Here is a 72089-nt window from a genome sequence, read left to right as displayed (position 1 = left end):
ATTGAGCCCCTACTCTGTGCACAACACAGTTCCCAGGGCCAAAGGGTGATTTTTGAAATGAATAAAACATTAGCTGCCTTCCAAAAGCTCACTAGCAAATGAGGAAAACAATAAAAAATTAACTCTAAAACGAGATAGTAAATTTGATTATAGAGAAACCACGTGCTACAGTATGTGTAAACAAAAAAAGTCATCACTGTTTTGAAAAAAAATAACATTTGAGCTACACCATAAGGATACAAAGCACTTTGAGAAATGTGTATCTGAGAAGGGCAATGGGGCTGAGGGCAACTGAGCAAAGGCACAATGGCAGGAGAATTAGGGGAACACTCTGGGACTTGTAAGGATGAAGCACACATAGGATTCAAGGGACAGAACCGAGAAATCAAGCTGGATCTAGTTAGCAAGAGAGAAAACAGAATTCAGTGGAGGGCCCACGGAATATCTAAGTACCAGATATTGATCTAATAAAACCCATATTTAGGACGAGATTGGCTGTGGGTGAAAAAGAGATTGGAGTGAAAGCAACTGGTGGTGGGAGGGTGGGAGGTAGGAAGAGGATGATGGAAGCAGGGGGACAGACCGGTTAGAGAACCTTTGAAATGACATAGCCAGTAGGTAAAGGGGCGTCTTCATAGGCCGGGGAGGTGGGCGTGAAAAGGGCAGCAAAGATGGGAGGGGCCATTGTGGACATAGCACCCACAGGAGTTGGGAAGACTTCTGAGAAAAGTTTAAGTAAAAGAAGTTGAGGATATTCCTTGGTGCTGGGTTTTGAATCACCAGCCAAATACTCTAAACAGTCCTACCTGGGTAACAAGATTTATAACAACAATCCAGGGGGAGCATTTGGAAATATGAAGTGAGATAAAGGCTGTATTATTTGATTCCTTCATCCCTTTAACATGGTTCTCTGATGAGAAAAAAAAAAGCTCCTCTTTTGCCAGGAAAACAAGAATTGAAGTGTTATGGTGGACTGTGTGTGCTGTTGTTTGTTTGGAGATAATAAAACATACGGCCTAGAGTCCAAACCACCCGGGAGGGTGGTGAAGCGGAGTCAGAAATCAAATTTAGGTCTGTTTGATCCTTTCCATTACTTTTGGAGCTCTGACTCTTTGAGGCCCTTCCTTGTCACACTGAGCAGATTATAATATGCCCCCACAGACCATGAGTAGCGACGGCGACTTTATTTTTTCTCATCTTTGTGTTTCATTCCGTGACGGCTTTATTCTGAGTTTGTTCCCATCGCGAAGCCTCCTCGACATAAGTGCTCCATTAATGGATTTAACATAGCATGTCTAATGAATAAGAATTAGCACAAAGATTGCAGGAGAAAGGAATGTCCATTTTCATCCAAGGACATTTGAAGAAGCCAGGATGGAATTGAGGTTTGGCTCTCAGGAAAGAGCATATGTCTTTACTGTACGGCAAAGTCACCATGCAGAGAGGAAAAGAATATTTGGCTGATGATTCAAAAACCAGCACTAGGAAATATCGACAGGGAGAAAGCAAAGAAGATTGAGAGTGGAGTAACCGGGTAATTTAGTTCTAGAAATAGTGGAGCTGGTACTGAGCACAGGGTTTTCCCAATGTCCAGGGTTCAGGCAACCAGGTGACCTGGTCAGATGTGCAAACCATGGAATGGCCCCAGGGAGAAATAGCTGCGTCTGCATAACCTCCTATTGGTCTCCAATAGGAGACCAAGTTCTGTCCAATCCGGAAAGCTTTCCTGTCCAGTCTCTCTTCTCTCTATTTGGTAACTTTGTTTAGGTTCCACTTCTCTGCCTTTCTGCCTTACGTTCACCCCAGACATCGACAGTTAGACACTAGGATTTAAAGGCAGACAGTTTATTTCGGAAGTGATCCCAAGAAGCACTGGTAGGAAGTGCAGATGTAAGACAGGGGAGGGAAGTAATCTGATCAAAGGTGTGTTCGTGGGCAGGATACTGCTTTAGGCAACTGGGGTGCAGTTATACCCAGGACCTCTGGAAGATGATGTGAAATAAGCCTCCGAGTTATTTTACTAGAGGGGCAAGGAAGCTAAAATACTTATCTTCCAGTTTCTGTTAGTCATTTGTTCAGAGTCATTCTTGGAGGATGTGAACCTCCCAGCATTTCTGGCCAGCCCTACACAGAGGCTGCGTGCCCAGAGGACAACCTAAAGGAGGGGGGTCCCAGATACTAGCAGTTGGAAGCAATCAGCACGTGTGGGAATGACGGATGACGTCAGGATATGGCTGAACACCCACAGCTTCTGGTATACCAGCCTATAGGCTCTCCTCACCCGACAAGGCCTGACCTGCTCCTCTTTAATTACGTGTTTATAAAGCATATACCATAGTATAGCCACTGGGAGAAAACACTAAACACAGCAGACGTGTTCCTTGCCCTTATAGTTCCTACGTTTGAGAAGACATACAATGAAGCCAGCAATTGTAATCAAAATTCATATTATAAAAATTTTCAAACATACAGAAAACTTGAGAGAATTCTATAATGAACATCCAAGTGTCCATCATTCAATTGGATAGCGGTTGCCAGCATTTTGTCATATTTGTTTCATCTTGTTTTGTGGCTTTTACTAAATTATTTTAAGGTAAATTATAGACATTATAACATTGACCTCTATGTACGTTAGCATGTATCTCTGTTAAAAAAAAAAAAAAAAAAAAACAAAGAAAAAGAAAAAGAGAGAGAACATTTTCTTACATTATTACTCCTAACAAAATCAAAATCAACAGCAATGCCCGGTATTGAATATCCAATGTGGGGACGGAGTCCCAGATGACACCCTGCATGACACCCAGTCTTTAACATGTAATTAAATAAATTCAGAGACTGTACAGACTGGTCCTCTGTCCAGTCCGATACTCTAATTTTCTGTCTTGTAACTTATGCTATGGTTGTGGTGAGGGGGAGGTTAGTTTGTCTGAAATGAGACTCAGAAGACCTGTTTTTATCACCTGCTACTAACTTGATGACTAATCAGTTTTGCCAGATACCAAACTGGCTTCAACAAAGAATGGAATTTACCAGCTCATATAACTGAAAAGTCCAGTTAGAACAAGAGTAACAATAATATTAACAAACAGTTAGAGAGCACTTACTATATGCCAAGCCCTGCTTAAAACACATAAACACACACTGTCCTGCAGGGTCTCTGGTCCCCCTCCCCACATAAGAACGCAGGACATGGTGAGGCCAAAAAGGAACACCCACGGAGCCACGGATGGGGGGTTCATACCACTATAGTCTCGCTGGCGGCTGGGCTGGAGACACAGGACGCAGGCTCCACTCGATGCACAATCCGCCATCCGTTTCTCCGCCCGCCAACCAACCCCACTTGCTAGCTGCCATCCGCGTTTGCTCGCTTAGCCATGGGAGTTATATCAGTGGCTAATGGCTAACAGGTAACAGCTGATGGCCAACTAGTCACAGCTGATACCCAAGCCAGCACCTTTCCACGTGAGGCCAAGAGCCTGGAGACTGCTTTCTGGGACTCTGTCCACACACACACACACACACACACACACACACACCACACAGGCACACACAATCATTCATTGCTCATAGCAACCTTATGAGGTAGATTTCCATTCATTATCTCCTTTTATAGATAAGGGGATTAAGATATCCACAGATCTAGTGTCTTGCCCAAGGTGGTTACATAGCTAGTTAGTGTCAGTTGTTACTCAAACTAGTGCAGTACGGTTCCAACATCTAGTTTAAGACACGGCTGGGTCTACGGACTCAAATGCTGTTTGCAGGACTCAACCTTCCTCTCATACCATGCTCTTCTACTTATTCTTTGGCTCCTTTTGGAAGTAGCTTTCTCTCATGATTGACACCTGGCTTTCATTTACTCTACCTTTACTGTCAATCACCACAGTAGAAACTATGTCTCTCTTCCCAAGAATACTAATTGATTTTCCAATTGATTTTCATTGTCCCTGATTAGCCTGGCTTGAGCTATGACCCATCTCTTAACAAAGCATTAAGTCTGTGGAATCAATCATTTACCCCCCAAGCGGGGACTCTGGTCAGCCCCTTTCAAATGGATGGAAGATGAGAAGCAGGGGCTTGTCCAAAGGAAACCAAAGTGCTGTTACTGGAAGAATGGGAGCTGAATGCTGAGTGGCAAAGCTTGCTTTGAAGCAACCCTGGATCCCAGCAAGAGCTCGCTGCACAAAGCCCATTTTTTCAGTTGCAACATGCAGACAGTGGAACACCGTGATCTCTAGAAAAGCCTTTTCGCTCCAGGCATCTAAATTCTATCCAGTTTAGGAAATGAGGGCTAAGGGATGAAAAGGGATTTGATTAAGATGACGAAGGCAGTTAGTGGTGGAGCATAGATTAACACCTGAGATTCATCACTCCCAGTCCACGCCTATTCCTTTCAGTTTCATAGCCACTGAAATGTGCAGGACCTCCACCAGCACTCTGAAAAACAATGTAATTGCTGGCATCGGTCCTTCACTTGGAGGATCCATGGCTTTGAAAAAGAGGAAAGGATTATGGTGTAGCTATTGACCTCATCTGAAAGATACATATTGGACCAATAATTTTTAATAGAACCCCCAAAACATACAAAAGGAATTTTTCAGAGGATCCTCCAAGATGAACCTGAGTTTCCACAGGAATGCAGGGCAAATATTGCCAAGTAATACTTGTCTGATGTCATCAAAGTAGTTCACGGCTGCAGACAGCTTTACCTGGCACAGCATCAAAGCTGTTAACAAGCAAGTGGGAGAAAGTCCACCCAAGCTCGGCGCGTCTGGATCTGTACAAACTCGTGTCAGTCTGCGTCTCTCAGTCACTTTGAAGTCAACCTTCCTAAGTAATCAACTCGGGGACCCCCTCTCATCTCGGACTCGGGAGAAGTCAAGCTATAAGCTTGGTGGAAAACTAAGCAATGGGATATTTCAGTTTTGTCCCAGCTTTTGGCTGAAAGGAAGACTTTGTAAATGACAGGATGGGGATATTAAGATGGAAGGATTAGTGAACTCTCCATGCTACTTAGATTCTTGGTATTTAAGAAGCAGGAACTCACTGGAGCCACAAGGAAAGGGCCTTATGACGGCACGTCTTCTCTCTGTCTATCTACTCTGTTCTCCCTTGGGTGGCCAATTTCACTTACATGAGCTCCAATCACAAAGGAAACCAGTTTTATTGGTGAGTGACACCACCCTTGACATCAAATTTCCATGGATTTTTAGACCGAGGCTGCTACTGAGCCAGGTGTCATCTCCATCTAAGACTGGCCATCCCAGCACCAAGTTCAGTCCACAGGTTCTTTTAAAAGAAAAATGTTATGGGTGCCAATGGAAGGGAATGTAAGGAAAGATAAGATCCCGTGACACCTTGGTCTGGTACATCTGCTGTTCTGCAATCACAGCCAAAAAAATGATTTCTAGTACTTTCTTTGGTGGCCACTCCAACAAGATGAAAACTAGTATCTACGTAAATGTCCGTAGTCCTATGCAAGCAATAAATGTGTAAACATCTAGTCATACGGTGATGCAGGATTTTCCTTTTGCCCATCCAGATCAATAATGTTTGGGTGTGAAAATGTTTGTTCTCGTCTCCCTTATTCCTTACACAAAACATGACATTTACCAGTTCCACACCCCCTTTGCCAACAGCCACAATGCCATGTACCCCTCACTAAAGTACACAATTTTATGGTAGGAAGGAAGTAACATTTATTAAGCACCTACTTAGTACCAGAAACTGTGCTGGTAGATCAACTATTCTCTGTTAGTCAACTTTTTTTTAAGATCAGAGAGTTCAACCCTGGGATTCAAAGCCAGTCTATATGGCTCACCATCCACATGCCACCTGCGTATTATCTACTTCTTTAGCATCTCTTCCCAGGGTCCTGTGCAGCGCCAGGTGTTAGGAAAATGATTATTAAGATCGGCAACACATCAACACCAGTGTCTCATGACCATCTATCTAAAGGGTTCTGTGGTCACATAAATTGGATATTTCTGCCCAGAATGTTTCTCCCATAAAACCCACAATACCATTGGCATATTAAAGACTCTAAAATGCCCTAAATAATGCAGTTGAGTTTTGTTTGGCCAGTACTTCCTAAGTTAACTTGATCGCAGAATGCTTTTTCAGATAACATCTCATGAACACAGGATTCCAGGAAACACTCTTTGGGAAACACAATACCACATCATGTGATCGTCTCCTCACTTTGTGAATGACATTATTGGCTGAGAAATAAAATTGTCATTTATGAGTGACAAGATGGAATGAGAAGGAAGGGATGATTTGTGTTAGGACTCACAGCTGATGACTGATAGAGCTGGGGCCAGAGGTCACACTTCCTGGATGCTAATGATTATGTTAATGAAGCTTTGGCATAAAAAAGTCATATATCTTTGCTCCCTTTTCCTGTTCCCTTCCCCTGGATGTCATTCATGAGTCTCTCTTCAGAGCAAAATCTTACCACCTACCAAAGAAATGTTTTCAGACTCATCCAGCTTACACTGATCACGGATCTCTCTCCTTCAGACAATATTAAAGCATTTAGAGGAGGGTAGAAAAACACAGAAGGAAAAGAAAACGCTATTCCTCCATTTTGTGCTGAAGGCTAATGTCTCTAATCAAATGGGGGCACTTCTTTAGGTTGAACTCAGGCATGATTCAACATGAATTTCTTAATACAAATTCATAATACTCAAAGTAACCTCTACAGATCCTATTGTACTGACATGCAAGAAAAAACGTACTTGTCATCTCAAATTTGGAGTACAGTTTTTTCTGTGATGTGTTGCCTTTACCCTTCCCCATTCTTTTAGTTTGTTCATAAAGGTGACATACAGAGAACATGTCTTTTGTTCTTAAACTTCTCCGGGTATGTAGCACATGGTGAAAAATATTATAGAAAATCATGGACTCAAATCATAACATTTCAGCACTTCAAGAGATGGTAACATTAGAGAACCACAAAACATTAATTAAATCCAGGTAAAACAAAACAACAACAACAAAACCCTGACAAAATATGAGTCAAATTGCTGAATGCACAAGAGTATGTAACAACAAGAGTTTTAGACCCTCTAAGCACCAAGCCTTAAGGAACTTGGGGATACAATGGCTTCAAGTCTGTCTTTCTTATCAGCAGGTGAGTAACCCACGCAAAATGAACTAAGTCCTGCACTTCCAATTCCTCTGAGACCAATGGGAACCTCTGGGATTGAGCACTGTATGGGTGGAAGATTTCTTCAACCTGCGACCATAAGACAAGTCAATCTCTTGGGTACTTTCCTTCTCTTCCTACTAAACTTTCAAAATCCTACAGGAGATTGACAAAGGGTAAATCTCTTGGGTACTTTCCTTTCTTTTCCTACTAAACTTTTAAAATCCTACAGGAGACTGACAAAGGATATGAACATCCTCTTATAAAATACCCTAGATCTGAGGTATAAGGTTGGAAGAGTTGTCTTAAAGTCTATATATGAAGCAAATGGACCCCCTAGGTTCCTCTCCTTGCCAGTTAGCTGACCCTGGCTTCTCTTCCTCATTAAAAAGTTGAGTTGAGCAAATCTCCTTGAAGTAGAACCAAACACACCAAGATAAAGAATGGGAGAGAAAACAAAATTAAAAAAATCAATCCAGGGAGTTCAACATCTGAATGATAGCAATTCCAGAAAGAATAATCTGAGAAAGTGGAAGGGAAGAAAAAACAATTAAATTATATGAGAAATTTTTCCAGAAGAGAAGGACACAGGTCCCCACGTTAAAAACCTCAGTGCTCAGTACAAAAGTGTTTAAAAGTCTCACTCTAAGACATGTGATAATGAAAATTTTAAAACACCTGGAAGAAAAACTGAAAAGCCATTTTGTCAAATCCAATGGCCAATTCTCAATTATTGTTTTTCTTGACTGATCAGTAGCATTTGACACAATTGATGATTTCCTCTTCTTAAAATGTGTTTGCCACGCATCTTCCATGACACTGTGTTCCCATTTCCTTTTTGTCCCATCCCTGTCTCTCCCTCCGTTTTCTGTCTTGCTACACCCTCCTCACATTCCTGAATTCTCAGCATTGACAGGCCCTTGTGATCTCTCCTTAGTGATTTCATCCAAGCTCATGGCTTTAAATGGGTCAATACACTGAGGACTCTAGCACCATATTTCTAGTCCTGATATTCCAGGAAGTCTCCATTCACATATCCAACTGTCTATTGTCATGTCCACTCAGATAATGATGGGCTGCGAAAATTCACCATGTTCAGAATGGAACCCTTGACTCCACAGGTCCAGACCTGCTTCTTAGCCAGTGTTGTCCATCTTGGTCAACAGAATCACCTTTCATATTGTTTGATTCCAAAAAAGTCAGCTTTGATACTTCTCATTCAGACCCCATATCTAGTCTGTCACCACACTCATATAGTACATCCCTCAAAATACGTATTTAATTGGACCAGATCTCATCACCTCCACTGTCTCCACTTGTAGTTTTATTTCTCTCCTGAGATAATATCCCCTAACATGTTTGTGTTGCCTCTCTCAGCCTGCTGTTCCACAGAGCAACTACAGAAACTACAGTAACTGACTCTGATTAAGTCTAATCAAGTACTTGTTCAAAACCCTCCAACAGTTTCCCATCAAACTTGGAATAAAATGGAATCATAGTAATAGATACTTAGGGGTTTGAATGAAATATTAGATGATTCTTCAACGTTGAGCTATAAAACCTAGGTAATAGGCAACAGAAGGACAAATCTCTCTCAAGCTTTCCCTTTGTCCTGGGACATGTTTCTTTCCCTTTTAGGGGGTTGCCAATTAACAGGTGTCACCTTCCAGAAAGTTGTGACTCAGTTACTCACAGCTGATAATCTGATACCTATTTTGTTTATGCACAAAAATGACCATCTTTAAATGTAGTAATGTCAGACGGGACCATTAATCAAAATGGTCCCTTCAAAGTGCTAGGGAGTCAGGTCATATGTAGAAAGCACCAGACCAACGGTATTCAATGGAATCAAATGTATACCTTCTTTCCAGACCAAGTATTTTGCAATTTCTCCTTGCTATCAGAAATACATTTCATAACATATTCTCACACATACTTTTAAAAAGTAGTATTATAAAGGTATTATACATGGGAAAAAGGAAGGTGATTTAAAATAACATGTATCTTCCCATAGAAATACCCAAAAGGCGTTACGAAGTAATGAGACACTCATAAATATTACGTCACCAAGGATATAACCCTGCACAGGCTGACTGATACAGGGCGGTTATATTGGCAACCACTATTTTCTGAAATAGTGACCGACTCGTGATAAATTCTGAACAAAACAGTAATTAGACGTTTACAGTGATTAAGGCGTGCTTGAAAATGTTCTACACACTTTTTGTGTATTAGTTTCTTTAGCCTCAGGACACCCAAATGACACAGTTACTACTATGATTCCCACTTTGTACGTGAAAAAAATTGAGGCCCAGAGAGGTTAAGTCACTTGCTTAACGTTACATATTTGGCAAGTAATAGCGCTGAGGTTCAAACTCTCACAGTCTGGTTCTAGACTCTGTGCTCCTAACCAATATAGTGCCTTTGTTGCTTTACACCGAAATTTCATTTCTGGAAAATTCTGTGTATATCAAAACTGTACATTAAGGAATCATATACAAGTATACACAAGATGTGTGTACATGTAAGAGAGGTTGTAGGGTCAAGTAATTATAAATGGGTTTTTCAAATAATCTGGAGAGGGATTCAAAACTCAAGTGGGACGTAAGACAATTATTGATTGTAACTGTATCACAGCCTCTAGCGTCTCTGACCTTCACTCACTAAATGCTACTGAGCCTTTCATTCACGAAGACAACCAAGACTCTCCCCACAAAAATTCCAAAACGTCTCCTGCAGGGGCTACCACATAAGAGTCAAGTCACAAGATGTGAATTGTTACCCTTGCATTTTGACTCACCCCGTGCCTGACCTTGGACAAGCGACCATCTACATCCAGGTCTCCGTTTCCAGGTTTGCTCGTTGAAGGCACTGATCTAGGTCAAGGGTAGTCAAGTTCAATGCCAATGGGGAAGGCAGGAAACATTAAATCAAAGGGTGAATCAGATGTAGAGAAAACACCACAGGGCTTGGTTCAAATCTTATGACCCTATTTTTGATAGACGCATGGTAGAGACAAAGAATGAGTGTCTTAAAAGCATCAGTGCAAAGGCAATACAATGGCACAAGGGGTGACTGATCCCTTACTTCAATGTCGGGGACCCAGAAGGAGGCGCGACACCAGACAACGAAAGAGGCTCACCTCCCCCACAGGAGGCCGTGGCTATGAACTTCATCTGATGTTTACCAAGGGGCACTGTCAGCCCAGCGTTGCCGTACCTTTCATTTTTTCAACATAATCCAAAAAGTCAGATTTTGAAAACACGAAATCTATAAATAATTCAATGTTGGTTCACATTTTTTAAACATAGCATTGAAGTCACCCGTATGATGACTTAAATATCCATACGATTTCAATCATAGCTCTCCAGTTTGTTCCCACTACCTTTCCTTCCATCTCTTATGCCATTCAAACTCAAATTCAATTATTAAGTTACCTTTTTTGGGGGCGAGTTAAAGAGGAAATTGCTGCAATCAGAAAGAACACAATTGTTACAGTGACAAGAGGCTAGCTAGTCCAGAAGGCTAGGATTTGGGGGCCTTTCATTTCAACATGAAAGTCAGAAAGCCGGCTCCAAGACTGTTTAAAAACTAAACCGCTTATCTAACCATTAAAATTAGCCCGCCCACCAAGGCAAGGTTACAAAACGTACAGGCCTTTCTTGCGAGTTTCTTTCTTTCTTTCTTTCTTTTGAAGAGAAGGACAGGATGCAAGGCCTACATTTCCTTTCAATATAGCGCCACCCCTGACATTGTTTATACTTTCCCCTTTGCAATGCTTCCAGACACACTTTAAAGGAAAGCGATAAGAAAGGAAAAGGGAAGTCACTTACACTGGATGGTGAGCAATGTGAAGTGTCTGCTCTGGAGGGTGTGGACGAAGGCCTTCAGCTGCTGCGGTTTTATTTATTTATTTTTTGGTTTGTTTTGTTTTAAGAGCAATAAACTTCACTCGGCATCTGGAGCGTGCGTCCTCGGAAGCGTAGGAGGGCCATAAATCTTTCCCATCAAGGATCACGGTATCTGTGGGGTGAAGAGGCAAGTGAAGGGTACCTTAAGTCCACAGCTTCCACAAGGCCCGGTTATCGGCACGGGGAAGGAAGCTGGAGTGACAGGATATGGGCAGGTTAGAAAATAGTTTGTGGGATGCTAAGAAACAATACCTCCCCTGGAAGACCAGCCAGTCTTCTTCAGACTTTTCCAAGTTCAGACAGGGGTCTCTTCTAGGAGGGGCGATGAGGGAAGCCAGCCTATTTTCAGGACAGATCTTCTGTGCTTAGCCTCTCCCTTCCAGCTTGGAAGGCAGAACAAGGTCGTGAGCATATGCTTTGGAGTTAGACAGATGTGAGTTCCAATCCTGAATCCTCTAGGTGTCCGCTTCACAATTTGGGGAAAGTTTCTTTATTTCTTATATGGTATCTATTAGTTCTCTCAGATGCAAAAGGATACGATGAGTATTTGCCAAATGTGGTTTTGCAAGAGTGAAATACCATAACGAGTATAAAGCGGAAAGTATATTGCCTGCTAATAAATTTAGATTTCTTTCTTTTGTTCTCTGAGAGCATAAAGAATGGGTTTATCTTAGATACAGCTGCCTGAATGCTAAGTTTTTGAGAGGTGCGAGGCAATATACTTAATAACAATATCTTCAACCCCAGGTTTCCATCACTAAAGACTCAACACTTTGTCAAATTTAATATCAGAAAAGCTGAGAATTGGAAAGGTCACCAAATAGCATGTACAGGTTGTATGTTGCCTTAGACACTGCTTGCCCCAATCTGCTCCCAACTTATCTATAAAGATGAGGTAAGTGTTCATATGTTCCCCATTTTCCAGATGAGAAAACTGAGGCTCAGAGAGCTTAAACAATTGGTCCAAGTGGCTATTAAGTGGCTAATACAGGCTTAGAAACCACATCAGTCTGAATCCAGGATTTGGAAACATAACTGGCATACAGATCAAGTGGGATCTCCCTTTACTTTACGGAAGAAAAAAAGAAAAAGAAAAAAAAGAAAAGGTCTGAATATACTCAGTTATGCTTTTACCTGGTGGCGTTTGGCCATCTGTGAAAGTATGGTGCGGCAGCTTCCTTAATGAGTCCCTAGGTCAAAATGCCCATCCAATGACAACCTTCCGTCTGAATCCCCAGGGGCTGGTTGCCTTTCCCCTTCCTCTGAGGACTGACCCTTCAATCCAGCTGGTTGGCTGGGACAATGCTGTTCGTATCCCCACTTTCCCATAAGCCTTCCCAGCCTTTAATCTCCCTCCCCCACAAAGACTGCTCTTCAAATCCGGGGAATAACGCCCCTATTTCTCTTGTGATCCAGCCTAAACGTGAGCTCTCTCATGAAACTTCTCTGGCAGACTTCCTCCTTTCCTTGGCACACTTCATGACCATCAAGGACTGAAGAACTTGAGAACCAAAGAGTCCCGGGTTCGAATCCTGACACTGCCAATCTCTAGCTGTGCAATGTTGGGTAACATGCTTGAGCTCTACATGCCTGCATATCCTCATCTGTAAAATGCTGTAACCAGCCTCACTGGGTGGATGTGAGAATGAAACAATCGCATCTTTTAAGATGTTAATGTCGTGACTGACACATACACAGTGAGTGCTTTCTAGATGAATCTCAAAATCATTCAGTGAAAGAAGCCAGGCCAAAAAAAAAATAAAAATGTATGTGAAAAGTGTATATAAAATTCTAGAAAATGCAAATTAATCTATAGTAAAAGAAAGCTTGTTATTTGTTGCCTGGGGATGGGCGTGGGTAGGGCGTTGTGAGGAAGGCATTACAAAGAGTCACGGGAAAACTTTAAAGATGACGGATATGTTCATTACCCTGATTTTTGTGATGGTTTTACGAATGTATAGTCATGTGCAAACTTATGAAATTGTCCAATGTAATCATGCCCAATTACATGTATGTATAAGCTGACACTGTTATTAAGTGGTAAAGCCAAGATTTTAACCAAGTCTGACTCCAAAATCCACGTCATTGGTCCTACTCTTTTTTCTTCTTTTGGCCTCATGTGAACCAGACCTTGAAGTCTGAGTGAAGAGTCAGCATGCAGGAGGGAGAGTGAAGTAGTGGAAAAGGAGCCGGACGGGGAAATGAATCAATCCAGGGCAGACTGACTCAAAGACACATGAAGCAGACGTGTGCATGGAAGGATGAGAGCCCTGAAGACAGTGACTTATCATGGAGGTCCAAACACCTGACAAAGCTTCCTTGAGTGCCTGAGGTCTCAGCTCCCATCTTTCTTTCTCAGGGGTGCCCTCCCTAAACACCCAGGACAAAGTGGCAACACCATTCGTAACCTTCTCGGGAAGACACTGTTAAAAACCCTATTTTGTTTTCTTCACAGCACTGAACCCCAACTGACAGGGGCTTGTTTCTTTCCCGGTTTACAGATTCATTTTGTACCTCGCCCTGCCTAGCTCACTACTGTTTTCCAGTGTGTAAAACCCTGCCGGCCTCACGGGAGGCGCCTGCTGAATAAATGTGTGTTGAATGAATGAGTAAATGAATTCATCCGTTTCTATTTTAGGTTTTGTGTTTAGTTTGGGGCTTGACAATCTCCCCAAATACTGTTTGCCAAAAACTTTTTCCCTTAATTTCTAATCCCATGTCTGTTAACAAGGAAATGAAATCCAGATGTTTCTGAATCATCTGCCCCGGACTCCCCAGAATTCGGTGTTGTAAGAGCTGCATTATAGAGCCTTTCCTTTAGTAAATCAGTGCCCAGAGAGGAAAACGAGCAACCCCCAGAGATAATGGATTAAAGAGAGGAAAAAAGGAGCTTGACTATTTCTAAATTGTATCTCCAGTTGGGATTCTGACAGCAGTTGGTGGGGGTGTGGGTGGTACCTAGTAATCTCTACCCTTCGTGTTCTCTGACGAGACAGGGCAACTTCCTGTGGACCACCCTAAGAAACCTCATGTTCTCCAGTGGGTAGTGAGACCTTCCACCTGAATCCTTTACCCAGGTAATGCCAGGGCAGGTTGCCACCTCCCATCCTCATGAATTTTGTTTGATACACTCCACTGGGGGCAGAAGTACCGTGGGCATGTTAAGACATGGTTGCCATCCAGTAATGCATCTTTCAAGGTAACATCTAGAAACAGAGCAAGTCTATTTGGGAACTACCAACCCAGATTTTTGTTTGTTTGGTTGGTTTTGGATGTGTGTGTGGGGTGTGTGTGTGTGTGTGTGTGTGTGTGTGTTAGTACAGGTTTGAGGAATGAAATGAGCTTTGAAATAAGACAGATGTGTTACAATTCTACTTCTACTGTTTACTGATTTACTGGTCGTATCCCCTTTGGGCATTACATAAGTTCTCTGAGCCCCTATTTCTTTACTTTTAAAAATTAAGTTAAAAGAATGTAGAGTTGTTATGATGATAAAATGAGATTTTTTTAAAGGGCCTGGCAAAACACCTTGTACATATTAGAAATATTAGAAGACAGAGAAGAATTAAAAAAAAAACAATAATGAAAAGGGAGGGAAAGAGAGAAAGGTAGGAAGAAGGAAGGGATGAAATATGGAAAAAAGAAAGGGAGGGAGGGAGGAAGAGAAGGAAGGAGGGAGGGAGGGTAGAAGGAAAGACAGACAACAGTGTGTCGCTAAATGTTTAACAATTTAAAAACTGGTTCTGTGGTAAAAATCAATCAATCTACAACTCAATCCTAGATTTGTCGTGTTTGCCAATTCCTGTGGTATAAATATTCTCATCGTGGCCAATTACAGGCCTTCAGTGCGAGCTCACAAAGTTTCTAAAAATGTAATAATCAATTCTTCAGGCTGATCCATGCAGCACCTGCACACCACTGAAGAACGGCTACAAAAAGCCGTAACTGTTGAGAAAATGAACACTGGTCAGTCATGTAGAAGTTCACCAGCAATGCCTCGGGAGAACTGAATTCAGGTTAAGGGAAATAGCATAGGAAATAACATTAAGCCATGAAAAATCAGAAAGCATTCTCAAAGCAGCAAATGGTGAACAATTCAATGTGTCTGGAGCATGGACTATGTACAGCAAATGCGTATAGATAAAATTGGGGAAAAAAAATTGGAGCATGATTTTGATGAGTCTGGTTTGCTCCGATGAAAAGTGTCCTCTAACCACTGGGAAGTCCTGGAATGTTTTCCAGAAAGGGAGTGACATGGCCAGATGTACGAGAACTATTTCATTGGCAGCAATGTGACCAAAGCATGGCTGGGGCTGAGAGCAAAGAGGTTGATGCAGTGACACTAGCAGGAGATGGTGAACCCCCAGGGCGGGGCCAGTAGGAATGGAGAATGTTCCCCCAAAGAAAGAGAAACCTAATTGTGTGGCAATGCCTTCCAGGAGCTGGTGTGGACTAGATCTATAACTCCCACCCTATACCAACTATGCCTTTCTCAGGAGATGAGCTGTTATAAGGATGTTTGAGGGGTTTTTATTCATTTGTTTAATTTCTCCAAAGTATTTACAAAAGAAATTTGTCTCACTACAACCAGTGAAGTCGTTTGACGATATGCAAACACTAGCTCCTAATGTTCCTTCACTTCGTCCCTTGTCTCTCTAGGAAACCAGTGTTAACACGGTGACAATCTTTGCATTCATTTCAATGTTCCTGTAAAACATAGCCATCTACTTTGGGTGCTTTTGATTAAAAACATCAAGTTCATACACTCACACTTCTTTGACTTTCTTGAGTTCTCTATAAATTTCTCACTTTTATAAGTCATCATGGACATCCCTCAGAGGCAACAGAGAGAGATCAAACTCACTTTTTAAAATGGCTGAGTAATCTTCCTCATATGGATGTGCCTTAATATGCAGCCATTTCCTTATTTTTATGTTTGTGTCTTTTTTTTGGGGGGGGGTCATTAGAAACTATTAAATAATGATATTTGCATACCTTTGTATTAGATTATCTAAACAATGACCACAGAAGTTTCCAAAAAGTTGTTTTGCCTCTTCCCACAGCGAGAAAGGACCTTACAAATATCAGCCGATCTCCTAACTTACAGGTGAGATACAGGAGGCACTGAAAGCTGCCAGGAAGAGCTCACAGTCATCTATGGAGTTTGGCAGCGCCTCTGGAGCCAGAATCCAAGTCCCTGGCAACCTAGCCCCCTTTTTGCAGGGAGAGGTGCTTGTAGACATTGGGGATGTAGATTTCTAAATGGTGGGAAATTGGTAATCAGAACCCAGAATCCATGTACAGAACTTATCCTCAGGCCTAATCTAAATCATCAGGCAGCCCTTCTTCTAGCAAAGCTTCTTGTGCTATTGGCCAGGGCGGGGTGATGGACAGCTCTGAACTCACCGCCTGGAGGCAACCAGGGTATTCACCCATCCTTCTGCTCTAAGGAAGTGTGTCGGGTTTCCTGGTTGGGGAACAGAGGGCACCTCCTCTTCCCTTCCTAGAGCAGACCCTTTTGACCTCTTAAATGTCCCTGGAGGCCCTATCTCACTCGCTAACATGCACAGCCTTCAGACTCCTGGGTATAGGTAGGAGAGAAAAAACACTCAGTGTTCCTACCACAAACCGCTAACCAGGAGACTGGTGGCCTTTTTCTGTAGTGATTACCTAATCTTCAGATCCATCCGGAGAGCTTATTTACTGGTCCCAAACACACAGATAAAAATATGTTTTGGGAATCGCCATATATATTTCCCCCCTTTGGAATCGCTATATATAGAGAGGGTATCAAGAAAACGTATACACATTTTTAAAGGAAGGAAAACACTATTGAAATTGTAATGCTCAATATATACCGATAACAAAAGATGAATACAAGTCACATTTGACTTCTGCAATTACAAGAGGTGCTCAAAGTGGTTACCATCTGCGTCCAGACACTTCTGATGACGGCGAACTACTGCTTGAGCGACATTGACCAAAGTGTCCACTTTTATAAGCTTTTTTTGTATTTATACATATCAGGGATATATATAACAAATATATAAATATCATAACATTTGTGTATAAGAAAATATTTATTATATATTATTTTAAGTCTATATTTAAACATTTATATGTATACGTATGTGTGTGTGTGTGTGTGTGTGTGTGTGTGTGGCAATTCCAAAGAAGAAAATGTTTATTATATATTATTTTAGTCTATTAGTTAAACATGTTTTATGTATATATAAGTTATAGTATTTTTCCTTTGGCATTCCCAGGTATTGGCAATCATTGGTACAGTTTTGACTGGTGTGGCCCACGTCCAATCCTGTCATTTTCTCAATGAGAAAGTTAAGGTCTAGAAATGTTCCATAACTTTCCAGAAACCCTTCAGCATGTCTGTGTTTGAATCAGGACCATTCCCCGTCTCCCAGGTCCCAGGTCAAAATTCTTTCACTGAATTTATAAATATAAGCTCCCTTCAAAGTCAAGGAGAAATTTATCTTTGTCAAAGTACCACTGTGAGAGGATATAAGAGCAAAAAATACAAACCAGACAAGTGCTCAGGTTTTCCTGGTGTTGAACAGAAGCAGCATTTCTGAACTGTCGGAAGGGGGTGTAGGAAAGGGAGTCACCAGGGTCCCTGCAATGTGTGGGGGCCATGAGGTCTCCCCGCCTGTCGTATTTCAAAGTGTGGTGAATGCAGCAAGACTTTGTAGTGGAGGCCAATGGAATTCATCTCTTAAGCATGTGAAAGACATTTAGAGACGGAATGATTTTCAATCCCCCTAGGTTTGGGAATTAAAGGTAAATATGGTGCGGAAAACGCTTTGGCCTGGCTTTAAAGGCTTGTGTGAAACGCTTCCCTCGGGGGGAACTGTGGGTCACTAAAAGGTTGCTTCTCGCTAATGCCCTTGATTGGCTGTTGGTCTGCAGCTCCCTCTGAAGTGACAGTCCGTCAGAGTGACCACTGCCCTTTAGCTGCAATTATCAATGGTCCTGCAATTTTCCTCAATTTTAATCAATTTGGTGTCTGAATAGCTCTTTTCTTTGTTTTAGACAAAAGAGGCAAGTGTTTGGTCAGGATGCCTCCCTTCTCTCCGTCAGCCTCTGTTTTCTTTAGGAAGCTCTTGGAGACCTTGTCCACTTTGGGGTGGGGCGCAAGGTCTGCCTCTCCTTTCATGAAAGCAAGAGTCATTCTGGCTGGCCTTCCCGCCCAGCCTGGTGGGATCATCCTGGTGTGTGCCAGGGCTGCAGTGGGATTGGGGGTGGTCAGAGACGGGGTGGGGACGACTGTGGCATGAAAGCAGATTTAAATAATTCGGGCTGGTGGCATGGATTAGAGTTGCCAGTTAAAATACAGACCTCTCAGTTAAATGCTGATTGCAGATAAACAAGAAATCCAGGTGGGACACACTTACACTCAATTTTTTTCATTGATTACCTGAAATTTCATTTTAGCTGGGTGTCCTCTGTTTGCGTTGGCTATACCCGGTCACCCTAGTGTGAACAGATAAATAAGAGGAAGGGCGTAAGATTAAAGTCCGTGAAATGCAGAAGGTGATGGGAACGATGAAAGATAACACGATTTAGAAAAGATTTAATGAATGCTGCAATCCAGCAGGCCTCATGATGGGGACATTAAGATGAATGAAGCAGATTAGTTTGATTCAAGATGCACAAATCATGTGACGATGACGGTGACTAAGAACAGCAAATGTCGGTACAACTATGGTTCTTGGGGCTTTTTCCCATCCATCCCACGAGGGAAGTATGACCAGCAGCCGCAGAGAACTCAAGCCAATAAGGTTTGGGGACATACCCATCTTTCCTCATCAGGACTCTTTCCCATTTTATTACCTTCTTCTGACCACATTTAAGGTAACTCTTTAAAAAGTAGGCTGAGAGGGTGACGCCCGCATACCAAACACCTATATGTTTTGTTGGTAAAATAAATGGGCTTCAAGTGAATATCATTTTATTTAAGGAAACTGGGCCACAGCCATCGTTGTATTTCACAATTATGTAAGAAAAAAATAAATGAATAAAGAGAGCTGTGACGTGCCTACTTCAGGTTTTCTCTAAATGTGTGGCCTTGAGGCATCTTATTAAAATTTATTTTTAAATTGTATCAGACCCTTTGCTTGCCATCTGATTTTCCGTAAAGGACTGTAATACTGTTCTAATGTGTATCATGCTGTCTGTCGTACGTGTACACACACACACACACACACACACACACACACACTCTCTCTCACACATCACATGCACAAATACACCCTTATAAAACCAGAGTCAGAATTAATGAGAAGCTAAAACCAATGTAGTGGGAAATCAGTAAAATTGGATTTTAACGGTGTTCCTACAGTACCCGTTAGCTGCTATTGGGGATGCAAAGATGTACAAGAGACAGCTTATCTCGTAACAGGAATTTAGAGAGAGATAATAGAGATTAGAACCTTGGCCAAGGCTGGTTTGCTTGGAGTGGACACCTAACACAAGGAGAGTCGATCAGTCAGGAGACTACAGGTCGCATGGAAGGGCTGGCCTGTGGACACAACAATGACCACCTTAACAGCCAGAGTTTTCTCTGTTAGATGAAAGACAGTTCAGGAAGTAATGGCTACACTTCACTCAGGCCAAGCTTCCTTCCAGTGACCCAGGATCTCTGATAATTTTTACTCTCCAGACCCCTTCTTAAAACGTACCTGCCTTGTTGCTAACGAGTTAGTAGTGAAATAAGCAAATCAAACACTCAGATATTAATGGATGATAAGGATCAAAGTGCAATTTCCTACTAAGACTATATCTGCATTTTATCCTGAAGAAACTGCTTGAAAAACCTACCCTATCGGTAAGAGTAGAATTTACTTTAGCAGCTCAGAAGGTTTTAAAAAAAAAAAAAGCAGATCATTAGTTAGTCTGCAAAGTGGTCTTGCTTATGAGTTCAACCCCTACTCTCTTCCTCAGAAAGTTCCTATTTGTCTCCAGCTTTTCCTTCTAAATCCTGGAACCCTCAAATACCAGACCCAAACAGTAAAATAAATAGTTTTATAAAGCCCAGCGCATATTGCGGTTTCAAGTATAGCACCCTTTTTAAAAAAGTGGAAATTAATATTTGTGGACTTAATTTGAATTCAAATTATATGTTGAATCTACCACTTCAAAACCCAATCCAAACATCCCTGCCTGTGATAAAGTTAATTTGTATCTCAGGACCCACAAAATGGAAGCCACCCCAGTGGCCTGGCCAACATCACACTTCCAAACCTAAGTCCGCCTGCACTTACGGGAAACAACTGTAGAGGAAACACAGATCAATCACCATCCTTTAACTCAGGTCAGCTACCTTACCCGACCCTAGAAAATAGGACCCCTTACCCTTATAAGGAAATCCCCGATCTCCTAGACAACCATGCCCTGTTTCCCCGCTACCCTTTTCTAATGTTCTATAAAACTATGTCTTGCCCCAAACCCCTCAGGAACAGTGTCCCAATGCATGTGAGGCTATGCCCCTCTCCCAATCCAGGCATTCTTTTCCCTTGAATAAAGGATGTCAACTTTGTTACTAAATTCTTTTAGTTTTGTCATTTGACATCTATGTAAAGGCTATCTTTAGGGCCACCATCAAGAGTCAGTCATCTATATCCTACAACATTCATAATAAATATGCTAAAGCTGATTACTCCTCTATTATAATAATGTATATACTTACCTTTCTCCTCCTAGAATGAAAACTGCATTGCACGTGGCATAGGCTCGACAAATTTTCCATAAATTATATTTACCTCAAACCTTTCTGAAGTAATTTTTAATATCATAGCATAAATCAGATTACAGATTGCCAGGGCTATGACTGGTAGTTGAAGTTTTGTTTTCAACTTACCAAAGTGGGTACTTGGTTAAAAATTCACAACATCAAAGGAACACCAACCTGTACTAGTTATGGCTACTTAAATTTTTGCTTTTGTTGGTTCTTGTTGCCCCCAAATTCTCAGAGTCCCTCTCCTTATACCTACTGTACCACAAAACAGTGTGAGATAGATGAAATAGCATTTTTGGGGGGCACCCAAAAATTAAGGTTTAAGTCCTGATTCTGCTTCTTCTGACTGTTTGAGATCTGGCAAGCTCTTAACTTCTCTGTACCTTACTTTGCTCAACTATGAGTCCAGTCATTCAATGGGGACAATGATAAAATGACCAGCTCACAGAGCAGCTGTGAAGCTGAACCAGTAAGAACAGTAAAAGTTCTACATGAACCTAAACTGTTACTTTTTTAAGCAGCTGCCTTACCTCCCACAATATTTCTTTGCCCCTTCTCTGATCACTCCCTTGATGGGCATGAAATCAGAGAAGCAATCATGGCTGTCATGAGAAAAATCTCCACTTGTACACCTAGCTCATTTAAGTAAACCTGTCAGATCAAAATGAAGATTTCCCACACCAGTTGTTACGGGGCAGTGATTTTCTGTACAAAAGTATTTTTCATTTCACAAAAAGTATCATTACATGATTCATTTAAGTAGTAAGGTCTTCAAAATGTATACAATATCTTAATTCACACTAAAAAGCACTACACACACGTGCACGTGCACACATGTGCATGTGTACACACACACACACATTTTCAATCAGTTAGAGCAACGCTTGCCCTTCCTATTTCTCCTGGGAACACTATTTCCTTCCACTCTGGGGAGGCAGAGTAGAAGTGTAATTTACTGAGCTTGGGAGATGGATTAATTTTGGTTGCAATCTGGGCTCCAACACTGAGGAACTATGGGCAGGGTATTTAAGTTCTCTGAACTTCCATATTTAAGTCAGTCAAATGGCTATAATTATATCTAGCTTGCAAGGTTATTATAAAATAGAAGTAAAAGATACAAAGTGCTTGGTACATAATGTGTCCAACAAATAACAGCTACTATTATTAATATGTTTTCACCATCACACACTTCAAATATCCCGCTCCTCTAAGTAAAGCCCTGGTTAGCTTTGATGCAAGGAAGAAGCCGGAGCCCTCTGGCACGCACAAATTAGTTAACATGTAAAAGGTGAAAATTCAAAAAATTATCCTCTTTCATGGTATTTCTCAAGTGTATTCTGAGATGCTAATGTTTAATCATAACTACAACTTAATAGTAACTACAACTCTGGTCCTAGGACAAAGCAGGAAGAATAGTATTAGTAACAATTATCAGAATTTATTGGGTAAATGGAATAGTCAACAGACAGGTATGGAAAGCTTGCCAGGAAGGAAAGTTTCAGAGACTCACATTGTCAAGAGTCTTATTATTTAAAAGGCATAGGCGCTAACTCATCAGGGAGATAATATAGTAAATGGGGAACAGTCTCTGACAGCTGACTGAGTTCAAGTCCCAGCTTTGCCACTTTCCACCTATGTCAGTAGAAATCAGTCCAGTCAAAAGGGAAATCAAGAGAGGGGACACCACTGTCAGCTGGAAAATTCACACATCAATAGGACCTACAGTCACTGAGGATTTGCCATGTGTCAGACACTATAATGGTCACATTATGGACCTTACTTGAGTTAAATAGCCCAGTGAAGCCGACACAGTTACTAGCCCTATTTTTAGGAGGAGAAATGTGAGTTGCAGGTAGGTGATATAAATCCTAAATGTCACACAGCCCTAAACAGCGAACCCATGCACAGAGCAGTGTGCGTCGTCAGAATCATTTTCTTACTGTCATTAAAAATCACAGGTAGATATAGATATATAGATACCAAGAATTGAGAATTGCTATATCATAAACGTGAACAGACTCTCAGGGAAGGTGGCATTTGCAGGTAATACAGCTGGTTCTGTGTCCAAACCACATGTCATCTTTGAAACGTGTTTCAGCTTAATGGCACTATACAGCCAAAGAGCCTTTTTACGTCACGACTGATGTCATGCGTGACTCTTAGTGGTCAGTAAACAGCACTGGACACCGACAGACACAGATCTAAAAACAAACAGACCTAGAGTTCAGCTGACAGACACAGCTTCCTCAGTTCACATCAAAGAAAACTCAAGTGAGGTATAACTGAGTAAGATCCTACCGCCATGGACACATACCTAATTTCACAGCAGAGCTGAAACGTGAATTTAGAACACCAGACTCACAGTCCAGAAAGGGTTCCACTGCACAAAACCATAGCAAGAAATTACAATGACCTCTTCAGTTCATTAGTTATGCAGTTTGCCTAGCAAAATTAGCACAACCCATGCTTACTTGAGGACTATATTTTTTAATAATGATAAGCTAGCTGTCCTCACATTTTGTATACCTCCTCTAACTTGAGAAAAAGGAATCAAAAACTGGGTGATTCTTTTGCCTGTGTTGGGTCATTTCTCCCCAGAGGCATTCCCCAACAGCTACGTATAGGTCTAGCTGTACATAGAAGCAGGGGAACACAATGACATTTAAGAATCACAACACTGCACTTTCCTGTTCAATTTCCATCCATTTTTGTTCGACTCTGGGCCTGCGAAGGCATCATGATGACTGTTTTCAGCATCCACAAGTTCCCAGCACAGGGTTTTGGTAAATCGAAGACGATCAATAGAGTTTTGATGAATCAGTGAAATGAAGAGGGGCCCTATTTAAAAATGGTTATCCACTCACTGGGCTAATAATATTCATTAGATTTCTCCTCCTCATCTCTCCTAGAGTATTTTACTCACATCATCCTCAGAGCACTTGTCTAAGTCCATGTATACCCACCCAAATAGCTCTTTCAGTGGCCTATAAACTCCTGGATGGCAGACACTTTGTTGTTTTTAGCTTTTCCTCAAACCACACATGCCCCCACCAATAATCTTAGCTTAATGCCTGTCACATTCTAGGAGGTCATTCCATGTTTATTGAATCTATACTGAATCTATAATCAGGAGGGTAACCAAAACGATCTCTCGAGGAGACTTCCAATCTTTGAAATCCATGATTTTAGAGTGCTGCAAAGATGTCTTCTAAAATGTCTTCATTTGCTTCTGTATCTTGTTTACTAAGCCATCGGTCATTCATATAGTCCTTAGTGAGAGAACGCCCAAAGAAAATGCATACGTGTGCATCTGTGCCTTTCCTTGGACAATCAAGCTTGGAAATAAATGTATTTAAGTATGGCATGCACTGTACCCAGATGCCAAGCATGGGGATTTTAAACAATGATGCAACATTGTTTATTTCATATTCACTTTATTTATTTTACTTTATACATATTCCTAAAGACTGTATTTTAAGACCGGTAAACATAGTCATTCTTGAAGCCAACCAAATATATCTCAAGTCTTCCTAAGGAGAGGCCAAATTTACATCAAAGGAAAGGACTAAATAAAAAATCCTTACATTCTTCAGAGAGACTTTAATATGAACTGCATTTCCTATAGAATATGCCTGGATGACACGAGAACGGAGCTCAGGATCTAAATTGTTTCGCTGTATGGGGAAGTCAGAAAGCACTGGGTCTTTACAGTGAATGCTAGAATGAGTCAGGGTGTCCAGAAAACTAAATTACTGCCAGAGTAAAACACTGTGTCATTTACAAGTGGAGGTTGTCAGGTCAGCTAAATCAATTATTCACCATTTGTTCAATTTGGTTTTGTATAAATCTTCATTTTTCTCACACAGCAAATTCCCAAGCTCTATTGTGAAGTCGTATGTCGCAACAAGGCCTGAACACCAAACATGAAACTGAGGACAGCTGCACAATTAACAAAGTCTGCCCCCTTAGCTGGCATCGTTTCTCTGCGTCTCTCGCCCAACAGCCATCGTCTTGTCCGATTTTCATACGTAAGTCACGGACGGGAACTCCCCCCATCACCCAAAGAGCATGACTTGCACATCTTTGCTTTATGATTGTGAAAGCCTGAATCCCAGCGGATTTCCTATCGCTCGCCGGGGGTGGGGGGTGGCGACTGCTAAGGGTTTACCAAAAGCACGAGTAATAACGATAATAGCAGCTATGACAACAACCGTTTCTCCATTGCTGTTACGCGGCAGCATCTATGCAAAGCACTTCACATACATTATTTTACTTAATCCTGACACTACCCTTTGAAGATGTTATTCATATCACTTTACAGGCGAAGAAGCTGAGATTTGAGATGCTAAGAAGCTCCTCCAAGGTCACGAGGTCGGTTTTAGCAGAGCCAGGATTCTAGCACACCCAAGGTATTTGATACATGGTCATTCTGATGCCATCCCTTCCTTCTCTTAATTTCCCTTCTTGAGTATGGGCCATCGGGTCATTTTATGTCGCTTACTACCATTGCTGAGAGCTCTGATTTCAGCAACAGGTCTACCCCAAAGCCTTTTTGGGGGTGACCCTTCATTAACAACATGATCCGTTTATAAGAATATTTCTGAACTTTGACCTTGGGATCAATATCTTCTTAGCAATCAACTATAGCAAATTCTCTGCAGGGAGCCCTGAGGAAGAAAATCAGACCTAAGAGGAAGCACCTGCATAATTAAAAACGACAAGCCGCCCCCCACCCCATTGCAAGGTGAAAAGAGGGAGAGAAAGAGACATGGAAATTGATGGAAAATTCAATCCCAAAGACCCAATCTTGGACAAAATGAATTGTTTTATAGCTCTGAACCTTTAACTGAGTCACTTTAATTACTGGAACTTGCTGAAATGCTCTGTGGACGTTTTATAGGGACACATGGCTGCCCCAAGGGACTTGAGTCTCTGAAGGAAAGGAGGTTTGTAACTTTGGCCAGGTTCGGGCACCTCTCATTGTGCTACGAGATCCCACACATTTGGTGTCAGAAGTATGGTGAGTAAAAAAATAATAATAATAATTTTTCTTTAGCACCTTTATTATGTGTGTCCTATATTGAGATTCTGTACAATATTTTATTTGCTTGGGGGGACCTATTGATTAAAAAAAGGAAAATAGGAGTGAAAGAAGGACTAAGTCACTCCCAGTGTGAGTTCAGTAGCTTGGCCAAGGTCATGATAAAAGGGATGGGAGCAGAGCACAGAAAAGAACCAACCCAGTGCTGCCTCTAACTCTTATTTCCAGGGCTATATCCCAGACCCAAAGTGCAGACATTCAAAGGCTTACTACTCCAATTGGGTGCTGAGTTAACGTTCTTGTGTGATTCCGGCTCTTTGCCTCGGTCTGGCAGGGTCTGTTAATATCATGTTGGAGGTTCATGAGGTCACAGATGGGTTGTAAGGAAATAGCCTGGATGCTTGGTTCACTGGCTCAGGTCGGACAGTATAGAATTGGTGGACTTAGGGCAACAGGCAAGGAGGAAATACAAAAAGCTTGGCATTGTTCCCTTAGCCTCTTAGCTTCCTCAGCTGACTCATTTGGAGAACAAAACACAGGAAAAAAAAAATACAGAACACCCGTACCTTATTATAATGATAAAGTGGTTTGCAGGGCAGCCTGGAAGCCTGTGACTAAGTTGTGAGACTTGAGACCAGGTAGGAGACTGGCAGCTTTTGTTATTTGGTAACATTTCTCAAAACCAGTTTTGCAATCCAGGTTATTAATTGTGACTGAAGAAGACTTCAACACAAGATATGGCAGTTTCTCAAAAAATTAAACACACAATTATCACTAAGGAACTCATGTACCCCCAAAGAATTGGAAGCAGGATCTTGAACAGAGATTGGCACACCCCTGTGTATAACAGAATTATTCATGATAGCCAAAAGGTGGCAGCCACCCACGTGTCCATCAGAGGATGAATAAGTAAGCAGAATGTGGTATACTCGTACACCATCATAGAATCTTATGCAGCCTGAAAAAGGAATGAAATTCTGACACATGCTACCGCATGGGTGAACCTTGAAAACATGATGCAAAGTGACACAAACCAAATACAAAAGAACAAATACTACGTGATTCCACTTACACGAGAGGCATCAAATGCAGAGATAGAAAGAACAGTGGTTGCCATGGGCTGGAGGGAGGGAAGAGAGGATTCTTGTTGTTCTATGGGGACAGAGTTTCAGTCTGAGAAAGTGAAAAAGTCCTGGAACTGGACGGCAGTGATGGTTACACAACACTGTCCATGTAGCTAATGCCACTGAAATGTTCAAAATGTTAAAGCAAACCTCTTCAAAATGGTTTCAAATGATACATTTTATATTTTCCCACAATGAAAAAAGATTAATGCTAGGCAGTGTTTTGAGATGCATATCTCACTGTGGTACGAGATCCCACACATTTGGTGTCAGAAGTATGGTGAGTAAAAAAATAATAAATGCATGGCATTTAATAAAGAAGAAAAATGCAGAGCGCTACAGCCATGTGTCCTTTGGCCTTTCACTCCATTCTGACAACTTCCAGTTAGGACTCTATTATCAAGAGAACAGTAAACAGGATGCCCATTGTGGCGGGAACTGGATTTCTGGGGAAGGATCCTGGATTTAATCTTTTTAGGAAAAATCGCTTCACTCTGATTTATTATTAGCATCATAATGATGTGAGTTATTTTAAAGAGAGAGTGCTTTTCTCAGCTGCCACCTGGAGGGAAGAAGTGGCTCAGACCTCAGGAATGGTCACTTGTGAGCACACCGGAGACATGGCCCCTTCCTGCTGCTCTGTACGCAACCTCTCTCACAGCACATTGTTTCAGGGATATCCTTATCTTTTTTATGGAAAGCTTAGAAGAGAAACCAGGGCCCCTTCCTACTGAGATTGTGGAGAGGGTAAACATGGAAACAGTGTATGTGAAAATGCTCAGCAAATGCCTGGCACACAGTAGGCACCCAAGGAACATTCGAGAACTTATGCTGTAATTATCTACTACGTTCCAGGTACTTTCAGATTCATTCAAAATTATTGAGCATCTACTATGTGCCTGTCTCTTTACAAGTCCCGGATGATAAAACAGTGAATACAATAAAATCTGTTTTCATGATGCTTACGTTCTAGTAGGGGAATAGAGAATACACAAAGAACTACGCACTGCCAGTGGAGCTAAGGGGTAAGGAGAAAGATAAAGAAGCAAAGTAGGAGGGAAAGAGAGGGAAGGGCACTCTTTTACCTGGGACAAACTAGGCAGACTTTTTAAATCGGATGACATTTGAACAGAGACCCGAAAGGTTGGTAGGGAGCTTTGCATATGGACAGATGAGTGAAGGGTAGTCTGGGTAATGGGAGCAGCAAGCAAAATTCTCTGATGCGGAGACATGCTTAGAAAGTCCCTGGAATTGCACGGAAGCCAGTGTGGCTACGAGAGAGTAGGAGAGGGTGCAGACCGATTGGATTTGGGGTATGAGAGAGAGAAGACTCGGGGATGTCAGTCAAGTTATAACCTGAACAAAAATGGCAGAAAGAAACTCTCACTTACCCAGTTGTGGAAAACTGTAGGAGGAAAAACTCTGGGGGGAAATCAGAAGTTCACATTTTCACATGTGAAATTTGAGCTGTGATAAGCATCGAAGTGCAGATGCCAAGTGGGGGGTGAGTTTGGCATTTGTAGGAAAGATCAGAACTGGATACATCAATGGGGAAGTCATTGGTGGGGGGAGGGGATTGAAAGCCATGGGACTGGATGGAATCACGCCAGATGAGAGATTTACCCAACAGAGTATGTGGTGTGAACAACAGGACCATGCCACCGTTACAGTTAAGGCCTGGGGGTAGGTTAGCCTTGGGGTAAATCCCGGGCCATTACTACCTATGCAAATTCATCTCTCTAGGCTTTAATCTGCTCAACTGCACCCAAGGCATAAGACTGTTGTGAGGATTATAATACCCAATACCTATCAAACTCTCAGAAAACCATCTCATCCCCTTGCTTAACATCTGCGATGACCTCTTTGCTCTTAAAATCCACAATCCCTGGCATGGCCTCCAAGGCATTTGCTCTAACCTTTCGTTTCTCTCCTCTTGTCTTGGGTCTTACTCATCCTTTAAAGTTCAGTTTAAATGGCCCTTCCTTGGCCAATGGTTCCCTGGACAAGCTGACCACATCACTCTGTTCAGCAGTCCCCCACATGGACACCTTCACTCAAGGTGAAAATAGGACTCACGTGCATCGCCATTGACATGTGTTACAGCGAAGTCTATTCTATTCACCATCAGACGGAGGAGAAGGGGAAGGAACTCAAGGTTTCTAAAGTGTCCATTTGATTTCAGGTTCTATATTATTCACTTCCTGTACATTTTATCAACTGAACTTCCAAAAGCTGACTGAGGTAAATGTTAGAATGCTTCTTTGAGATACGAAGAAATGAGGGTCAAAGATGGTAAGTGTTCTGTCCAAAGCCACCAAACTTGCAGGTGATGAAGCTGTGCTTTGAACGCAAGTCTGTGTCCTCCCTGACCTGTTCTCACCGTCCATACTACACGGCACTGAAAGATGCACTCTCGTTATACAAAACCTCATAGCCTGAATTCTGGGCCTGAGAACAAGACTCTTATTATTTGCCTGTAATTACACATTGCCATAACATCGCCCATAAAAAGTAATTATAACGACAGTAGGGAAAAGTCCCATTCCCTTCCAAGTCTCTTTTCTTGGCACCTTTCTGGAGCAAGGTCCTTTGGACTCAACTTTCTTTTCATAATCCTGTAGATGGCGCCACACTAAAGCAGGTGATAAGGGATGACAGCCCCTAGCAACCCTCAGAGGAGGGCGCCACCCTTTGGCCTCTGGGGAGAGATAAGAAAGCATGTCATCTTTACTTTTGTTACAGGCGTTAAAAGAAAATTGTCGCCTACAACCAAATACAGAAAGAAAAGAATACAAGAGGCCCTGAGCCATTTCCATTGGTTTTGCCACACAAAGTAGAAAGGTGGTAAGACGTGGAGTCAGCACACCCAAAATCTGAGGTCTTTATTCTGTCACTTTATGGCTATGTGACCACAGGAGAGCTGCTAGCTCCCTCCTCTGTTCTCACTTTAAGCAAAATACCAACTTCATAAAGTGTCTGTACAGCTTAACTAAGAATAGAAACATGAAAGGGCTCCTGTTTAAACTACTCATCATGTTAAAATTGCCACACATGGTGCAAAATGGACTCTAAATTAACTTAAAATACTTGAAATCTGGGCCTGGAGAAGACTTCTGTGTCCTATGTATCAGATTATTACCAGATTAGGAGGCGAGTACTCAAGTACACATGCTCTCACCTCCAACTCCAAAGAGTTGTTTTGACCTTGGACCAGGTATAAGCTACCTCTTGATAAAATGATGTGATTGGTGCTCCATTTGTCCCCCCCAGGTGCCACAGGTCCACAGAAGACAACCACTTCAGATTTTCTACTGCATATGAAATTTAGAATCCTGTGGGGAAAAGCACTTATTTCAATCTAAGTTCTGTAGCAGGAATTTGTAATTTTTCTCATCATCCAAGTAGGCCAAAATATGCGTGGTGCTTTTTAGCCATTATATCTCTTTGTATTTATTATCTGTCTTTGTTCAAATATGCTCCTGGGAAAAGGAGCGTTCTGGAGGGAGGCTGGTTAGTTTCCTCTCAGTACTATGCCTGCAATTCAGACAAAGACCACTAGGTGGAGTAGTCTCAGATGATATGAAGTTCATCTAAAAGTGTTCAGTTCTTTGTGTTAAAATCTATTAATACTTTCACATGAATAATAAATCTACAAAAGATAATTTGTATTTATCAGGGTAGATTGGTCCTAGACTCCATCGACAAGTTCCACTTTTTTGAGCTTTTAGAAGGGTGAATCCACTTATTCTCTTTATTCTGACTCATCAAAACAACATCAGTACTTAGAAAATAGTGTCTTTAGAGAGTAGGTATCTCCACACCCCCTAATTATGAAAATCAATTGATTTAGTTACCGTATATATGCCCATGGTTTGTCTCAAAAATCGACTGATAGCCTGAAGAGAGAGTAGACTTGCTATTACTAATATTATTAACTAACATCAGGTATCAGAAAGTACTTGGTACATAGCGTACTCGTACGCTCAACAAACACAGCACATACCATGAGCCAGGTATTTCTACCTGCCTAGTTTCTTAATTCTATAAGTATTTATTGAGTTCCTACTATACATCAGGCAATATGCATACTGGGGCTAAAAACAAAAAGAACCATGGCTTACGGCAGGGATATAAACATTGAATAATTAAATAATCCATAATTAGTAGTGAAATCATTGCTATGAAAGAAAAGGACAAAAAGAACAGCCATGACAGAGAATAACAGGGAGAGGGCTACTTAGGATGAATGACAGAAAAGGTGTTTCTGAGAAGGTGACAACTGACCTGAGACCTCAACAATAAGAGGGAGGCAAATATTCAAGTTCTCCATGAGGAGAACATTCCAGGCAAGAACATATGAAAAACAAACAAACAAACAAAAAAAAAACAAATCCTGAGGCAGTAAATAGCTTGGAGTATTTTAAAAACTTTAATGAAATCTGCACGGTTAAAGGGCATAGAAGAGTACAAGACATGCTTAGAGAAGAAAGCAGGGGCCAGATTATGAAGGGAGTCAGCCCCATAATAAGGAGGTGATTGCAAACACAATAGGAAACTTCTGATTGCTTTTCAGCAGAGGAGTGAAATGATATGTTTTAAAATGATCACTCAATGCTTCTGCAGAGAGACTGGATGGGCTGGTTTCAGTAAGTGTAGGATACCAGTAAGGAGGATGTTTTCTATTTCCTTGTGTGGGTTTTGGTGACTCATCATTCAGACTCCAAGAGGAAATGGATAGCACTTTCAAACAGGATACTCTGGGAATTTCATACAGGATAGAGGTAGAGGTGGGGTGTAGGGAGGCCACAGGAGGGCAGTGCGTGACCCTTTACTATACCTACGGGGAGAATGGAGGGAGGGACCACTAGAACATGGAGACAGGGCTGCCTCCTGACAGGAAACGGGACGTCCCATTGAGGGCCTCAGCAAGCCTGTGGCAATCCTGGAAGGAAGGAGGCCACCAAACCTACACCCCAACCTCAGTCTTTTCCATGCAACTTCCTGCCGGTACTCTCCATGAACTGAATCCAACCAGAAGCCCAAGGGCAACAGAGCTTTCTGATGTAGCTTATAAAGATCAGGCTGCTGAGGAATAGAGCAGGGTAGGATACAGGGGTGGAGAATAGATCTGGAAGGGAAAATGGAAAATAGGCCACCCAAGTGATAGTAGAGATGAAGGTAAATGGAAAAATCCAAGACATCCTTGGATCTAGAACTCCCGTGAGGCACAGATATATTTTATATGGAGAGTAGAGAAGACAGAGGCATGACCTATCAATCCAAGGCATGGATTTAGAATAACAGGGGTTGATTAGGTACTATATACTAAGACGTGGTAGATTTGGGATAGAATTGATTTACTTAAGGAGAAGCTCAAGATTAACAGGCAGCTTAAGTGTCAGATGTCTGAGAGGCACCCAAGTGGAGATGTCAACTGGGTAGGTGGATGAACAAGACCGTATCTCAAAAGGCACATCTAGGCTAGAGAGATAAATTTGAAAGTCGTCAGCAGACACATGCTGTTTAATGAGATGATAATGGCAATTATCTAGAGCGACTGTAAAGAGAAGAGCACCTAGTTTCAAGTTCTGAGATCAGATACCCGAGGAGAAGCCAGTACAGAGAAGGCTGTGAGGTTGTAGTGGCAGAAAGAAAACCAGGAGTGGATGAGGTCAAAGAAATTGAGAAGATATGCTTCAGGGAGGAGGGTGGGTCAGTTGTGATGAATATACAATTGAAACGATAGCACTTTAAAACTCAATTCAGTAAGTGGTGCAGGCAGAAGCCAGATTAGAGCAGATTGTCCATGATAAGCCTATGATATAGGTTTCATTATTATTTTTTTTTTATTTTAACAAATGAAAAAAATAACGCTAAGATGAGTTAAGTAGGTCTTTCATGTAGTTACTAAAGGCTTGAGTGCAGGTGTTTGATCCCCAAACCGGGCTCTTTCCATTCTGCTGAGTAATTCTCCAATTCTATGATTCACGCTACGCGGGGAGAAGTTTGGAAGGCAGATGTCACCTTCCGATCTCAGCCCAGCTTTCTAGCAGATCTGACCTCCCAGCTCTGGCTCCTGAAGGCAAAAGATGAGAAAAGGCTTCCCCCCCAAAGGGGAAAAAGAAACATAAAATAAATGGCAAGATATTAATCTTGAGACCATTTACATAGGTGTTAAGTGCCCCCATGGCATGAGCAGCCATGCGCTTCAAATATCATTTGTACAGCAAGCTGCTTAGCTCTGCAGATAACAAGTCACAGCAGGCCTTCTTGGGTTGCAAATGTAGTCACTCTGTTTGCCAATTAACTCTTTCCCACATTGCTTTTTATAGAACCAGCCAAGGAGCTCTGCTGAGGCAGCATGATCTGCGAGAAAACAGCACTGGCCTGGGAGTTGGAAGAGATGGTGTGATAGAAGCAGTGAGGTGCTGGTAACAGACCTTAGTGATACCAGTAGAACAGTCGTGAATAAGGCAGAGCCCTGGGAGGCGGCCCTCGGTTTTCTGAAATAAATGTCCATGTGTTCTGAGCTTCCTCTCGGTCAGCGTCATAGGCAAGAAATTTGTTCTTTTGTCTCAAGAAATTTCAAGTTGTCTAAGTTGTTCTGAGCAGGCTAAATAAAATCCTGTGTGGTCTTTGCAGGTACACTGCCCATTCTCCTTCAATCACGTGTTAGCCTCGACTAGATTTCTACAGAAGCAGGTGGTTTTGTGTCCTAGAGAGAGCTGCTATCTCATCCATCGGAACCATAACTTCCAGCAGGTCAAATAGAGAGAACTCATGAATGTTCTTTGCTGCTTGAGCTTCTAGCATCCTTCAACATGACTGACCATCTCACTTTCATCAAACGTTTTCTTTGGACTTCCTGAGACCGCAATTCCCGGGTGTTCCTCCTACCTCACTGATTATTCTTTCTCAGTTTCTTGGGCTGACTTTTCCCCTTTTCCTCAGTCTAATAAATGCTGAAGCATGCTTGGGTCTTTCTTAAACTGTCTTTACCTTTTCATTTATTTTATCTCCATGGAGGGAGAAAACATAATTTATCATCTAAAACAGGACCACGTTGAGAGAGCTACGATGCTAACCCAGATAATAAGTATGACAGGACCAGACACATGTTTTCTAGGTGACCGCGTCCTCTACCTGGCAAACGTTCTTAAATCTGTCTCTAGACTGGATTCACATACTCAGTGGCCAACTTGACATTTCTATTTGGAGTCAAATAGGCACCTCCACTACAGCATAGGCAAACCAGAATTCTTGACTTTATTCTTGCAAACATTCTTAGTCTTCCCCATCCTAGCGAAGGGCTCTGTCATTCATCCACCATTCAGAAAGCCACACCTTATCTTTGATTTCTCTTTCTTCCCCCCCCATATCCAATTCATCAGCAATTCCTATTGACTCCATTACCATCTCGGAGAAACCCACCACCACCTCTTTACGATATACTGCAATATATCTTAACCCATCTTCCTTCTTTGATTATTGGCTTTCTATAAACTGTTCTCCACACTCTGAATAAAATGCATGCGCCTAACTTTGATGCTCAAGGTTCTCCACATTTTGGCCCTCTCCCACTCCCTGGTGCCATTCCCTTTCCCCTCTCCTCTCATCTACTCTGCTCCAGTCTCACTGGCCTTCTCTGGGCTTTGCAGTTGCCCTTCTCCCTACCTTGTGAGCTCTGATCCTCAATGGCTGTCTTCTTCTTGACATCCAGAGCTCTGCTTAAACGATACCTCCTTAGAGAGACTTTCTCAACTGCGGTTCCTCATCTGAACCACAAAATCCAGCAAATGATTTCAGAACTTCCCCCCCTAATTTTCTTAAGGATTGTATATTACTAGTATTATTCTAAGTGCATACAGAAGCTACTTAATTATATCCAATGTATGCCTTATGAAAATTGGACTGAATTTTCTAGGGAACCCATTTTGAAAAAGGCAAAATACGCTCTCTCATCATCTGTTATTCTTCTTCTAAAAGTGATTATTGTGAACCGGTATGTTTCCTCATGTATTTACTTATTTGCTTATTCTCTAACTCTTCTGCCTAGATTGCAAACTCCTTCAGAGTAGAGATTACATCCATTTTCTTTGCTGGTACATAGTAGGCATTCTGTATTTGTTGCAGGTAAATAGTGGACATACAAGGAACCAAGACGGAGAGCCTGGGAGGGTGAGGACTTCTCTCAAACCCTTTCTAATGATTACCTTCCCTTCTATTATTATTATTTTTTCTTTGGATTGCACCACGCTATGAATTTCTTTGATAGTCCCAATCATAACTACTAATTATTTCACCAGTATATGTGCTTATTATCTCTCTCCTCTCCCTACACTATGAGCTCCATATAATGAGAGACTTTATTTGACTCGTTGCCCTGTGTATTCCCAATGTCGTACCCAATGCCTGGCGCGTAGCAATTTTATTGTCTAAATAAATGAAGAAAAGGGCAAGTCTCTGCTGAAGAGATATTGCTGCAGGTTGAGCTTAGATCAACTTTGTCATGGACGTTTGAGCATGTCACTAAGCCTGCTTATGTGTCAGGTTCCCCCATCTGTAACCTGAATATCCATCAAGACTAGACCCGCCTTACATATCGTATAAGGAAAAAATCATTCTACACAAAGTGTTATTATGTTCTGTCTTAGTTTGAATTCCCCAGAAGCAAGGATTCTGAAACAAGGATTCCAGCACAACAAATTCCTTTGACAATAAAAAGAACACTGGCAGAGGAGTAGGGAAACTAAAGAGCCATTAGTGGGGCCTCTGACCTTCGTCCCAGTGAGCGAACTGGGGGACACTGTAGAACACGTGCCTCACACTTATCCCACCAAACGGAAATGAAGCTGGGGTATTTACACTCCTGCCAGTCTTTGATCAACGGCTGTTCCCCGGGGGCATTAATTCCTGGGCACTGCAGGCTGCCACCAGGGTGGCAAGTCTAGCTCTAAGAGAAAGGCTTAGGCGGAGTCATACCGGAGCTGCAGCTGGAAGCTGGGCTGTTCTGTACTGTAGTGGTAAGGCCAATGGGCTATGGAGGAGCACGGCAGAGGGCAGCTTCCCGAAGCATCTACTATATGCCAGTCATAGCCCAGTATCTAGCATAGTAACCTACGTTGAGCAGGTACGTGCTTTTGTTCACGAAGCCCTATGATATGTTACACAAACGCTGGATGATTGTACATTTTTTTTAAAGGGAAAAAACACAAAATCTTAATCAGATATTCATAAGGACCTGGGACCCCAAAGAATTAAGAGCCACTGGTATATAAATCTGCCTGACTCAGAGCTTGTCCTTTTTCTACTCATCCATTCAAAAATATTGTTGAGTGCACCACAGAGTAAGCATGAAAAAAGCTGCACCACTGACCAGCCTCCGGCAACCTCAGGGGAAGGTTAAGATTCACCCAGAGAGCAGAGATTTGAACCAAGTTTACCCAGCCCTCCAAGGGGAGAAGATGCCACCCTAGCACAGTCTTCTATGCATGTCAAATCTCTACCTTATAAGGCTAATGGGAGAATTAAATAGCAGAATCTATGTAACAACTATAAGTATCTAACCCTAGCCCTGGAGCTGCAGCACGAAGAGGGCAAATGCAGAGACCATACTTGTATTCTTCATTTGGACACCTAGAGTCGTTGGGCATATAAACACATGTTAGGCTCAAATTTAAGGAGAGGAGAAATGAGTGACAGGGTGAGCGGGCCTGTGGACCAGAGTGATTTTCAGCCCCTTGGATATATCCGGAGAGGCCACTGATAGCCAGTGACACACAGAGAGTGGCCTTTTGCATTTACGAGACTGGTGTCCTTGGGATGAGACTCTCTCAATGCTTACATGACCCTGTGATAAAGAAGACAGATGGAAGGTCACAAATAAGGAGGGGCTTCCAGTGCATTTCCAAAGATTTCCTTGATACAAGAGATGGGGTCCAGCAGAAACTGGTCTCCTGACATTTGGCTACAGGATGCTAAGTCAACACGCTCAGCTAAATAGATTTAAATTTTAGGTACATTATTAAAAAAAAAAAAATAGACTTGGCTGGTACATTTTTGCATTGTCTGCCTGTTGGGCAAACAGCCACTTAGAGAAAGTGAATGAAATTATAGCCTCATAGCTCTTTGGGCTAGAAGTATTTTCAAACAATTGCTTAGAAGCACCACTATAGCCTAGAAAAGAATCTGGGCTTTAGTTACTAGAAGGCCCAGGTGCAAATGCTGGCTTTCTACTTCTTACACGTGAAGCATTAGATCAAATTATCCTTAGCCTCACTGTTCTCACCCAGAAACCAAATCCAGGTTGGGAAGATTAGCAATGTGTGTGTGTGTGTGTGTGTGTGTGTGTGTGTGTGTGTGTGTGTGTGTGTGTGTGTGTGTGTGTGTTCAGAGACCGAAAATGGTAGCTATTATAAGTACCTAACCCAGCCCTTACTTTGAAATTTTACAGATGAATCAAGTGAGGCTAGGAGGAGTTTAGCTAATTGTCCCAGTCATGCTTGTAAGCAAGCAAAACAGAGCAGTGTTCTCCAAACTCCTGCCCACAGGCCAAATCCGGTCTGCCTGCTTGTTTTTGTAAATGCCATTTTATTAGATGACAGACATGCCCAATCATTTCTGTGTGTCTATGGCTGCTTTTATGCTCTAGACCAACGGAGGTGAGTAGTTGTGTCAGAGACCAGATGGGCCAGAAGCTTAAGAGATGTTTCCTATCCGACCCTTTACAGAAAATGTGTCTTGACCCCAAATAGGAGGTAAGTGCAATTCACACATGAGCTTGTGTCCTTGTACCAGTAATACCTGCATCTGCCAAACCTGAGGACGGTCTTTTCCAATATGGCAGGAAATGTTAACAGAGCCAATGTTGCAAATGCCTCAGGCTTTCATCACTCTTCCTCCACCCATGACCGTCCCCTCATAGTGACCCCCAATTCTCTTGTCCATTTAGGGAGGGGGGAGATAGTACAGGGCTCAGTTGCTCCAACCAGAGTGTGTGAGGCCCCTGCAACCCCACCCTGTCTTCCTTAGGAATCAATTCTATAGAAAATTAAGGGTGGGTAAGAATGTCTTCCTGGAAACGGTCCGGGTGAGAGTGAAAAAGGACAATTAGTACCAGTGGTTCTCAGACCTGACTGCACATGAAAACCACCTGAGAAACTTTCTGGATGCCCAGGCCCCACCCTCAGACCAATTAAAACAGAGTGGGGAAGCCCCACCCAGACCAGTTAAAACAGACTGGGGAGTGGGGACCAGCATCGGCATTTTACAAGTTGCTCCAGGTGAGTCTATGGTGCAGCCTGGGTTAAGAAAAGACTGATGTGTGTCCAGTGTGGGCCTGATACTGACTCCCAACTGGTCGTCAATTAACGGGTGGGGGTGTGGCACGCACCTAGGACTGCCTACTCCCCTGCAGACTCCAGCTTACCCCGGTGTGGCACACAACCTGAGCACAACGTGTCACCCCACCCTGAAAATATATTTGCATCGCAGAGCCTAATGGTTCCCTTAAATCACACCATGGAGACAGCTTCTGGCTCTACAGGACGCCAGGCCAGATCTAAGGTGGCTGCTGCTGTCGGGACATTGAACACTAACACCCATGAACGCACAGAAACCCACGCCTATCGGACACCTGCAAATTGGAGACCCCCAACCACTTCTGAGACGCTCTGGAAGCACTCCAAAGCTAATCAGACTTATTACCCCTTGCTCCATCTGCTTGTGTGTGTGTGTGTGTGTGTGTGTGTGTGAGAGAGAGAGAGAGAGAGAGAGAGAGAGGGAACGGAGGCATTCCTGATTTTGGAGTCAGAGGTCTCGCTTCTCTGCCATCTTATCCTAGCCTGAGTTCCCAAATGAAGCGTCTGAGCCAAGCTCGTAGGAGGTAGTGTATTTGGGAGGTGATCACAAGAATTGTTAAGTTGAAGCAGCAGTAAGAGAAACAGGCAGGCACAGGAATGTAAAACTATGCTATCAATGCTGCAGCCGCCGGGAGTGAATGTAGCTTAGTCTCTCCCTCATTTACAATATAATAATAGGTCTCAGAACCACTCACTTGGGGAATGAAAAGGGGGTACATTTATCCAACAGTCCCAGTCCCCTTTTGGTCACGTGTGTCCCCCACCCAGCATTAACGTCTCAGATAGTTCATCCTTAAAAGCCGAGCAAAGATTTACAGTGAGCCAGAGAAGCCCGTGGCAGGAAGGTTACCCCTCTACAAAAGCTGTTGAAACTGCGTGGAGCTGTTTGAAAAGATACAAGATGGGACATTGTGTAAAAAGGTGCTTGACACACAGCTTTCCCACTACTCCCTGCCTCAGCAGATGTTCCCTACAATATCTCGATGGGTTCTCTCCAGCCCCCGCAGGGGCTGGCAACTTTCTCTTCATTTCACAGACAAGGGACCGAACCTCAGACATGTCAGGTAACCTACAGTAACTGAATGGACACTCAAACTCAGGTTACCCACCTTGGAGCCCCCTGTTCTTACCACTGAGCGGAAAATGGAGATTCTGGATAGATCATTTCATCTTTCTGACTCTTGGAGTCCTTGCTTGTAAGATCATGTCAATAACCCCCACTTCCTGAGTTGTGATGAAGACAAAATGAGAATTGCGTGTAAACTATAAAGAAAAGTACATATGCAAGGACTTACTTTGTTTTTTTTTTCAAAAGGCATAAAACAAAATAAAACCCCATGGCAGCATGTTCCCAGCAGCACAGGATGAGCTGAACAGGTTTCAAAGCCACATCCATGACTGGAGAGTTTCTGCTTGAACAGACAGGCTGCCACAGGGAACGTGGAGCTGAGGCAGGTTCTTCCTGGTTTGGGGACAGCCTTTCTCTGGGGTTCAAAGAAACATCTAAGCAACTGGGGGCAGAAGGACAGTTGCTGGGTGTGCCTCTGCTTGTCCTAAAGAAACAAAAGCTAAGAACCACACTCCCTCTGTAGGATGCAAAGCAGCTTTGCGATTGAAAGATAGAGAGCAATCCGCCTGGAGCAATTATGTTTTCATTATTATTCCCAAGCTGCTGTGTCACAAATCACACTCCATCCTGGGGCATGTTGGTGCAAAGTTACTGATTGCAGTTCCCAGCATTCCACCAGCTGACTGCTGCAGCCGGGCCCTGGGAGCTGCAAGCCACTGGCTCATTAACTGCAATACCTGCACACAGATTTCAAACCCCATGGAGCAGATGCTGTGTATTTAAGGAAATTCTCCCCATTTGATAAAGGACTACAAAGTCCTTCTTACCATCAAAGTCCTGTTGGGATTTTTCTAGAAAGAAAGACCGTGAAACCCTTGAAGATTTCCATGTCGACCTGCATTACAACTCAGCTGACAGTGCTGATGCAAAGCATAGCTTTGACTCGCAGGCACAAACACAAACACACCCAGGCGCCCCTGGCTTTAAAGTACGGAGGTTTAAAGTGCCAGACTTGCAAGCACTGGAGTGCTGCCATGCTCATGCCGCCATCATGTGGCTGAAGGAGGAACTGCACCAGGAACGGAATCTGCAGGATTTGTTTGTCTCCCTCCGTTAGACCCTCTCTCCCTCCCTCCTTTACCTTCTATCCCTCCTTCTCTCCAGATCTCTTTTCCTCTCTCCCTCCCTCCTTCTTCTTTCCTCCTCTCCCTTCCTTCTTCCCTCTTTCCTTCCTCCTTTTTTACACTGTGACAAACACTGGGATACAACAATGTATTTGAGACAGTTCCTGCTTTTCAGTACTCTGTGCAAGAGAAGAGGAAACGTGGAAAGCAAATAATTGAATTAAGCCCCACGTTTGCCAGCCCCGGCTCCTGGGCTCCTGGGATGTTATAGGTACAGTACTGTCACCCTTACTTCTCACCTTCTCCCGTGTGGGAGAAGATGCTGCTGACACATAGGGGCCCGAATGCATTTCAGTGGCCATTCGCGCATTCTCAATTACTCTGTTGTTAAAACAGGTGAGGTGAAGTCAACGTCAGAATTGTGCAGCTCGTGTTTAAAAACAGCTGATTCCCACAAAATTTCATAGGCTTTCCACCTAGGGCTTTGGTTTGCTTGTTGCTTTGAATAAAAATCAGTATTTTACACGCACAAGAGGGTCTTAACGCTATGCCCTTCTCCATCGTTCTTTCAGACGGTTTGTCTTCTTAATTTGTACGTGGTCTTCGTACCCTAGACTTAGGATCCCTTTGTGTGTCCTAGGAGCTGCGAATACTTTCTCCTTCGCCTCCTTTCTTTATGGACTTTGTTAGCATGTAGGATTTTTAAAATTGCTAACATGGATTTTTAACAGAACCAAAGCTGCTAATTTTGTTTTTCCTTTAGAGCTTCTGGGTTTCATGGTGTCCTCAGGAAGCCCCCCTTTACCTTCAAGTATGAATACAGTCTTTAATATTATTTTAACGATGATTTATAATTTTATGTTTATGTTTCCATTTTGTCCAGATGAATTTATTTTTATACGAAGTTTCAGGTAGGCTAACTTCATTGTCATCCAAATGTAAAATCAACTGCACCATTAAAAACAAAACAACAAAAAGCTCTGTCCTTCCCCCACTGAACTGAAAAGGCACATTTGTCATAGAGTAAGTACCCGTACGTACCTGAATCCTATCTGCCCCATCAACACACTTATACTTCTCCACTGCCATACTGTTTTTATTTGGTAGGACAAGTCCCCACCCTTACAAGGTGTTTTGTTTGTTTGTTTGTTTTGGTTGTTTTAATAATATATTCTTAACCATTCTTAAACACTAAATTCTACATCATGTATGTACACATTGAATTTTTATAGTAAGCAGGCATTCCTCTTGTTAATAAAAACAGTCTTTATATCTTCCGGAGAGCTTATTTTGTTTCTTTGCCCACTTGGCAGAAGAACGGCACTTCTACGGGAAAGGCTGAACCACCATCTGAACCTGCTAGAGAGAATTTGATTGGCCCAGCCTGAGTCAAGGTCTCTTCCACTGTTGCCAGGTGATGGGTCTCAGGTAGTGTAAACAGGTTGCCAGGGGTCCACGCTACTAGTGAGCTGTGGTTGTCCTCAGTAAATGGGGGTGGTTGTGAAATGGTCAGAGACTTCAAACCCCAATGGCGTTTACTATGTTCCTTAGCTCCAAATTCTTGAAAAACATCATGTTATTTATATACCAGGGCTTGGGACTAGGGAATCAGAAAGAAATCAGTGACAGTCCTTGCATTCAAAGAGTTCATGTTCTAGAAGGGACGGACATAGGTGAAGACACACTAAGCGTCCTACTAGGCAAAACAGCAGATTGGAGGCCTGTGCATTGTACCGCGGTGGCTTTAAGGCAAGAGCATGTAGGTCCCCCTCCTGAGGCAAGGATGTGAATGGCAGGAAGGGACACTGTGTGAGGGTGAGGTAGCTACCTTGTCCTTTCCAGCACGGGGACTCAGTCCTATCTCAGCTCAGTGGTAGAAAGATGTACGATTACTCTTGTATGTATATGCGTGTGTGTGTGTGTGTATGTGTGCACGCGTGTGTAATTTGGCCCAGTCCCCTGCCCTGGAGCCTAGCCAGCAGCCACAGAGGTTGCAGACTTGGGGTGAACAGAGGGATTGAAGGGTGTCGGAAGGAAGCAGCTCACACACATCCCATCCCGTTCTTCTTCCCTATCCTCAAGCGACAACATAGGCAAACCTTTCAGGCAGGCTTTCCAAAAAGGACAAAGTTCTCACTGTCGCAGGAAATGGGAGTTTCTACCTTGAATAAAGACTCTGCTTCATACTGTACCACCTCCACCCACTCCTGCTCCTGACACACAAATGCTGTTTGTTTGAAAGTTTATCTCGACTGGAGGTTTCAAGGAAGGGCTTCCTGACATCGCCGTGGATCCTGTTATGCTTCAGCTGGTTTTTGATGTTTGTCCGTTCACACGGATGAAGTAATGAAGATCACAATCCAGCGCAAGATGATATTTTCTGCGGCGATTATTGTTCTTGGAAATAGGAGAGCGGAGTATGAGAGAACGCGAGGGAAGGAGGGGATGCAGGCAGCCATCCAACGTACCACTGGATTAACCCCTGAGAGAAGAGACCCAGAGAGGTGATGCGACCTGGCCAAGTTCACAGTTAGTTCGCTCTGCGCGGATGTAGCTAAAGAAAACTTTTCAAAGAATGAATACTTCATCACCACATCGTCATGCAACTAAATGGATGCCTCCTTTTGATAGAGTGCATCCCTTCTTTTATCGCGAACATCAAGGTCAGGGTTATTTACAATTTTCTGTATGTGAAAGTTTGCAAATATAAAATCCCATGCAGGAATGTGTGATGCTACCAAAATAATAAAGGATATAGCCCCCCCAATAAAAAGGGGGCTTCAAACAAGGAAAGGCTAATTAAGTGGATACTACTCATTCCCCACTCCACAGGTCACCCTGAAGAAAAATTTCCCTAAACTCGGCTGTCCCTCTGCTTATTGTCCCCATTGAGAGCCCCAAAGTCATCACACTGGGGAGTCTGGGACAAAGCATGGGGCTTATGAAGGTCTGACAACTAAGTTCGCAAACTTATCCTAGAGAAAGTGCTACATCCCTCATTGCTGAGTATCACTACGATCACCTTTGAAGTACTCCCCTTGGGAAGCTATGTACCAACACCAGCACCTAGTCCACCCTTCAAAGCAATTTTGGAACTCTTTTTCTGGAATGGCCATCAGAGCTGTCATCGTGTTACCCTTGATGTCCTGAATGTCATCAAAATGTCTTCCTTTCAGTATTTCCTTTCTCTTCAGGTAAAGAAAGAAGTCATTGGGGGCCAGATCAGGTGATCAGGGAGGGTGTTCCAGTACAGTGATTTGTTTACTGGCTAAAAACCCCCTCACAGACAGTGCCTGTGAGCTGGTGCATTGTCGTGATGCAAGAGCCATGAATTGTTGGCGAAAAGTTCAGGTCGTCTAACTTTTACAAGCAGCCCTTTCAGCACTTCCAAATAGTAAACTTGGTTAAGTGTTTGTCCAGTTGGTCCAAATTCATCATGAATAATCCCTCTGATATCAAAAAAGGTTAGCGACATCGTTGCAACAAGTTCACGAACTTAATTGTCACACCTTCATACGTAGTGCACCTTTCCGCTTGCCTTTCACAGCCCATAACTGCTTGTAGAGGGAAGCTGTGTTTTCTGCCATGTAGAGTAAGGTCCTACCCCCAAGAGAAAAATGGCTTTTCTCCAGCACTGAGTGGAAAAGCCAGCCTAATTCTGGAGGACACTTTTAGAAAGCTCATTGTTGCCTTTATCTCCAAGATTTTCTCTGTCAGTAAGAGAGCTGGCATTCTGTTCTTCATCTGTCAAGCCCCTTGGGCTCCTTGTTGATTTAGAGCTCCAGCAGGGTAAGGGGCTGTGCTGTGTGCACTCCTTCCCTCAGAGACCATCAATGTGCATTAGCAGGAGCTAATTCAATGACTGTGAGTAGCTTTCTCGTGGCTTCTGCAAAAGTCAAGTTGATCCACGATTTCATGTGAAGTGGAAATGTTTTTTCTGCATCACAGTTGAAAGCTGTTTCAAAACTCAACATTTCTTTTTTTCTTTTCTACTTTGCTCATTAGACAGAAGCAGGGCAGAATGGCTCAGTGATGACCACTTAACTTGACCATCAAAACCAGCCACTCGAAAGAGAACAGTCCAAGAGGCAAACAAAACCTGGGAGGTTGAGGGAATCGCCTGGGCTTCTCTTCCAGACGGCTGGATTGTCTCCTCTGTCTCGCTGAGTCTCACGGAATCTCAGAGTCAGGAAGGCAGGGTTCTCAAAGATCATTCTGGTGCAATGCACTGAGGAATTTGAAGTCCTGCGACAATATCCCCCAAAAGCATTTCTCCAGTCTTTGCTTCCTCACTGCCAGAGAACAGAAGGCTCAAAACACCAAAGGAGTCCAGCCCACCTTTAACAAATCTATTTGTGGGGCACCTTTGTTTGTCGTTGTTTGTTTTCTCACAGTATGTTGAAAACGGCCTCCCTGAACTCTACCTACATTCTACTCTTTGCTGCAACTCTTCAGCTCTAACATGCATGCTTGTTAAGGTTTTTATCTCTGAACTTGGCCTGTCCCTTCACCATTGAAGGCATCTTATGGGTGCTTGGTGTGCCCTGGATGTGAGGTAGCTATTGTATGTGCACGTGTGAGCTTGGCTAATCCCTGGGTGTGGTGAAAAAATGCAAGCTCTCCACAATTTCAGTCGTCAAACCATTTAGGTCCCTTTGGAACAAGGTCCATAAATCCTCTTTATGACCTAAAAAATCTTAACAGTGGAAACTTTCCGAAAATCACAAAAGCACCAGCAGAAAAAGGTTCGGAAGGCATTTTGGAAAAAAAAAAAAAAAGTCCTGGCGATTGTAGGGAAGCACTCTTAAACAATGTTGTGTTACGATGTTTTTATAAAGAGAATAAAATCGATGGCACAATACAACTAATGTGCCTAACACACTGAATGCTGTCGCTATTTAGGAAATGAAATATTTGTTGTTGATTTATGATGTGCTAGTAACTGCGCTAAACCCTTTCCATATATTATTCTACTTAATCCACATAGAAATCTAATGAGGTAGTTAGTACAACTATACTACCTCTCATCCAAAACTCTAGGGGCGAGATGCATTTTGAAATTCATAACTATTTTCATTATTTTAGAAAAGTAATATGGTATACATACTATATTTAATCTGACACCATCAGCTGGGCCTGGGATAATGTGCTTTAATCAAACACATGAATATTTTATAGCAAAACACATGCACATTCACCGCGAGTGGGATAAAGACAGATCATAAAAACCCTCATGCTAGTTCAGGTCAGGTTTAGCTGCCACATGAGTATGCCATGGGCTGATGAAAATGTTTTCTGGTTTCCAGATATTTGGGGATTTTAGAAATGGAAATGAGGCCTTGGGATGTGTATTATAATTTCCACTTTGCAAATAAAGAAAGTGAGGCTTCGAAAGTGGCTTCCTTGAGGCACATGGCTCAGAAGTGTGGAGGTGGGCGTGAGACACGAGCCATCCTCCCTCCACAGCACACCACACCTCAGGATCTAAACCACCAAGCCCAGCGGCCTCATGGGATATCGATGTGTCAGGTGGTTGAGTGCCACCACCATGGGCCCCAGTCTTCTCTTCTGCTGACGGACCACCTGCATAGAACCACTGCCTCAGCTATTCCTGCCAAAACAGCTGCTCTCCCTTCAACACAGCGGTTCCCCTCAGTTCCTCTTCAATCACTCCATCACAATCTCACACCACACAGAGAGAGACTTATCTGCTAATAGAAGAAAGGAAAGGTGACATGAGGAACTCCATTCTGTAGCAACACCAATCACTTAATGAATTTTCAAAAAAATCGAAAAACAAAACATCATAAGCAGATAAAGTGCTTTTAGCGCTCATGATGTTAGAGGGAAAAGATAAAAGAGAGAGCAGAGCCACCACTGGTTCCAAACTCAGACTTGAGCAACTTCCATCCCAGTTCTATTGAAATTATAATTCCTCATATAAATTCCCCTGAAAAAGTCACAATTATCATAGAAACTTTAATAATAATAAAGTGCAGGCTCTGTAGCCAGCTAATCTGATTTGAATCCCATTCTGCCACTTCCTAGCAGGGTGGTGACCTTGAGAAAATTACTTAGAGTCTTTGTGCCTCGGTTTTGCCATACAACAAATGAGAAAAATATTACCTACCATGACATGGTGGGAAAATTAAATGATTTGACACATGTTATTGCTAGAACTAGTACCTGGCCATAGTAAGGACTCAATGAATGTAAACTTTTCTTCATTATCATCATAAACATCGTGGATATATTTTTGTCATCATGGATGTATTTTAACCGATGGAACCATGGTCTCCCAGGAAGGGAAAGTGGCAGGCGCATATTTAGGAGCCAGCTCTCTCTGCCTCTGAAGCTCAGGATCTTAAGCATTAGACTGTCGTCCTTCTTCCCATGCCTGGAAACCAAGCTGTCCCTGAATCCTAGGACCCTTCCAAAACCACTCCAAGGAGCAGCACCACCTCTTTTCCAGTCTTAGAATTAGTGACGAAGTATCACGGCCATTTCCCAAGGTCTCCTTGGCATATTAAAATGGATTGTGTCTGCCCAACACTCATTATTAACCTTCCTAAGCATCAGAATTCATGTGGTGCTCTCCAGAGAAACACAGCGGGCTCTAACAGCCTTTGTCTTCAAAGAGATCTCACTCGAACAGAGTCACAAAATGGATACAAATACATGAGAATATGGTGAATGTATGTATAGATCTATAGACTCCTGACACTTTGTGCTTAATACTTATTTACTGCATCTGAGTCTGAATTTGTTCACAGAGAATGATTTTTATTTATTTATTTTTTCCTGTGGAGTCTTAGATCTTTAAAAGAAGGGGCCATGCCTTGCTCATTTCTAAATACACTTTGCCCACAAAACTAAATACTTGACAAGGAATGAAGGAAGGAAGGGAGGAAGGAATGACTCCTGTGGCCTGCAAAGTCCCTAAGGGGATACAAGTAATTTCCAGCTCCCAGTAGTCTCGCCTTATCTGTGGGGCTCCCAGCGGATGTCTGAAACCCCAGATTGTACCCAACCATATAGGTACTGTTTTTACCGATACCCACATATCTATGCTAAAGTCTAATTTATAAATTAGACATAGTAAGAGATCAACAACAACAACTAATAATAAAATAGAACAATTATAAAAGTATACTGTAATAAAAATTCCGTGACTGTGCTCTCTCCATCTCTCAACATATCTTAGTATATCGCACTCACCGTTTTCACATAGAGGAAGCCCTTTCCGGCTTCTCTTTGGCGTATCCGAATTGCTGAGTTGCCAGCATCAGGACTCTTGCACTTTGGGGCTATTATTAAGTAAAAAAAGGGTTCCTTGAACACAAGAGAGTCGATCTCACAACCAAGGTGACTACTGACCAAGGGGCAGGCAGCGTCTACAACACGGAGACGCTGGTTACAGGGTTGATTCATGGTCCAGGTCACGCGAGATTTCGTCACGCGACTCAGAACAGGGCACAATTTAAAACCTATGAAATGTTTTCTTCTGAAATTTTCCATGTAATATCTTCCGACCTTGGTGGATGGCTGGTAACTGAAACCCCAGAAAGTGGAACCATGGAGAAGGGGGATTACTTTAGGAGCCAGCTCTCTCTGGCTGAAAGTTTGAAAGTTAGAACTCCAAAATCAGTTTCACTAGGCTGAAATCCGGATAAACACAGGACCACACTCTCTCTGGAGACACTAAAAGAAAATTTGTTTTCTCACCTTTTGCAGCTTCTAGAGTTATATTCTTTGACTCATGGACTCTTCCTCCATCTTCAAAGTCAGTGGCAAATCTTCTTCTCTCTTAAAAAAAAAAAATTCATTGGTATTGATTGGTGCTCCCCAAACGACCTCTAGAGCACACGGGGAGCACACCCCACGCAGGACCTCCTTCTGTCCTTCCCCAGTTACCCAAAGCGCCCTCGTCTGGCCAGGCTGGAAATGTTCCCTCAAGGGCTGCATGGAAGAGGCCAATCAAAGACCTAAAGAAAACAAGGGTGACTTCTTTTTTAACTGCCTCACCAAGGTGGGAATGGGAAGTGGACATCAAAGGAGCATGGTTCTTAAATGGACGTTGCCCTAAGAGCCCAGGCAAGCCCTGGGGGTGAATGTGTGATGGTAGCTGAAGTATAAATAAGTTTTCGTTTCCCTAGAGTCTTGTAAGAATTGTAAAGGAATTCCTGTTGAGCAACCTTTTAAATGTGTGTTTACGTGCATCACCATCAAGAATCATTCTTCATTACTTTGTGTCTCATTCTGATCGCCACCCCCGCTCTGAACTCTTGAAGTGGTGATGTACCTTAGTGGTTGTGTTTGGGCAATGGAATCCAACCCAGGTTGAAATTCCTCTACTCCATATATTATCTGTGTGACCTTCTGCAATATACAAGCCTCTTTAAGCCCTATATTTCCTTATTAGAAAACGTGCATATCAGTAGCACTTACTTCATAGAGCTGTTTTAGAAATTAAAAGAAAAAGTCTGCATGGAAAGTACTCAGCTCATTGTTTGGCAGAGTTGTCTTCAAAATATTTAAAACTATTTGTTATCATTATTTACTGTATTGATAACATGTTGCATTTAATAATATATGTCCCTTAGGTTGTAATTTAAATATTCAATGCATGTTTGTTTTGTCTTTTTGATGGCAATGGCTACATATTAAACTTCTGTTGTAGTCTCAGAATGATTAATATGTTTTTCAGCAAGATAGGATGATTCTCGGCAAAACTGTGATGTAGGTGAGAGCAAGCCATGTAGCACCGTGGCAAGAATGTTTCTGAAGCCTCTTTCATCTTCTCTGACCAGTTGCCTCCCCACAATACCTTCTGTCCACCTCTGGGTAGAATCTTCTCCCAGGTTTAGGCAACAAATTAAATCCTGTGAGTATAGTATATTACACGGCAAGGGGGAATGAAGGTCACAGCTGAAATAATGGTTGCTAATCAGCTGTATTTATGATAGGGAGTTTTCCTGGAATACCCAGTTGCCCAATGTAGTCGTGGGGGTCCTTAAAACGAGGCAACGGAGGCAGAAGGATTGGAACCAGAGAGACGGCATCATGAGAAAAAACTTCTCGGTCTATTGCTGGCTTTGGAAATGGAGAAAGGGAGCCATGAGCCAAGAAACACAGGCAGCCACTAGAAACCAGAAAAGGCAAGAAGACAGAATCTCCCCTAGACCCCGCAAAAGGAACCCTGTCCTGTAGCCTTGATTGTACCTTGATTGCAGCCCAGTGAGATCCAGTTTGGACTTCTGATCTCCAAACTGGAAGATAACTGATTTGTGTTTTAAGCCACTGAACTTGCGGTGATTTGCTCCAGCCGCAAGAAGAAACAAATACACTGGCCCATGAGGTTATATAATGTGGGAGCTCCTAGGACAGTGTTGATTTATAGAGTTTATTCAGATGACCTGGAATAGTGCAGCCAGAAAGAGAATGTGACCTGACAAGTCAAAGAGAAAGATGAAAAGAGCCTGAACAGTCAACCTCAGGACTAAGATGAATGACAGGATGAAGCAAATAGCAAGGCAAGGAGTTAGGAAGATCAAGGGCAGGGTGGGATCCTATGTAGGGAGCAGGCTATCAGGTTCAAGACTGGCGTTGTGAACAGTGAGAAAGATGTGAGGGTGAAATGCTTGACTGCGTCGTGACAAGGCAAGGATATGCCTGATAATTTATAGCTCTGGCAACTGTCTCATAGGAGGGGACCTGACAATTCACCGTGTTGGGAGCCATGGTTCTATGTACGATGTGTCTCTCTACCTCCTGTTACACCGTGCATGGCCCCTGATGTAAAATCAGCTCTGAATATACAAAGGGTGCCCCCCAAAATGTATGTACATTTTAAGAAAGGAGAAAACATTAAAATTATAATACTCAATATATACTGATAACAAAAGACAAATACAAGTCACGTTTGACTTCTGCAATGAGAAGAGGTGCTCAAAGCGGTTACCATCAGCGTCCAGGCACTTCTGATGATGGCGAACTACTGCTTGAGCAACGTTGACCAAAGTGTCCACTTGGATACATTTTTTTGGCATCCCTGGTATGTTGACCTGCTATCTATCCAAAGAAGTCAGGGACTGTAGCCAATGTGATCATCTCACCATGAGATGTGGACTCTAGATGGAAAGGTATATCTTTCTTTTCTTGATAGTCCTAATATCTCACTTCTTGGGAAGAAAGCCAACCCAATAACGCTCTATGGTAAAGTGTGTTTTCATAAAGTTTTATGTTAACAAACACTGAGAAACAGTAAGCTTTTTCCCCTCCCTCCCTACTTTGCTCCCTCCCTCCTACACTCTCCCTCTCCCTCCTTCCTTCCTTCTCTCTTTCTTTCTAGTTGTAATAGTATTCCAAAAGCCCTGAATATGCCAGAGAATGCAAATTCCACCGAAAGTATGGAACCCAGGAAGATGGGAAAAGTGTGAAAGATGGTGCGTGTATTTTATAGGTTTCCATGATGCCATGAATAGTCTTTCTCCCTGCATTTCTTTGTCTTTCTTTCTGTCTTTCCTTAATCTTACCTGGCTCTCTAACACCATAAGTAAGCACATTTCAGTGTTCAGTGTACTTGGAGCAAGATGGCAGCATCAGTCCCTGGGAAACAGGCCTGATTCTCCCCACAGACGGTTGGAGAAGGAAGGCCACTTTCAAAGCCAGTGTAGTCACAGTGCATTCAACTATGCCAACACTCTACCCTGAGAAAGGTATTAGGAAGTTTATTTTTAAACTGGATGGCCTGAATAAATACATAAAATAAAAACTTCAAGAGCAACTTGAAAGCACAGATAATGTTCATTACATGGGAGTATTATTTCATTTGATGACAACTGCCTCAGGACATCCAGGGCATGTTATTAAATCCTGCACATTACATCCATTTACAGTGCAGGGAAAACATGGGGCTGGCGGTGGGCCAACAGGAACTCTGGGCCCAAATCTCTTTCCAGCTGATTGTTTGTCCTTGGAAAAGTCTCTTCCTCTCTCTGAAACAAGGACTTTTGCTCTGTGGCATCTACACTTCATTCCAGCTCTGAAGGTCCATGATCATATTACTCTAGCTCAAGGTCACGGTCATTTTTTCAAGGTTGCTTTCAAGGTCAAGAAATTTGAGGACTAAATACCAGTCAGTGTACCATGGTGACAAAATGTTGCTGGTTGCATTGTGGAGGGGTCATGGACATCAGAGGAGCAGAAAGGGGCGAAGGAGTTGCATCGTGTACAGGGGTCTCTGTGGTTTTGACTGGTTTCCAAGGTTACTGCTTAGAAGGCTCTTTCATAAGATTCCAAGCCCCTCCCCACTCCCTTCTTAAAAAAAAAAAATCAGCTTCAATGCCAGCATTAGAATGAGTCAGGCAGTCATGAAATCGTAGAATCTAAAGGGGCCCTAGAGATAATTTGCATCAAATCATTGCTCCTTCCCAATTCTCAGCACACCTATTTATAGGTGAGGACACCCAAATCTTAAGGGCAAATCTGGCCCATGGGTCCATTCCCACTAAGTGGCAGAGCTGGACTTGGATGTAGGTGGCTCCCCAAGTAGACCCCTTCTCTTTCTGTGATTGCAAAAGCCATCCTTTTCTGGAGTCATGGTGTTTGGCTAGAATGCAGCCCGAGGTTTAAGTCCCATCAAACCTTGCTTTGCAAAGTGCGGTCTGTGATCCAGCAGCATGCACTGGAAACTGGTTAGAAATGCAGAATCTCAGGCCCCGCCCCAGACCTACTCAGTTAGAATCTGCCTTTGTGATAAGGCCCCGCAGGTGATTCCTGTTCATATTCAAGTTTGAGAAGCGCAGGTAGAGACTGTCCTGAATTCAGTACAAGTAGCCACAGTTCCCCAACAGTCATCCATGGTAGTAGTCCAATCCTGGGAATTATCACAGTTGAGTGGCCGACTGGGACCATAATGGTCACTTAAAAATCAGCATTAGTCCCATGCATGGGAAAGACCTTCATGATTTTCAATCTCCACTCAGGAATCAACATTCATTTTGGTATCTAGGAGAGAAGGAGGCGATGTCTTTTTTTTTTTTTTTTTTTTTTTTTTTAATATCAGATGACTGTGACTCTTTTGTTAACTTCTGCTTACTTTGCTTTGGCTTTGGTTTCATGAAACCAGAACCTCCTATTTCCATAGGGTTTATATAAGGTTCATTGCTCTTTCTGTGGCACAAAGCAGCCACCTAGGGAAGAGACAGGAGCAAGAAGAGTGGGTTCAGAGTCCCCCCAGAGCTGGGTTCCAATACTACCTCAACCATGTAATAGCTGTGTGACCCAAGGTAGAGCCACTTACCTCTCTGAACCTTATTTCCCTCCTCAGTAAAATAGTTATGCCAGGAATAACTCACTTATGAGAATCATGAGAAATTATATGTTTGGAAGTTCCCATCACACAGCAAGTATTGAGTAGGACACATGCTGGGTCATTCAGAAAGGGAGTAATGAGGCCATACAATAAATCTTTCATGACTACCTGCAACGTGGGTAGACACTGGGAATACAACAGTAAATAGGAGAGATATGGTATCTGCTCCAACAGCAGAACTATCTGTTGAGAAAGTAAGACAAAATAATGACGGTTAACAATGATCGAGTGCCTGCTATGTTCCATTATAAGGACTTTACGTGGATTCATTGATTTAATCATTGCCACTATCCAATGAATACAAGGTAGTATCATTAGCCCATTTTACACATGAGGAAACTAAGGCACCCAAGGGCTAAGTAACCTGGTCAAGAGCTAAACAGCTAGTAAGGAGAAGAATCTACGTAGGTTATGAACCAGACAGGTCAGTTCTAGAGCCCATTTACTTCAACTTTATGCTAATCTGCCTTACCAATAGCAGCAGCTAAATATGTGTACATACATGCTCTAAAAGGGGATGGTTAGAGAGCTAGGAGAGTATACCAGGCAGCCCTAACCTGCTCTGAGGAAGCAAAGAAGGCTCTCTGAGGAGGTGATGAGACCCTAGGTAAAGAAGTGGGGAGAGTCATCCCACAGAAAAGCAGTGAAGACCTGGAATTCATTGAGAGTTTAGGTAATTTAATATTAGGTGACAGAATAGGGCTTGATTCCTGAAGAAGGTCGCAGCTCAAAAGTCGATGATGGAAGGAGAACTGACGCTGGGTGGTGAACACACAATGCACTGCATAGATGATGTGTTATAGAATTGTACACTTGAAACCTATCTCATTTTCTTAACCAATGTCACCCCAATCAATTTCACTAAATAAATAAATAAACAAATACACTCACAAATAAAATCTCCTGAATGCTTCTTCTGTTATATCCACATTCCCAATTTTCAGTCTTGGCCTGTGTTAGCACTTATCATTTTAAGAGAGAAAAACGAAGAACGAGTGAACTGACGATGAGGAACAAGAGTGAGAGCTTTGCATCAAGTCTGGCCGTGGATCCACTGATCACTCATTTCGGTGTGACCTTGAGAATATTGTTTAACCCTGTTTTCTAAACTTCCTTTTCCTTACCTGAAAAATGGGAATAATAATACTTGCTTCTTATAGTTCTGAGGATTAAATGCAGCCATGTTGGCATAGTACCTGTCCCAGGGTAAGGGCTCAAAGAGTGTTCTCTCCTTTTCCCTTTGAGTGATGAAAGTTAGAAGCTGGCAGCTGGACAGGGAAACCAGACACACTCTCCGAACACCCAAGTCCCCTCCATCTTTGAAGGTGTTTGTTTATTTTCCTGGTATGCTAACCAATATTAAAGAATCAAATTCGGTCACAGGGCATCCATAAGACTTTTTTTTTTTTTTTAATGTGTGCATTTGTTTAAGATCCTTTCGAGAAAGCAAGTCTCCAAATTGCATGAAGATCCAAATGTTCGATTCATAGTCTGTCTCTCCCATAAACAAACAAAAATTGAAAGTGAGCAATAAAATCACAATATAAGAAGACAGCTAACACAATTACTGGGATTTTTTTCCCTAGCAATGTGCACTAAAGGAATACGTATGACCTCAATTCCCACCAAATGCCAGAAAGAGAAATTTGGAGTCAAAAACATCAGACTTTTTCAGGGATACCTGGAACTTCAGAACCAGAAATCATTTTAAAGAAAACTGGGTCAAGCCCTCCATTTTCCAGCATATATGATATGCATGATTTTTTTAAAGCTGACGGGACGATCACATGGGTTATTGGCAGAATTAGGACTTCAACTTGGGTCCCCTGGGGCAACCGAGGGGCAGCATATGCACTGGTCAGCTAAAGAGATTCGCTGCTGAACACAAATAATTTCAGTTTAAACATCGAAGCAGAGAGCTGTGGCTAGTGGCCAAAATCATTCTTGGGAGAGGGAAAAAATAGAGTTAAAACTGTAACACACCAACAAAGCCTCAATTCAACAAATTTCAGAACATATTCTCTTTCCTAATAGATGAGCTAATCCTCACGCTTGTCACTTCCCATTGACCCCTGTGTGGGAAGTTGGTCACGTTTGCCTAGATTTGCATTTGATTTCAATACTGGTCACTAATCGCAAACTCATGTCCCTGGGTAATCACAGACCTGTTCCTGATCGGATTCTCGGTGGTTAAACAAGAAGGCTGAGGGGATCAGAAAACACAAAAGGGTAGTCACAAGATTGCCACGGGATATGAAAGACAGTTCGGGGAACATAATCAATAATGTTGTAAAGATTTTGTAGGGTGTCAGATGGACACTTATCTTATACCTGAAACGAATAATAATAATAATAAAAGATATATGTACTCCTAAAAGAAAAAAGAAAAAGGCTGAGTGCCTTGACCTTCTCAGGCAAAGCTTCAACCAAGGGAAGCAAGGCCATTCTCCATCCCTGTCTCTCTCCAACTGAGGATCCAGGCGGCCCTCCTAATTCTGATGCCCTTCCCATGCCTTTCAAAAAGCCCCAAAAGACCCTCCAATGCAGTGATGCCATGTGTGGTCTGAAGAAATGAGCTATGAAAGAAACATCTGGGGCAATTGAGAACATGCAAACATGGCGCTAGGAAATTACTGTTCATTTTGATGGGTAAGATAATTGCATTATTGTCATGGGAGATAATAGTCTCACCTTTGAGAGATGCATTCAGAAATATTTGAGGGTGAAATGTCCAGATATCTGTAATTTGCTTTCAAATATAAACTACTTTAAAACACTAAGCAATTTTTTTAAAGGATAAAGCAAATGCAGCAAATGGTAGTAAATGTTGAATCAATGTACAAGTATCCAATATAATATTCCACTTTCCTTTATGTAAAAATGTATCTACTACAAATGTAAAGCTGAAATAAACTTCTGTTCGAATGAGAGCGATGAAACACCACCTCTTGTTATCCTGTAGGACCAGCCAAAAGTCAGCCTCCGTTGAGAGATGCCATGACGCAGAAAACAAGAACTCTCTTTTATGTAAAAAGTGCACCCAGACAACTATTACGTGAATATTTACTCGAGGCAAAAACTTCCAACCATCAGGCAGTATAAGGAGGAGCAAGTGAACACCGCTGCCTGTGGATTGCCCTCTCCCTGTCAACAGCCCCAACAGCTCCTGCCCTCCCCCTTGTCCCCACCATGGACAGTGTAGGGGAAGTAAGTAGGAAAATACATACTATGTGTTCTTGGGCCAAAGTCAATGCTGAAATCATCCAGGGGAAGACATGATAAAAACAGAGTCCTGGGCTGGGGTGGTGGACAGGAGAAGAATGAGAGGAAACAAGCTTTCTGAATCACTGCAGAGCTGGGTGCAGGTATATTATTTTTGGAAGGACCCCGAGATGCTCACTCTGCGTTCTTCCCAAGGAGAACACGGCCTTCCTAACACGGAGTTCCGTTTATCATCCAGGAGAAACAGAAGTTGCATTCCTTAAACCAAAATGTCCATGTTGGCAGAGGACAATCCCTCCCCTATGCTGGTGGTGAGGTCAAGTCCTCCCCCGACAGCCCACATTCTCAACTCTGCTTTCTCAACGTGGCAGAGCCCTGTCTGGGAAGAGAGTGCCACCTTCAGCTTTTACCCTGATGCATATCTAAGGCTCCTGAGTGAAAGCCATGACAAGGTGAGCAGCTTGGGGCCATGCTTGTATCCTTGGTTACATGAAACAGGAAATTATGACACACGCGTAGGTGTTCTCAGTTTTTATTAAGCAACAACAATGGGCAGTGTGTTATACCCAACACACGGTAGTTTCATAAAAAGATACAATTTTGGTATGATTCCTACTCCTATAGTCCCTGAAACTTGATAGAGGCAAATTTTGCATTGATAGTCATGCACAACAATGCTCATGCTTAACGGCTTCTACCTGAAGTGACATTTTCTACTTTAGAAGAGCCCCTCAGACTCAAAGCCCCTCAGACTCAAAGCCCCTCTGACTCAAAGCCCCTCAGAGAGCTCAAGCTCGCTTAGGTTTCATAAGGAGGAATTTAACTCTTAAGGTGGAAGACACCGAGCAAACGGTTGGAAATGTGTCACATCGTATCGAAACAATGGACTGGCTCTCTTCTTTTGGGTGGTATGGTTGTGATTTCCAGAAATGGGATGAATCATTTGTGTCAAGCAGGTAATGGTCATCCCAACTTGGCTGAGCTCCAGGTGGCTTTTCCTAAAAGCTGAAGAAAAAAAAATTCTTGCTATAAATAGAAGCATTTGAGAAGTATTTACTGGAAGAAAAACCCTAGGTGATCAAGGTCTTCTTTTCATCCTAGCTATCAAAAAAGGGCTCCTTCCGGGTCTTTCTTCTCTTAGATCCATGAGTATAATTAAATGAAGAGGATTACCCAGCTCATGTTTTTTTAAGAGAAGAAAAAAGAAGTAATATTTCTATGTGGTTTAGTTATTTATATAAGTTAGGAATGCTTTGAGGTGAAAATAAGAGAAAAATGACCTCACAGTGCTTAAACAAATACTGGTGGGTTTTTTTCCCCCATCGTACATCAAGACATGTATAGACAAATAATCCTAAGGTAATATGGCAGCTCAAGGACACTTATCAGGAAAACCCAATTCTTCAATTGTATCTTTCAACTTCACTATCCGTAGTAAATTGGCTTTTCATCCTCATTGCCCGTTGCCTAATGGTTACAAAGTGGATCCCACAGCTCTGAGACACAGAACTGTAACAAAGGCAGGAAGAAAGAGGAAAGGAGGTATCTGCCCCCTTTATCTGGAAAGAAAATGTCTTAGCCTACCAGCCAATTCTCCTTAACTCTCATTAGTCGGGATAGGATTACATCGTCTCCCTTGGCTGAAGGAAGGCAACAAAATTGCCTTTTGCCAAGGGAAAAAGGCGTTCGTGATTGAATTCAACCAACCATGATCTGCTGCCTGGAACTACGCATATGCAGAGATTGTTGCTATCATGTAAGAAGATGGAAGTGGATGTTAAGCAAGTAACGACACGTCTGTCCCATTCGATGACCAGTCTCTACCTTCAATGCCTTGTTCTTAGTGTTTTCTCCCCACTCCACCCCACTTTTAGTCCATACAGAATCTAAAACCTTCTCATTCCTTAAGACGCGGCGTGAGTCTTCCTATAAATGGCCTCTTCCAAGGAGCCATTTTTGAAGACATTATTCCACAGAAATTACAGCTCCTATTGTTCGAATGTTCACTGTACGCCAGCGATTAGGCTAAATGTGAAATACTATTGATAATTCTCACAACAACACCCCACAGCTAACATTCCACATCACATAACTTTTCCACAGTCACCACGCAGTGGGGCATTGATCTGGTCCCAGCTCTCTCTGGAGCCAGAGATCTCCTCTCCCCTCTAACATATGTGCTCCTTTTCTCTGCTGAATTTCTGTGGACCTTAGAGTCCTGGCAAAGCTTCTGTTCTCCCCTATATTGTGCTATGAATTATTCATGTGTGTAACTTATACAAAAAGAGTTCTACTTCCTAGGGTCAGGAAGGTCTTCTAGTTTTCCTGGTCATTTTTCCCCAACCATGTCTACCTAGCCAAGCGAGCGTGCTTTATATGCTTTTATATCCAGGTCCTAAAGGAAAGCTTCTCAGGGAAGACTTGACTTTAGTACCCCTGCCTTATCAAGGAATAAGGTATGTTTGTTAAAAGTATGGTGCAGTGGCTCTCAGTGCTGCCTGGTTTACCTGGTTTGGGGTAAGACCAGGGTGGAGACCCGACGTTAGTATATTTTGAAACCTCCTTAAGTTTTCCTGTGCAGCCCAGATTCCGGTTTTAAGGTGGGTCTGATACTGTACATTTACCTAGCTGTTTCAACAGGTTCTAATGATTGGGTTAGTCTGTGCAAGACTGTCCCAATATATGACCTTTTGGAGGGAAAAGTGGAAACTTGTTCTTGGCTCTGATCATGCTGGAGAATTTAATCCAGTCCTCGGCTTGAGTGTGCCAGCCTGGTATTAAGAGCTTTTGTAAAACATAACAGAGCTAACATTTATAGAACCTCTACTATAATGCAAGTCACTATGCTAAGAGCTTTCAATGGCTGATTATTTTCTTCTTTACACTCCCCTTTGAGTTAGGTATATGTATTGCCCCACTTTATAGGAAAATTGCCTAAGGTCACACAGTCCGTGAATGGTAGAACCAGGGGTCCAATCCAGGAACTTGGTCTGATACTTGGTCTCCAGCTATACACAGTGCTTCCTGCTCTAGATCACAATGGACACTCTCAATGACATTATAAAGTAAGTATTATATCGAGTTAGAGGCCAGGATTGGTCTGGACCTCTCTCTTAGAGCAAAGGAATCTTATATAGAAGAAATAAAGGCAGCCAGAAGATGTCAGAGGACATACGATGCTATGAAGTCAAGCTAAAGAATAATCCTATCACGTGTAAGACCTCACTCTCAGTGCCAGGACTTGATTGCAAGGCGTAGCCAACCGTCATTTCTACTCAGTACGAAGCAGTGGGCTAACATTGAACCTCACAGTCTAACGGAGTTTGCAGGTCAGCTCCAACACTTGTAAGTGGGAATCCCGTAAGCTAATGCCTTTAACTCTCTGAGCCTCTGTAGTCTCAATTATAAAAAGAATAAAATAAAAGCTGCTTCGCCTGGAGAATAAGAGGAGCTAATGAGCCCGGTAGCCTGTAAGTAGCTGGAAACAACTTTCTAGTCCTGTTCCCTAAGGAAAACCCATTCAGTTCAGCCATCGAAGGGTTAAGAAAGCCAGCTTGGGTGTAATCACGGGGCTGAGATATTTTATTTCTCAACAAAGGTTCTATCATTTCAGCTTGGTTATGCCTATACCCCGCTCCTGGCCCAATCCTTGCAGCTGCCTGTGGGACTTGTAAGCAGATCCAGAGCTCCCGCGGTAATGTTCTTTTAAAAAGCATTGTGCTTTCATAAGTCACTTTTCTCTCCTCGGGCTAAGTTCACATGAATTAGATTGCAAGACACTTTATGCAAAACGTCTGACCTTCACTGGCTCTGATTTGCATTGTCATCGTTCCTTTATTCTTCTAAAGTGCCTTTTTTTTTTTTTTTGCATAATGTTATAATGTTATTCAGGCTTTCTAGTTAACACTATTTCATTTCTCCAGTTATAACCATTTTAGGCAAAGCTATAGATAACCTTCAGAAACCTCACCCTGTGTGATATTTCATTCACAAGGAAAAAGCAATGAAACTGGACTTTAAAAAAAAAAAAGTAAGAAAAAAACTAAAATGCCCATTTTGGCTGGAAATTTAAAACTCCATGAGTAGGTTTTCTTTCCCTTCCTGGTGATTAAGAGAGTGTTGTCTGTCCCTCTGAAAATCCCTGCATTACTGGTTATTACAGACAAAGCTTACTATTGAAGCAGAGACGTTCACCTCAACAGAACAAATAACCCAGGGCCACCGATGTGTAATTCGAAGGGTTTCTCAATCTGAGATCTCTCTTCCAGCTGTGCCCATAGGTCCCACCCCAATGCAGGCATGCCACCCGGAGGCCAAAAATGGAATCAGTTAATGAACCAATGTCTGTAAGAGACTCGACATGTTACATCTTTAGCTGCCATTTGTTAGTCTAAACGAGACTCCTTCAATTTAAGGTTGGTCCGAGAAGACTGAGAAAGAGATTCTGAGAGATGGAGATGGACGGGGAGTGAGGAGACGACCCCAAACCAAATGTCAACCCTTTTACACTTTTGCAAAGACCCTTGATTACAATGTGGACATGCCAAACAGTAGAAGGACACATTCCTTTTTCATAATGTTTATCAAACACTCTTCCCCAGACATCAAGTTACAGGACCGCATTTGCTCTCCCTGGGGTCCTGCCGTGAGGTCAGGTAGGTGTGTGAGGAAATGGGCTCGCATTCCACCTTAGTGTCCTGGCGTCCTAGATGCTTCAGTACTTGGCCCCAAACACAATTCTTGTTCTATCCCCTGCATTCCGCCACGTTCTCCACGGACCTACTGAAGTTGGCAGCTCCTTCTCCTTGAATGTGGGCTCTCCCATCACACTGCGTGGTAGCTCACTTTTGTTTCCTGTCTTGGACGAGCTTGCCAAGCCCCTGCACTTATTGCAAAATTCTGACCAATGAAGGTCCATTTCAGATGCTATGTTTTTGTGAATCATTCTGAATGGCTGTCTTTCCTGAAACCCCTAACAGTTTTCTCACCCGTACAACTCCTCAAGCCATAAGAATGGGTCGACTTCTTTGATCCGCAAGTCCAGGTTAGGTTAGATTTTTTTCTTTTCTGTGTTATCCCAAAGTTTTAGGGAAGACCCTTCATCTATATTTGGCTCCCTCTTTCCATAAGAAGACACCCCTGGGAAAGAAACACAACTGGTTTCTCTCTCTCCATCCCTCCCTCATTCCTTCCCATGAAAAAAGTGCGGTATCTGATTTCTGGGTTTGGGAGAAAGGGCAGAGAAAATTTATCTTGACCTATTCTTCTCTCCCTCCCTGTTCCTTGACCCTTCAAAGCTTGACTATCTGCAGGAAATGTGCATTCTGGTCTGCTTTCCACCAGGCGGTAAGAGCTTCCCTCTGTGGGGGATGCTTCACTGCCCCACTCTACCAGAAGTTGCACAGGAAAGTTCAGTTCTGAAGTGATGTCAATGAGACCTCTGAGTGACAGATCTGATATCACATCCTCCAATCCAGTGTTTATCACTAACAGAGCTGACATGTTGCTGTCCAGGTGTGTCTCCCCTGTGCCTCACCACTGACTCAGACCTTGACAGAGCGAAAAGCAGTACCTCAAATCTCCTTCACGATGGTTTTCAGTAGAGTCAATACCAGTTTCTTTCTCTGTCTCTTCTCCTTAACCTGTAAATTCTTAGAAGGTAAGGACCATATTCTTTTCTATGTTTGTGTCTCTAGTATCTATCACATTATCTGGCTCAGAAAACATCTTCAGTGAACGGATGGATGGATGGAAACATTACACCACTCGTATGGCCCATAATAAATCTTAGGACAGAGTTGCACAGATAAATAAGGAGGGACACATACTTATATACCCTCTGTAACTAACTCTGATTCCTTGGCACATGTGGCCTACCGACTTGAACAATCTGTGCCTTGCAGTTTTGCTGTAGGCCTACAGATGAAGAGGACTCTCAGCCCTTTCTTTCTCATTTCTTTGATTTTTCCAGCGCTGAGAACACTCACAACTGGCCAGGGAGCTACAGAACCGGTCAGCCCTATTCCCCAGAGCTGAATCATCCACAAAGCACAGCATCAGAGCTGGGTGAGAGCTTCCCTCTCAACCAAGATCTCTTCTATGCTTCCCGCTCTTCCCTTTATAAACCAATTCATTCTCCTACAGTACTTTAAACCATAATCATATCTTACTCAGCCTTCCTTTTCACGAACAAGCTGACACAGACACTCAGGAAGCCCATGATGTCTATAGAAAAAGAAAACCAATTTTTTTCTGAATTGTTTTTTCCTCCAAATTAATTTTGAACTCTTCTTTTCTTCTCTCCCTCCCTATTCCTCTAACCCTCAAAACTTGACTGTCTGCTGGTTATATGCATTCTGGTCTGCTCTCCACTAGGTGGTAAGAACATCTCTCTGTGGGGGGAGCTTCACTGTCCCACTCTACCAGAAGCTGGGCGGGTAAGTTCAATTCTGGTCTGAAGTGCGGTGCTCTTTCCCAGAAATTTAGCTGTGTTATTTTTAGCCTGAAGTGGGGATATCTCTTTCCAGGAGACTTCCTTTCTGTATGCAGTGAGAAATACTTCAGAATGCATCCTCAATTTTAATACATTAAAAGTCATGCTATTTATCAATTAGCCATCTGTGGAAGCTGGATTGGTATTTTGGTAAAGGAAGTTGATGCTAATTTGAGCACGATTTTCATTTCTGGGCCTCTAGACCCCCACCATTGTCTGGGATAGAAAGCACCCGATGCCCCAGTATGTTTCAGACTTCCCTTCATGAACTAATCATTTGCTAGTACTGAATGGATACTCTACCAGTCACTTATTGCTATTCAACAAATCTCTCCATAATTTAGTAGCTTGAAAAGACAGCCCTGCATTATTTCTCATGAACTTACAGATGTTCTAGGAATTTTTGTGGATCCACGCTGAGCTCATTCATCTTGACTGGGCTCACTCATGCTTTTGCGGTCAGCTGAGTTAGGTGGGCAGCTCTGCCGATCTCGGCTGAGCTTCTATGCCGTATGTTTGAGTGTGGACCGGGCCAAGATGACGTTGGCTGTGACAACTCAGCAGATCTCTCAGCCTCTCGTAGGCCGAAACAAGCTTGGTTCCATGGATCTGAGAGAAATCCATGTTCAGGGAACTCAATCATGCAAGAGGACGCACGCAAGAGACTTTCAAACCTCTACTTGTGGCCTGTTTGCTAGTTTCCTAATGGCCAAAGTGAAAAACCTTCTTAGTCCAGAGTCAGAGGTGGGGAGGGGATTTCAAGTTACCGGATAAAGGGCATGAATAAGGAGAGGCCATCACGGGGGCCCATGAAGGCAAGACTGATTACCACTTTCCAAACTCTCCTTCTGACTTCTGTACCTCCTAAAAGTACAGCTGTAATGCCCTACCTAATTGAATCCTTGATGGAAATAACATCATCATCAATAACAACAGCAACAAAAAATAGGCTCCATGGACCACCAACCACTGTGCTTAGACTGAAAGAAAAAAAAAGTTTTTATTTAATCCACAGAACAACACTATAAAGTAGATGCTATTATTACTTCAAGCCAGGTGTTCTAACTTCAAACCCTATGGGCTCAAGTACGAGGCCAGTCTTCCTGTAAAAGCAGGTTTGAAATTACGACTCCTATAGGAAAACCTATCATGATAATGGTTTTTTGTTATACGCTGTTCTTGTTTCCCAGTAACAACTTTTGGGTGAACGTTTATGCCCCAAATTCCTGCTTAGAGTGCAAATTATTTGAATGGCCAAAGGGTGCGTGAATATACAAGCATATATAAAATTGGGAGGTGTCATGAAAAATATAACTCGGGGATCATTTCTCAATAATGGCTCACAAATCATTTTGTGCCAAGTCCTCAGGCCATTGGAATCCCTCTTGCCCCTCTCAAATTGTTGCCAGGCAACAATACAAATGGGAAGGGGAAAGAAGCAGTTCTGGGAACATCCCTCAGCCCTGAGCCCAACCCTTCTAGACCTGCTTTCATAAAGATGCTGGATCCAGGAAGGAAGCGACATACCCATGCAAATGTAGAGCAAAACTAACCATTCTTAATAGTTCATGAGAATGACAAAGAGTTGCGAGGAGAAGAGACGCCTGGCATTTAACAAAGAAGCCAAGGTCATGTCTTATCAAACCTGACTTAGGATACACTTTCAAACAATAGGCTCTTCAGCAAATTCCCCAAGATGAAAAAAAAAAAAAAAAAATCACTTCAGCTAATGAAAATTTCATTCGCCTATTAAAGAAGCTTCTGAAATGACCAAAACTGTTCAGCAAGATAGTCTTTAGGTTGCTGTGATTTCATCATCAATAAAGGATACACTAAAAGGCGGAAAAGGACATTCCAGAGGGTATCAAAGAGCTTACTGGAGGTTCTGTGTTCAGATTTAATTTGCATTATTTGCTCCATGGCCCCAGGGAATGTCCTAAGTAACCATCTAAGCCAAGGGTTAATAAAGTTTTTCTGTAAAAGGCCAGATGGTAAGTATATTAGGCTTTTCAGGCCATATGGTCTGTGTTACAATTCTGCCATTTTGCACAAAGGCAGACATAGGCATCATGCAAACGAATGTCCATGGCTGTTTTCCTATAAAACTTTATTTACAAAAACAGATGGCAGGTCAGATTTGGCCTAGAGGCTGTGATTTTCTCACAACTGATCTAACCAATCAGGAAGACTCTGAAGATTTTGGGTGTGTTGTTTGGAGAGTAAGTTTGGCTTCTGAGCAGGATGAGGCATAGGCCAGTTTAATTGAGAAGTTCAAGTTCCCCGTTTTTCTGACACTCTGCAATTGGAATCTGGCCAGTCATGCTTAGCAATTATGTGATAACCAGTGGACTTGACTGCCCAGAAGGGGAGTCTGTTGAGGAAACTGAGTCTCCCAGAGAGAATGAGACTTTGGTCACAGAGGAATCTTGTTTTCCTCTTAGACGAATTCAGACAAATTCTGAGACAAATTCAGACCAATTCTGCTTTTTTCGGTCACAGACTTACTATAAAGTGCTTAGAGAGCTAAAGGCAAGAAGAACCAATGGACTCAAGTCAAATACTTAAAATGCACTGATGTAGAAGTGAGGAGACCTGACGCCTAGTCCCAGCCTTGCAACTGACTAACTGTATGACTCTGTTACTGGATTGTGGAGATCAGGTTTTCTCCACCTATGAAATAAGAGATTCCTGTGTTTCCCAGAGGGGCATCTGTGTACCCATCTCCATCAGAATCACATAAGTTGCTTATTTAAAAGGCAAATGTCTAGACATCACCCCCAGCCTACTGAACTGTAATCTCTAAGGGTTGGAGCCTGGTAATACGTCTGAATAGCCGGAGCTCCAAGAATTCCTAACATCCAGTAAAGTCTGAGAATCAGGGGACAAGAAAGATACCCTCCAATAAGCCCTCTGGCCCCAGTGGTCTGTGCCTCTGCTCTGCAATGCTGATGACTCAGGGAGAAAGGCCTGTTAACTGTGACACATATGGCATTCATGAGAACTGTGTGGGATTTCAGAAAGAATAACCAGCCTCACCTATACCTCTGTTTGGAGAAATGGTCTCTTGGCCGGGCAGATGTGTTATTTAACAATCAGAAGGGGGAAAAAAATTACTCCACACCCTTTTCCTCAGGCCAAAATGCAAATTTGGAACTCACCCTGCATGCCTTTGCAGGGAGGTGGCCACAGCTGATGAGGGACCGCAGGCTTGTAGCAACAGGACCAGGAAACTGAATCATATCCTTGAAACCGACAGAGCTACGGAGGGAGAAAGGAAAGGGGTAGGTATATAAGTACGCGGGGTTTGTGTTTGTGGTGGTGTGTGTGTTGCATGCATGGATGGCTGTGTGCGGTGTGTATGGCGTTTGGGCATCTGCGGTATGTGGGGTGTTTGCATGTGTGTGTTGTATACACAGGGTGTGTGCGTTATTTATGTGTGTGATGTGTGTAGGTGATGTTTATGTGTGGGTGAGTGTGGTATATACAGTGTGTGGGGGCGTGTCTATGTGGTATGATGTGGTGAGGGGAAGATGACGGGTGTTGGCCTGTGTGCTTGTTGTGTTGTATTGTGGTATGTGTGGTATTTGTGTGTACGTGTGCTGTACACGTGGTATGTATATACGTATGTACACGTGGTATTTGTGAGTGGGGTGTATATTGTATATATGTGTGTGGGGTGTGTGTGTGTGTGTGTGTGCCCGCGCGCACGCACGCGCACATGCATGTGTGCTGCGGAAGGCAGGGTAAGGGAATGGTTAGCGCATAGAGCCAGAGTCCTTAGATTCAATAGTTCCTACTATGTGCCAGGCCCGAGCTAGGTGCTAAGAGTACAGAGATGAACTAGAACCAGTCACTTTCCTGAAAAAGCCAAGTCCAGCGTGAAGTCTTCCCTCAGGGTTATGAGCCAGACATTTTCCCTGCATCACCCTCACAATAACCCCTCTGAGACACATACAGCACTTATCCCCATCTTTCAGCTGAGGAAGACTGAGGCTAAGAGAGGTTAACGATGGAGAGCTATAACAAACCTAAAGAACTTGAACCCGGGCAGGACAGATTCCAGAACCCATTCTATTAGCCACTATCATCATAGAACCAAACTTGTATTGAGGGTTTTGCACGTGTCACGATCGCAGGATGTGCTCCAACAACCTCATGAGGCAGACACCATTATCTTCATTGTGCCAGCGAGTGAGTCGTCCAAGGCCACAGTCAGGACATGGCAGACCGAGGACATGAACCCAGCCAGCCTCTCTCCAGGGTGTATGCGCCAAGCATTCTTACTCTGTCTCTTAAACACAGGCAGGTGTGGAAATAAATGACAACATAGAAGATGCATGTACAAAGGTCAGAAGAGGGAAAGAATAATTTTCTGTAGGAGGCCAGACAACTCTTCCCTAGGAAGTGCTATCTGCTCTCTTGCCTTCGCAAATCTGACTCTTGGAGAAATAGCAGAGACCATGTTCTTTTGGCCAAGACTTTAAAGCCAACAAGAGAGAGTCTGATGGTTGTAATTTCATACCTGCTTGACGTGTCCTTGGTAGGGCCGGGAGCAGGGAGTCATGTTCTGTTTCTTTTTCCCTTTCTTTGAACATAAACTCCCTTGAAAAAAATGTGAAATCCCTCATTTGGTCACGTCAATAGCCTCTCGGAGTACGCCCTCCCCCAGGAGCTCAAGAGTAATTAGGGGCAAGGGAGTTTGTGTCCGGGCAGAGAAGAGGGAAAATGAAGAGCCCATATACAGAATCTTGTTACCCAGAGAGCAAGGGGCTGGGGCGTTGGAGAAAATGTCTTGTCGTACATTTTGTTCCCAGCTCTGCCACATATAATATTTTCTTTCCAAAATAACTGGAAATCATTTAATAATAAACTCACACTTACTATGTGTTTCAGAAACACAGGTCTGACTACCTATATTCCCAAAGGGCCATCTTCCCCTCACAGGCTTGGGGTTTGCTGTGCAGGATATTGACTAGAGCCAGAGCCTAAAGTTTGTTGGGACCATAGCATGTTTGTTGTGTGTTTAAAAATTCTTAAAAACAAAACAATACATACAAGAGAATGATCAAACTTAATTAAATAAATACTATGTACAGAAATACCCTTGAAGTCATCTTAGCAAGCCAATTGAGACAATTCAGTGGAAGAGTGTGAGTGTGTTTGTGTGTTTGTGCGTGTGTGTGTGTGTGTGTGTTCACACATCACTTCTGGTCACCTTGCACTTGTATACTTCCAGGAACAGGAACTTACTACTTGCACAGGCAGGTCACTCAAATGGTTTTGTTTTCCAATTCAAATGGTTCGTCTGAGCTCCTTGTAACGTTCACCATTTGGCCTGGTTCTGACTTCTGAAGCTACTCGGAGTCTAGTTTGAATACTTTTTAGTGACTTCAAAACCTGATTGGAAAAAGGACATGAAAAGCAAACGTATACAAATACCATAAAGAAACAAATAATTCTTCTCCACATGAAGAGCCCATTGATTACCTGAAGATGACTAATAAATCCCGCTAGTCCTTTTCTTCTTCATCCAGCTGAAATGCCACTTCTGCCCAGAGACACATGGCTCTTTCCCCAGACACACACCCACACGCACACGCACACACTGCCAACTGGTGGGTGCAACGCTCCTTTAACCTCTGTGAGCAATGCTGTCTTTATGTGTGAAGTGCTCAGGAGACTCCCTTTAACATTCAGTTTGCGGATTGTCCAGCTCCACAGTTCCGTTGTCATTAAAGCAATCGCATTCCTTCCACGTCACAACTCCCTCACTTGTAGCTCAGTTCATCACTGGGTCTGATTGCCGTTTCCTGAGTGTGTCTCCTGAGTGTGTCTCCATCTTTAAACCACCCTCCTTAATGATTGGGTCTGTTCTCATCATCTTATTTCTTCATGGACTGAAGTCTTGATCGCAGGTCCCTACCCAGCAGTGTTTCCTGACCCCACGACCTCAGACACTTTAACAAACTCAGTCTTGGTTTTAAACAATCACTTAAATGTTTACAAAGAAGGCCACAGACAGACAGATACAACAGGTAGCTAAGCAGTGCTCTGTCCTTCAACCAATGTTTATCCATCGAAATTTACTATCATCGAGTCTTCCTTTCTCAAGTTTGTCTTCCAAACTATTCTGAAGGAAACGTTGGAGTCTCTGGCAGAAACTGACTCACATGGTATCAGTGGTGTCCAACGCATCGCTAGTCTAACAACTCATCAGAAAAGGAGAGAGGTGAATTTGTCATCACCTCTTCTTATTCTTGGTAATCCATACCAGGTCCTAGCATCCCTGGGAATCACTGCTTCCTTCTCTAAGTGCTGAGGAGAAATATATATTTATCAGTTATAGAGTTTTCTTGGGGGATAGATATAAAATTAAGAAGTAAATTCTAACATCCTTCTTCCTTTCTTCTTAACATGGAATGATTTGTCCTTCTCCAGTCCTCTGCAATTGCCTTTTGCAGTTCCTCGAGATCCTTTAGAGTTACAATTGTATTTTTGAGTTTTTAGTCGGAAAAGGGTGAGATTTAGATGTGAGCTCAAATCTTGTCTCTTTTTAAAGTAATTTATTCAAGGTGGTAACCTTGAGCAAATGATTTATTTTCTTTGCACCACAGTTTCCTTGTCTGTAAAATGAATATTATACGTGTTTTCCAGAATTGTGATGAGAAAGGAGTGTAATAATAGCCTACCTAAAGATCATCTAATACAGTACCTGGTATGTCTGTCCTTTAATACACGTCTGTCTTTACCCCGTGGGGAATCGACATTTCATTTCTGCATTTTGACTTCCCTGCTTCTATATTTTCCCATGTATCCTCCTCTCCATGTTCTGTCCTTTCTACTTAGAAGATAATTCTCTTTGACAGAGATGACATATTTAGAAGACACACAGCTCTGTTTCCTCACTGTCATCTGTTAATGTTATCTTTTCTGCCCTGGGCAGTGATTCTCATCTTTCCTTATTCTTCTTATTATGAAAATAGCTCCTAAAGAGTCCCATGCGAACACCCAGTACCCTTTTCATTCTGAGTATTTTTCACAAGTCTTAGTTGATTTAACAAATATTAATGAAAGGCTTACGACGTCTGGCAGGCTCTCACTGTTCAGGATATGTTGATGAAAAGACTGACAGGGCCCCTGTCCTAACACTTCTTTCAGGGAGCGGTAGCTTCCTGGAGCTGGAGCTGGGTTTAACTCATGGCCCAAGTTCTAGGGGGAGTGTAGCAAATGATGGAACCAGGATTCTCATCTAAGTACGCTTTCCGCCATAGGATGCTGGCACAAACAATTTTTTATTTTTTATTTTTAGAAACATGACCAGCACCAAGGAAATATGATGAAGTATTCCTGTTAGGAGGCCTCATGTCGGTCTTTCTGACATCATCTGCCTTCATTCAACTGATTATCAACTAATCCTTATTAAATGGTCACTGGATAGGGTAGTTAAGGTGTCACTGATAACAACTAAGGGGTGACCCGCTTCCAGTGGGAAGGAAGTGGGTGGCCTTATTCACGTCCACACACTCTGAGGGGACGGAAATGATTTCAGCGGCTGTCCTCCTCCCCACCATGTACCCGTCAGCCCTAATTTAATCTTTCCACAGCCCTCAGACGTTCAGCTCTAAATCCAGTGAACAGAAGAGCCTCCTCCTCCATGAGGACACACATCCTTTTGCCTCTTCTTTACTCACTGTCTGGGTCGTGAGGTGTACCGGGGTCTTCAGGAGCGGGGAGTAGTAGATCTGGGCTGTTGTCTCAATCCTGTCACTAACTCAGTGTGCGACCGTGGGATGTCACTGCACATCTCTGGGCCTCCATCTTCAACTGTAAAAGCAAGGAGTTCGCCTTGAAAAAATCTTGAAAGAAGTCCTACTCTCAAGTTCTAAATAGTCAACCGCCCGGTTCCAGAGATACTTGGTGGGCACAGATGTTAGCAAGTCACCCTGTAGAAATGAGGACCCAGTGATTCAAGGGGGCCTTCATTGTGTGACCTTAGCATTCACGGTCTTGCCCAAGAGCTCGTCCCTCATTCAGACAGTCTTCATGGGGAAAAGTGGAATTGCGCCGGTGGCAGTAGGCTGTCAGCCTGGCTTTGTCACCTACACGCTGTGTGGCCTTCAGGAAGTCATGTCACCTTTCTGAGGCTTTGTTACTTCCTCTGTAAATTTGGCATAATGGCGCATCTTAAAAGGCAGTGATGAGTTTCGAACACATATAAATGAAATTTATAATATACACTTTATAAACTAAATTGTTTGTTTATTTGAGGTGACTTGAGTGAAAGCACTGACGTACAGGATGTGAGACACTGGGATTCAAGCCACCTCGAGTTACCGCAATGGCACAGTCATGATTTCCAGAGCTGTTGTGACAATTCAATGCGTTTCCATACGCCAAAGCGCCTGGCCTGTGCTCAAAGGCATCAAACAACATGCTAGTTTTCAACATGAGTCTGCCTGAAGCAGACTCCTGGTTAAGTACACGTAACTCTCAAGTCCTCTGACCTTCGCTAAAGTTGACCTTGAGGGAAGAAGACAGCATTTTGTAGGGACAGCATCTAAAGAACCAAAATGATCCTCTTCTAGGAAATACTGTCTTATTCTGAAGGTCTGAGATAAGGTCACAGAGATGATGGAACACATCAGATGCATCGCTCTGTCTCTACTCACTTGAAGGACTGGGCTTGCAGAGCTCTGGAGTCGGGATTGGTTGACCCCAACCTATTATCCCTGACAATATTTGGAAATTCAATGTATGCACGGCACCTAGCAGACCCTCAGTAAATGTTCAGTGATTGACTGGATGAATTAGTTAATTGATGTATGAATGAAAAAAAAAGGAATGAAATATTTTATAAGACCAGTGCTCCAGAGCTTTGAATTTTTAATTTCACACATACCTCCCCACTCCCCAAGTTAGTCTATCTGAAAGCAAACTTCCAGAGTATTTTACTCCCCTGACATTTCCAGATGCAGAAACATAGGAGAGTGCTGACAGTATTTTTTAAACTTTCATCTTTTCTTCCAGTCCTGGAAAATTCTTCTCTGAGATTTTAAGTAGATATACAGATAGATAGATAGATAGATAGATAGATAGATAGATAGATAGATAGATAGATGAATAAACTGCCTCTGAAATCTAAGAGTTTGTAGGAGTTGTCCCCCAATAATTTCACTACTTCCTTCTGAGGAACAGAAGCCTGTTTCTCAATCCAGGATATGACTTTCCAGAATAAACACTACATTTTCCTGTCTCCACGGAAACTGGGTATGTCCCTGTAAGTTATCCCCAGTGGGACGTGAGCAGAAGTGGTGAATGCAACTTCCTTGAAGGGTCCTTAACCAGAAGAAGCTGTTCTTGCTTTCCCCCTTTCTCCTAAGTGCCAGCTGGAATGACCATCTTAGATGTTGAGATGAATTGGGGAATGGAACGCACCTGTGAAAGAATGAAAAATAGGAAGTTTCTGGT

This window comes from Rhinolophus ferrumequinum, chromosome 14 (genome assembly GCF_004115265.2).
Source record: "Rhinolophus ferrumequinum isolate MPI-CBG mRhiFer1 chromosome 14, mRhiFer1_v1.p, whole genome shotgun sequence".
In the NCBI taxonomy this organism is placed as follows: Eukaryota; Metazoa; Chordata; class Mammalia; order Chiroptera; family Rhinolophidae; genus Rhinolophus; species Rhinolophus ferrumequinum.
The sequence above is the reverse complement of the archived record's forward strand: the minus strand, read 5'-3'. Positions refer to the sequence as shown.